Source organism: Gorilla gorilla, chromosome 8 (genome assembly GCF_029281585.2).
Source record: "Gorilla gorilla gorilla isolate KB3781 chromosome 8, NHGRI_mGorGor1-v2.1_pri, whole genome shotgun sequence".
Taxonomy (NCBI): domain Eukaryota; kingdom Metazoa; phylum Chordata; class Mammalia; order Primates; family Hominidae; genus Gorilla; species Gorilla gorilla.
In genome coordinates, this window is record NC_073232.2 from 22,328,197 (window position 1) to 22,399,070 (window position 70,874).

General features: G+C 46.3%; 3 protein-coding genes across 10 annotated transcripts; 1 reads left to right on the forward strand and 2 right to left on the reverse strand.

The window, feature by feature from the left end:
• Positions 1–7,434: 7,434 nt before the first annotated feature.
• LOC109028457 (ribosomal biogenesis factor-like) lies at positions 7,435–7,737 on the reverse strand. Of its 2 annotated transcripts, XM_031015712.1 has the most exons (2): positions 7,600–7,737; positions 7,435–7,509 (listed from the first exon to the last, which is right to left on the reverse strand). In XM_031015712.1, the coding sequence occupies exons 1-2, from the start codon at positions 7,735–7,737 to the stop codon at positions 7,435–7,437; spliced, it is 213 nt and encodes a 70-aa protein (XP_030871572.1). The 2 variants fall into 2 exon arrangements, with proteins under 2 accessions (XP_030871572.1, XP_018889917.2); XM_019034372.3 differs by having other exon boundaries at positions 7,435–7,737.
• Positions 7,738–14,985: 7,248 nt separating this feature from the next.
• On the reverse strand, positions 14,986–45,837 carry SEPHS1 (selenophosphate synthetase 1). Of its 7 annotated transcripts, none has more exons than XM_063709885.1 (9): positions 45,691–45,837; positions 42,438–42,707; positions 36,358–36,461; positions 33,896–34,003; positions 31,606–31,760; positions 27,482–27,572; positions 26,135–26,234; positions 20,386–20,592; positions 14,986–16,914 (listed from the first exon to the last, which is right to left on the reverse strand). In XM_063709885.1, exons 2-9 carry the CDS (start codon positions 42,628–42,630, stop codon positions 16,700–16,702), a joined length of 1,173 nt encoding a protein of 390 aa, XP_063565955.1. In that variant the 5' UTR covers positions 42,631–42,707; positions 45,691–45,837; the 3' UTR covers positions 14,986–16,699. The 7 variants fall into 7 exon arrangements, with proteins under 7 accessions (XP_063565955.1, XP_063565954.1, XP_055208318.1 ...); XM_063709884.1 differs by having other exon boundaries at positions 20,386–20,598; positions 45,691–45,835; XM_055352343.2 differs by lacking the exon at positions 45,691–45,837 and adding an exon at positions 44,971–45,109.
• Positions 45,838–68,024: 22,187 nt separating this feature from the next.
• Positions 68,025–68,482, forward strand: LOC101152433 (large ribosomal subunit protein eL31-like). The gene has a single exon (XM_055352345.2). It carries the CDS (start codon positions 68,069–68,071, stop codon positions 68,444–68,446), a length of 378 nt encoding a protein of 125 aa, XP_055208320.1. The 5' UTR covers positions 68,025–68,068; the 3' UTR covers positions 68,447–68,482.
• Positions 68,483–70,874: the final 2,392 nt, after the last annotated feature.

Here is a 70,874-nt window from a genome sequence, read left to right on the forward strand (position 1 = left end):
CAGCCTGGCCAGCTTGGTGAAAACCCGTCTCTACTAAAGATACAAAAATTAGCTGGGTGTTGTGGCGCACGCCTGTAATCCCAGCTACTGGGGAGGCTGAGGCAAGAGAATCACTTGCAACCGGGAGGCGGAGGATGCAGTCAGTGAGATGGCGCCACTGCATTCCAGCCTGGGCGACAGGGCAAGACTCAGTCTCTAAACAAACAAACAAACAAACAAACAGGTTTTTAGCCGGGTGCGGTGGCTCACGCCCGTAACTCCAACACTTTGGGAGGCCGAGGCAGGAGGATCGCTTGAGCTCAGGATCGCTATAGATCGAAACCAGCCTGGGTAACATAGTGAGAACACCTGATCTACAAAAAATTAGCCGGGCGTGGTGGCGGGCGCCTGTAGTCCCAACTACTCAGGAGGCTGAGGCAGGAGAACGGTGTAAACCCAGGAGGCGGACCTTGCAGTGAGCGAGATGGCGCCACCGCACTCCAGCCTGGGCGACAGAGCAAGACTCCGTCTCAAAAAATAAATAAATAAATAAATAAATAAATAAATAAATAAATAAATAAATAAATAAAAATTCCAGACATTGTATGAGGAAGCATTGCAAAACTTTCTGTTCTGTTAGCTGTTGCATGTAGCCCCCAGTCATGTTCCCCACGCTTGCTCGATCTCTCACTAACCTTTCACGTAGACCCCTTAGAGTTACAAGCCCTTAAAAGGGCCAAGAATTTCTTTTTCAGGGACCTCGGTTGCAAGTCTGCCGAAGTTCCCGGCCTAATAAAGCCCTTCTTTAATCCGGTGTCTGAGTTTTGTCTGCGGCTCGTCCTGCTGCAGGAGGATCACCTGAGCCCGGGAGCTTGAAGTTGCAGTGAGCCCAGATCGTGCCTCTGCACTCCAGCCTGGGCGACAGAGTGAGGCCATGTCCAAAAAAACACAAAAACAAAAAACAAACAAAACTCCAAAACATCAATGAAGTTTTGAAAATAAAAATAAAAAAATAAAAATGCTAAGATTCATCCCTAAAAGTCATATGTGCCATTCAAAAGGGGTATTTCATTTAGTGGGACTCCAGCCCAAAATATTAGAAAGTTCGGTTGGTCATTAAAAAAAAAAAAAAAAGAAAAGTGAATAAAATAAATGACCTCCAGAAAAGTCTGATGCACACAGGCCAGTATGGTGTAAATTTCTTAGGTAACTCCAGCATCTCTTTGTAAGATTTATTTTCCATTCCATAACTACGGATATTGACATAGCATCTCATTGTTTCTTTAGTTTCATTTTTTCATTGATTTTTTGTTTTTTTTAGCTTCAAGAGTTACTTCCAGAACGTCGCAGCACACGTTATCACTTCCTGCATGACGTCTTTATAGAATTTGGTGACAATGTCGCAGTCCAGGAGGGAGGCCCGCAGCCAGCATCACCAGCCCCTTCCTGTTTGCACAGGCAGGGAGGAGAACGGCAGCTCCCGGGCTTCCCCTGGGGAGTCCCTCCGGCTTTCTCCGGGATTCCGCCCGCCCCAGGGTCTCAGACCAACAGAAGGACCCGGGATCCCTCAGCAGCTCCGGACCTCATCTGCCCCACTTCGGCATCCCGCGCGGGAATATGACCATGTAGGAGTAACCCGGGGCTCTCAAGGACTCTACGGTTTGTCACGGTTTGAACGCAAGCGCAGGGCCTGGGGCGGGTGCAGGTGGAGGGTCCGCCTCTTTCTGCCCTTGCGAACGCCCCTTTCTGGATGTGGACAGGTGAGGCGGTCTCTCCTTTCTGCCCTCGCCTGGTGAAATGTGGGCACTGCTGCCAGGAGAAAAAAAAACTGAAGATGTGAATTCAGTTCATCACCTTTCCCTTGTTTATTAAAAAATCGGACCTTGGCCGGGCGCGGTGGCTCACGCCTGTAATCCCAGCACTTTGGGAGGCCGAGGCAGGCAGATCAGGAGGTCAGGAGATCGAGACCATCTTGGTTAACACGGTGAAGCCCCGTCTCTACTAAAAATACAAAAAAGTTAGCAGGGTGGTGGCGGTCGCCTGTAGTCCCAGCTGCTCGGGAGGCTGAGGCAGGAGAATGGCGTGAACCCGGGAGGCGGAGCTTGCAGTGAGCCGAGGTCGTGCCACTGCACTCCAGTCTGGGTGAAAAAAAAAAAAAAAAAAAAGATCAGGACCTTTACCCGCGCTGACAGTGATTGGTTTTCATGACCAATAAAGAAATTCGAATGAGATGAAGCTACTTACACCTGTGTTTTTACTGTTCCTTTAAAATGCCCTAATTTCACAACTATGTGAAAATTCCTGCCATCTCTCCCACAAGGCATTTATACAAGGATGTACTTATTTAGATGTATTTAAATTTATGCTTTTCTTTTCTTTTCTTTTCTTTTTTTTTTTGAGACGGAGTCTGACTCTGTTGCCCAGGCTGGAGTGCAGGGCGTGATCTCGGGTCACTGCGACTTCTGCCTTCCGGGTTCAAGAGATTCTCCTGACTCAGCCTCCTGAGTAGCTGGGATTACAGGCGCGCCATCAAGCTCAGCTAATTTTTTGTATTTTTAGTAGAGCCAGGTTCACCATTTTGGCCAGGCTGGTCTCGAACTCATGACCTCAAGTGATCCGCCCGCCTCAGCCTCCCAAAGTGCTGGGACTACAGGCGTAAACCACCGCACCCGGCCCAAACTGATGCTTTTTACCGAGAGATGAAGGAAATTCTTAAATGCTCACAATTGTTATCTGCCTTTTTAAAATTAGAGGGATGCTGGGTTTAACATTTTTCATTTAAGATCCCACGGAGAATTAACATAATAATTTCTCCGTAGGTAAAGAGGTAATTTGATGAATGTTACTAGTTTTCTTTCAAATAGCTATTTGGATTATTGGAAAATTCCCTAAGTAGGCATCTTTAATAATTATGTTATTAAAATAAAAATATTTTAGAACAATTGAAGCAGAACATTAATGGAATGTAAACATTATCACAAGAATGAAAATTTCTTTCCCCTTTGGTATTAGGCATTTATTCATTTCTTATTAAAGTTGGCCTTTTGAAGATTACTTCAAAATTAGCTTCCCCCCTCTTCAAGTAATGTGCTTGGTTACTTACGTATTGAAAGTAACCTTGCAGACAAGTCTTGAAACACAATTTTCAAAATGATCTAAGGAATACTTTTCCCCATATATATAAATTAAATGATTTGTTAAATAATAGCCATATCTGAACAGCTAAGTAAAGTGTTTGAATTTTAAAATCTTGGATTAAATTGTTCAAACTGGCTAGGGGAAGTGGGTCACGCCTGTAATCCCAGCACTTTGAGAGGCTGAGGCAGGTGGATCACCTGAGGTCAGGAGCTCGAGACCAGTCTGGCTAACATGTTAAAAACCTGTCTCTACTAAAAATACAAAAAAAAAAAAAAAAAAAAAAAATTAGCTGGGCGTGGTGGCACATGCCTGTAATCCCAGCTACTCAGGAGGCTGGGGCAGGAGAATCGCTTGAACCCGGGAGGTGGAGGTTGCAGTGAGCCGAGATAGCGTCATTGCACTCCAGCTTGGGCAACACGAGTGAAACTCCGTCTCATACAAACAAACAAACACAAAAACGAAAACCAGAAAACAAACAAACAAACAAAAACCCCAGAAAATTAGCTGGGCGTGGCGCACCTGTAGTACCAGCCACTTGAGAGGCTGATGTGGGAGGATCGCTTGAGCCCAGGAGGTGGAGGTTGAAGTGAGCCGATATCGTGCCACTGCACTCCAGCCTGGGCGACAGAGCAAGACCGTGTTTCAAAAACAAAATAATAAATTAAATAAATAAATAAATAAATAAATAAATAGTTCAAGCCAGGCATGGTGGCTCCCGCCTGTAATGTCAGCACTTTGACAGGTCGAGGCAGAGGATTGCTTGAAGCAAGAGGCTCGAGACCAGCCTGGGCAACATAGCAAGACTTCGCCTCTACAAAAAATTTTAAAAAGAAATAGCGGGGTGCAGTGGCGCACGTGTAGTCCTAGCTACTCCAGAGTCTGAGGCAGCAGGATTGCTTGAGCTCAGGGTTCTAGGCTGCAGTGAGCCATGATCCCCTACTGTACTCCAGCCTGAGTGATAGAGATCCTATCTCTAAAATTTATTTTAAAAAATTTAAAAAGTTAGCTGGGTGTGGTGGCTTATGCCTGTAATCCAGCATTTTGGGAGGATGAGGCGGGTGGATCACAAGGTCAGGAGTTTGAGACCAGCCTGGCCAAAATGGTGAAACCCTGTCTCTACTAAAAAAATTTAAAAATTAGCCAGGCATGGTGGTGGGCGCCTGTGGTCCCAGCTACTCAGGAGGCTGAGGCAGGAAAATCGCTTGAACCTGGGAGGCAAAGGTTGCAGTGAGGTGAGATTGCACCACTGTATTCTAGCCTGGGCAACAGAGAGAGACTCCAAAAATAATAATAATAACAATAATAAGTTGTTCAAGCATTGTACACACTTAAGGAAATGTCATTATATGAATAAAAAATTATCTGCAATCAACTCCAGATTCAAAAACTCTGAGAATAGATATTACTGTAGGTGAGGTCATTTGGTTACAAGTTTTAAAGTTCGTTTAGAATATACTGGCTCACACCTGTTATCCCAGCATTTTCAGAGGCTAAGGCAGAAGGATCACTTCAGGCCAGGAGTTCAAAACCAGCCTGGGCAACATAGCAAGACCCCATCTCTGCAAAAAGTTTAAAAATTAGCCAGGTATGTAGGCTGGGTGCGGTAGCTCACGCCTGTAATCCCAGCACTTCGGGAGGCCGAGGTGGGCGGATCACCTGAAGACAGGAGTTCAAAACCTGCCTGGCCAACACCCTGTCTCTACTGAAAATACAAAAACTAGCTGGGCATGGTGACGCATGCCTGCAGTCCTGGCTACTCAGGAGGCTGAGGCAGGAGAATGGCTTGAACCTGGGAAGGGGAAGTTGCAGTGAGCTGAGATGGCGCCACTGCACTCCAGCTTGGGCAACAGAGCGAGACTTCGTCTCAAAAAAAAATAGCCAGGTGTGGTGGTATGCACCTGTAGTCCCAGTTATTCAGGAGGCTGAAGTGAGAGGATCTCCTGCTTTTCTCGAAGCCCATTTCTGATGTCAGCTATAATGAAAACAAGTCTGAAGAATGGAGACATCTGTGGTGCAAAGAAATATCTCATCTTCCAACCTAAATTAGAAACTAAAAAATATAGGTGTGTAAATCTGGGAGAAGAGGAAAGAATAAAATTATCACTTATGGAATTATTTGGATTGAGCAATATCTAGAGGCCTGGGTAAATGATCTACCATGAAATAAACACAAATCAACCAGCAAACCTCTGCACAATTATTGGGTACCTAATTTGTACCGAGCTGTCTAAAAGAAACAGGGAAACATAGGAGGGGGTACAGCAATGATCCACGTAAGCAGAGGGAAAGGCAGTGCCATGCCCAGGCTCTAAACGACACAGGCCAGGGGACAAGGCAGCAGGTGCAGGAAGAGTGAGGGCTAAGGTATGTTAGGGTGAAGGAGGGCAGAAAGGAAGGAAATAGGGAAAGAAATCACACACACACACTCATACACACACACATATACACATACATGCACACATACACACACGCACGCATGCGCACACACACCTTCCATTCTGTGTGTCACTTCCCCATGGATATGAATGGAACACGTGTGTGTGTGCAGGGAGGCTGGAATCAGAGATACTGCTTGAGAGCAAAGGGAAGGTGGTGTTTTAATTCTAAATTGTCCAAAATGCAGAAAGAAAGAAACTTCTCATTGGAAACTGTTGTATTTCCATGGCCCTTTATGTATTCTTTATTTTTTTTTTCCGACAGAGTTTCAATCTTGTTGCCCAGGCTGGAGTGCAATGGCACAATCTTGGCTCACCACAACCTCCGCCTCCCGGGTTCAAGTGATTCTCCTGCCTCAGCCTCCCAAGTAGCTGGGATTACAGGCATGCACCACCATGCCCAGCTAATTTTGTATTTTTAGTAGAGACGGGGTTTCTCCATGTTGATCAGGCTGGTCTTGAACTCCCGACCTCAGGTGATCTGCCCGCCTCGGCCTCCCAAAGTGCTGGGATTTATGTATACTTTCATGTTGGCGTTAATCATTTCATGTTGTCACTATAGAAAAGTTGATTCTGCCACAGTCTGCCTGGTGGGCGAGGCTTGCTTTGTGCACAAAGCTTGGCAGCCAGCGGTGAACTGACCTTCCCCACTGCTGGCCCCCACTTTGTATGGCTATGTAATCATATTAATTTGGCCAGCCATGGTGGCTCAGGCCTGTAATCCCAGCACTTTGGGAAGCCAAGAGTTTGAGACCATCCTGGGAAACACAGCAAGACCCCATCTCTATGAAAAAAAGCTAAAAAAACTAGCCGGACATGATCGTGGTGTGCCTGTAGTCCCAGGTACTCAGGAGGCTGAGGCGGGAGGATCACTTGAGCCCAGGAATCAGAGGCTACAGCAAGCCATGATCACACCACTGCACTCCCACCTGGGCAACAGAGTAAGACCTTGTCTCAAAAAAATTTTTAAAAATCATATTAGTTTACATTATATATTACATATATATTTAAATGACCCAATGTTTTGTGATCAATAATAATACACATATATTGTAGAATATTTGAAAAAATATAGGGAAAAAACCCCTAAAATTCACCCATGTGGCTGCTGTTTGCAAGAAAACCATTGTTAAAATTCAATCTATTTTTTCCCATTCACATTTAGTTGAAATATATACATTTTATACAGGTATATACATGTATATGTATATATTTTTTCAAAGTTAATATCACACTGAATACACCACATTACATCTTTTTTTGTATAAAACACTTAATTTAGGCCAGGAGCAGTGGCTTACGCCTGTAATCTCAGCACTTTGGGAGGCCGAGGCGGGCGGATCACCTGAGGTCAGGAGTTCAAGACCAGCCTGACCAACATGGAGAAACCCCATCTCTACTAAAAATACAAAATTAGCCGGGCGTGGTGGTGCATGCCTGTAATCCCAGCTACTTGGGAGACTGAGGCAGGAGAATTGCTTGAACCCAGAAGGTGGAGGTTGCAGTGAGCCGAGATAGCGCCACTGCACTCCAGCCTGGGCAACAAGAGCAAAACTCCGTCTCAAAAAAAAAAAAAAAAAAAAAAAAAAAAAAAAAAAAGAGAAAGAAAGAAAGAAAAAAGAAAAAATACAGGGAAAAAAACCTCTAAAATTAACTCATGTGGCTGCTCTTCACAAGAAAACCATTGTTACAATTCAATGTATTTTTTCCCATTCACATTTAGTTGAAAAACATACATTTTATACAGGTACATACATACATACGTATATATTTTTTCAAAGTTGGTCTCACACTGAATACACTGAATAGACTGCATTGCATCTGTTTTTGGTAGAAAACAATTTATTGGTCTTTGTGGAGAATTAGATGTATCACCAGTGCGTTACAGCTGAGCCATTAGTTTTCTAGCTTCATCAACATTAACTGGTTTGCTCTCATGACGCCGCTGAGGAATCAGCTCTTTCTGCAGAAGATCAAGAGAAAGGCCTTTTGAGAAATGTGGAAGTTCCTCTTGTACACTTACAAAAGCTTTGTTTACTCTGCTGACTTTTTCATCATTCATAATGTGTATCTTCTTAAGATTAGCGGTAATTGGTTTTACTCTGTTTTTAGCCTTAAAGCTTTTTTGGCTAGCTATGCGAAATACGTTCCTGGACTTCTGCCCTCTAAATTTGTTCTTGGCCATTGTCAGGAATTCAATACTTGCGTGCAGCTTCTTAAACTCCAGGTGACGCCGCATCTTTTTTTCACCTTAGATTACAGCATAGACATTTTACCATGAATACATAGTCTCCAAAAACGTGACTTTTGAGGTAGAATTACAGATAATTTTTTTTTTTTTGAAACAGAGTCTCAAAAAGAAACATTTAAAAAACTGATGGGTGTGGGCTGGGCGCCGTGGCTCACGCCTGTAATCCCAGCACTTTGGGAGGCCAAGACGGGTGGATCACTTGAAGTCAGGATATCGAGACCATCCTGGCTAACACGGTGAAACCCCGTCTCTACTAAAAATACAAAAAATCAGCCGGGCATGGTGGCGAGTGCCTGTAGTCCCAGCTACTCGGGAGGCTGAGGCCGGAGAATGGCGTGAACCCAGGAGGTGGAGCTTGCAGTGAGCCGAGATTGCGCCACTGCACTCCCCCCGGGTGACAGAGCGAGACTCCGTCTCAAAAAAAAAAAAAAAAAAAAAAACCAAGAAACAAAAAAATTAGCCGGACATATGGCGTGCACCTGTAGTCCCAGTTACTCTGGAGGCTGAGGCAGGAGAATGGCTTGAGCCTGGGAGGCAGAGGTTGCAGTGAGCCGAGATTGCATTACTGCACTCCAGCCTGGGTGATAGAGTGAGACCCTGTCTCAAAACAAAACAAACAAACAACAACAACAACAAAAAACTGCTGGGTGTGGTGGCTCACACCTGTAATCCCAACACTTTGGGAGGCCAGAGTGGGACGATCACTTGAGCCCAGGATTTCAAGACTAGCCTGGGAAACAAAGTGAGACCCCCATCTCTACAATATATTTTTTTTTAATTAGCCCAGGCGTGGTGGTGTGCCTGTAGTCATAGCCACTCAGGAAGCTGAGGTGGGAAGATCTCTTGAGCCTGGAAGGTCAAAGCTGCAGTAAGCCATGATCATGCCACTGCACTCCAACCTGGGTGACAGAATGAGACTGTCTCAATAAAAACACACTTACTTACATACATAAATACATAAATTGGAATCATACTGCATATAGAGTTGTTTTTCAAAACTCATTATTACATTGTGAATATTTCCGTATTTTAAATGCCATAAGACCTGATTTTTTTTTTTTTTGAGACACAGTTTCATTCTGTCACCCAGGTTGGAGGGCAGTGGCACTGTCTGAGCTCACTGCAACCTCTGCCTCTGGGGTTCAAGCGATTCTTGTGCCTCAGCCTCCTGAGTAGCTGGGATTACAGGTGTGTGCCACTACGCCTGGCTAATTTTTTTATTATTAGTAGAGACGGAGTTTTGCCATGTTGGCCAGGCTGGTCTCGAACTCCTGACCTCAGGTGATCCGCCCGCCTCAGCATCCCAAAGTGCTGGTATTACAGGTGTGAGTCACTGTGCCCGGCCTAAGACCTGATTTTTGATGACTTCATAGCATTCTAGCCTGTGGATTTTCCTATATTCATTGAACAAATGTCCTATTACTATATGTAAGTTTATGTTTTCTTTTCCTTTCTTTCTTTTTTGCTTACAATTGTAAATAATTTGATGAATGTGCTGATTTTCACTGTTGGGTAGTCCCATGGATATTTCCTTAGGATAAATTATTGACATAGAGTTGCTAGTCAAAGGCTATTAAACATTTCAATATTGCCAAACAAGTCTCAAAATGCTGTTATCAATGAGCATTGAGCATTGACAAAACCTGGGCCTTACCCCCTTTTTTTTTTATTTTTTTGAGATGGAGTTTCGCTCTTGTTGCCCAGGCTGGAGTGCAATGGCACGATATCGGCTCACTGAAACCTCCGCCTCCCGGGTTCAAGCGATTCTCCTGCCTCAGCCTCCTGAGTAGCTGGGATTAGAAAGAAGCATGCACCACCAAGCCCGGCTAATTTTGTATTTTTAGTAGAGACGGGGTTTCTCCATGTTGGTCAGACTGCTCTCCAACTCCCGACCTCTGGTGATCCACCCACCTCGGCCTTCCAAAGTGTTAGGATTATAGGTGTGAGCCACCGTGCCCGGCCACCTTACCCTTTTTAAATCCTTGCCAATTAGGTAGGCAAAAAATAAAAAGACTTCATATTGTTTAAATTTGCCTGTCTAGTGAGATTGAACAAGTTTTGAGCTCTACATTGGTCATTTGTGTATTTGTGAATTGCCTGTCGATTTCTGTCTTAGGGTAGGTTAAGCTATGCTGTGGTAATAAGTAAACCCTGAACTGTTAATGCCTCAACCAAATGAAAGTTTACTTGTCAATGATTCTCCAGCAACGATTGAGAGATCCGCAAGTCCATTTTGTGATGCTGTCACCTTAGACCTGCATCCTCTGAGGGTGTCAACGGAAGGCAGTCACAGTATAGGTGGCCCCTACAGATTTCAAGAGACTACAGCAAGGCAGTGCCCAACCTACTGAAAACTGGGACTCAAGTGAAAGGGTAAAATAATGAGACTCTGGAAGCTGGTGACTCAGAGAGAAATACTACAGAGCAGGGGTCCCCAGCTCCCATGCCGGGGACCCTTACCAGTCTGTGCCCTGTTAGGAACCGAGCCACACAGAATGGGGTGAGCAAGCATTCCCACCTGAGCTCTGCCTCCTGTCAGATCAGCAGTGGCACTGGATTCTCACAGGAGCGGGAACTCTGTTGTGAACTGCATGTGAGGGATCTAGGTTGTCTAATGCCTGATAATCCATCACTGTCTCCCATCACCCCCAGATGGGATCGTCTAGTGACAGGAAAACAAGCTCAGGGCTCCCACTGATTCTACATTATAGTGGGTTGCAGTTGTTTCATTACATATTACAACGTAATAATAGTAGAAATAAAGTACAAAATAAATGTAATGTACTTGAACCATGCTGAAACCTTCCCCGGGCACTGTGCCCCAGTCTGTGGAAAAATTGCTTCCACAAAACCAGTCCCTTGTGCCAAAAAGGTTGGGGACCACTCCTACAGAGGAAGACACTTAGAAGATGAATCATGTACAGAATTTCTCTGCTGTTGTATAATGCAAGTATTTGGGATAGGATGTTCTCTAAAACATTGGTCAGAAACTGCAAGGTTATCCTTGCACTATAGAAAAGTCAATTCCGCCGGGCACGGTGGCTCACGCCTGTAATCCCAGCACTTTGGGAGGCTGAGGCAGGCAGATCACGAGGTCAGGAGTTTGAGACCAGCCTGCCCAACATGGTGAAACCCCGTCTCTACTAAAAATACAAAAATTAGCCGGGCATGGTGGGAGGTGCCTGTAATCCCAGCTACTTGGGAGGCTGAGGCGGGGGAATGGCTTGAACCTGGGAGGCGGAGCTTGTAGTGAGCGGAGATCACGCCACTGCACTCCAGCCTGGGTGACAGAGCGAGACTCTGCCTAAAAAAAAAAAAAAAAAAAAAAAAAAGAATTAAGCAACATATAGGACTGGATACTGGGTAATGATCAACGTTAACATTTTATAGGCCGTTTTAATTTTTTTTTTTGAGATGGAGTCTCGCTCTGTTGCCCAGGCGGGAGTGCAGTGGCACGATCTCGACTCACTGCAAGCTCCGCCTCCCAGGTTCAAGCCATTCTCCTGCCTCAGCCTCTCCGAGTAGCTGGGACTACAGGCACCTGCCACCATGCCCGGCTAATTTTTTGTATTTTTAGTAGAGACGGGGTTTCACCGTGGTCTCGATCTCCTGACTTTGTGATCCGCCGCCTCGGCCTCCCAGAGTGCTGGGATTACAAGCGTGAGCCACCGCGCCTGGCCTCGTTTTTTTCTTTTCTGGTTTTTTTTTTTTTTTTTTTTGAGACAAAGTCTCTCTCTGTCACCCAGGCTGGAGTGCAATGGCACGATCTTGGCTCACTACTACCTCCGGCTCCCGGGTTCAAGCGATTCTCCTGCCCCAGCCTCCTGAGTAGCTGGGATTATAGGTGCGCACCACCACACCCGGATAATTTTTGTATTTTTAGTACAGACAGGGTTTCACCATGTTGGTAAGGTTGGTCTCGAACTCCTGACCTCGGGATCTGCCAGCCTCGGCCTCCCAAAGTGCTGGGATGACAGGCGTGAGCCACTGTGCCCGGCCAGGCCCTTATAATTTTCTACGGGCCTATGCTTGTTCTAAAAATATAATAGTAGAAAAGACACTGGCTTTTCTGCAATCAGATCACTAATAGAGTGAGTTTTCTGTTTTTTTTTTTTTTTTTTTTTTTTTTTTTTTTTGCGACGGAGTTTCGCTCTTGTTGCCCAGGCTGGAGTGCAATGGCGCAATCTCAGCTCGGCACAACCTCCGCCTCCCAGGTTCAAGCAATTCTCCTGCCGCAGCCTCCCGAGTAGCTGGGATTACAGGCATGCACCACCATGCCTGGCTAATTTTGTATTTTTTTTTTTTTTTTAGCAGAGATGGGGTTTCTCCATGTTGAGGCTGGTCTCGAACTTCTGACTTTAGGTGATCTGCCCACCTCGGCCCCCCAAAGTGCTGGGATTACAGGCGTGAGCCACCGCACATGGCCTTTTCTGTTTCTTTCTATGAAGCTTTCATAGGCTTCATTACATGCAGTTTCTCCTAAGCATAAAACTCCCTCTGAAAGCAACAGGACTTAGAAAGGACAAAAACCATGGAAAGCATCAACTGTGTGTTCAGTGCTGGATGTCATATTTAAGGACTGTGAAACATAGGGAAACTTACAGCACCTTCCTTACCCTGAATTCACAGACAAATCAAAGCATTTGGCATTGGCAGCAGGCTTGGATTCCAGGCAATTCCAGAACCAGTCTAGATGCCTATGGGAGCACCGTCTTACCTACTGCTTTACCGAATGAAGACCTTGTGTAATCCATCCACTCCCGTCCTCATTCAAGACACAGAGATTTAAGCATAGATAACAGGATATTCCCAGGCTTCACTTTCAACAGGACATTGGTGATTTTCACTGTGCCCCTTGGCACATGTAATGACTATAATTCATATGTGGATTCTTAATGAGAAAAATTTACAAATTACTGTTCGAAGTAAATTATGTTGTCTACGCAACCACTGCCTAAGCTAGAGGAAAAGGGTGGACTGGGTGTGGAAGTGAGCAACTCAAGGATATATACACACAAATATACACAAACACACACACACAGACACGACTGGTATCTGAAGCGTCGATGTCTACGCTTGCTCTATTACCTAAAAATAAAGTGCAGCACAGTATAGCTATTCTGGTCTCTATACAATTAAAACTAAGATTGAGAACTCAGATATAACTCTTTCAAAGGGAATGCTAAATTCAGACTGAAAATGCCTGGCTCATTCATCTATAAACAGAACAATTTGAAACACATTTATTCATTATAAAGCATGCAGAACTTGGAAGACTATAATCTACTATTTTTAAAGACTGAGCCAAAAAGTACATATTGCTTATACAATATTTCAATTTTTCTTGGACTGAAACACAATAAATACCTCAACACAGCCTGTGCAAATAAGCAGCTTCAATATTCCTTCAGATTATTCCTAGTGCCTGAATGACTGACTCCACCATGATCCAGCTGCCTCAGGTTGTATTCACTAATTCTATGCATTCTAACAGACTGCATTTTTGGATGCAACTATACTGTATGATTTACAGAAAACAAATCAGTATACCAAGATAAATACACTTCAGTGTGAAGTTTTAAAGTGCTACCAGAAAGTCAAATCGACTACTTACTGTCCACTCACTTTTTAACTTTTATTTTTTGTAGAGACGAGGTCTATGTTGCTTAGGCTGGTCTCGAACTCCTGTGCTCAAGTGATCCTCCTGTCTCAGCTTCCCAAAGTGCTAGGATTATAGACATGAGCCACCATGTCTGGCCTGTCCACTGACTTTTAAAATGTTCTACATAGATTTTGCCAAGAACTCCAATATTCAGTGACAATCATTTGAGTCTTCATGGAGCTTTCAAAATACAGGTCTTTCTGCTGCCTTGCTGGGCCATAGCTCAGATGTGGGAAGTAAACAGAATGGTCAAGATTTGGTCGGAATGGTCAGTAAGAGAATGGTCGAGGAAAAAATTCCTGCAAAATATGTTGCAAAAGGCTGGGCATGGTGGCTCACACCTGTGATCCCAGCACTTTGAGAGGCCAAGGCAGGCGGATCATTTGAGCTCAGTTTGAGAGCAACATGGCAAAACCCTGTCTCTACTAAAAATACAAAAATTAGTCAGGCTTGGTGGCATGCGCCTGTAATCCCAGCTACTCGGGAGGCTGAGGCGGGAGAATCACTGGAACCTGGGAGACAGAGGTTGCAGTGAGCTGAGATCGCACCACTGCACTCCAGCCTGGCTGACAGAGTGAGACTCCGCCTCAAAAAAAAAAAAAAAAAAAAAAAAGTTGCAAAACCAGGTCCTCTCACTTTCCCTGCCTTCCTCTGCAACATTCCTTTTGAGACCAGTTTTTTTTTTTTTTAGGGTACATGTGCACAACGTGCAGGTTTGTTACATATGTATACACGTGCCATGTTGGTGTGCTGCACCCACGGTTCTGAAACTTTTTTGGCCATAGCCCCCATAGGGTCCTTATTTAAGACATTCCCAAAGTCCCACACCCCAGAAATTCTGATTCTGTGAATCTGGAAAATCAGGGGCAGGAATGTTGCCTTCTAACACCCCGGGTGATTCTAACACAGGTGGATCTGGGCCACTATGCAATACTGGTTTTTGTTTGCTTGTTGAGACTTGAGTCTCAAAAGAGCTTGAGTTTGTTTCTTGAGACTGAGTCTCTGTCGCCCAAGCTGGAGTGCAGTGGTGTGATTGCCGGTTGCTCACTGCAACCTCTATCTCCCGGCTTCAAGCGATTCTCGTGCCTCAGCCTACCCAGTAGCTGGGAATACAGGTGTGCGCCACCAAACCCAGCTAATTTTTGTATTTTTAGTAAAGACAGGATTTCACCATGTTGGCAAGTCTGGTCTTGAACTCTGGACCTCTGGTCATCTGCCCACCTCGGCCTCCCACAGTGCTATTACAGGTGTGAGCCACCATGCCCAGCCAACACTGCTTTAAATACAAATTCTTCCTCTTGGGATCATAAGACTTACACGGACCTCTGAGTACCCAACATTTTCTCTTTATAAATATCAATCTTCACAAATATTATTTCCTGAAGTACATACTCCACTTAGCTCCCTCCTCTCAATAGGCCTGCCACTGAGGAAAACACCAGCTCTCATGGCACAGGCTACACTGAAGTTCAGTCATTGTTATTTAAAAAAAAAAAAAAAAAAAAAAGCTCAACAGTAGGTTTATCTCACTCAGAGGTTTCCAACACACTTTATTTTGCAGACCACTGGTTTGTAGCTTTTGAGGACCAACATCTGTATCAATTCCTATAAAATGTCCAATCAATTTCAGTTCCATAGCAGGCTCTTCCATACTGCACACCATGCTTATGGCTGGAGGTCCAGTTACACATGCATGAAGGCTGCCCTGCCTGCTGGTTCCTGGAGGAGGGCGCGTCCGAGTTAAAGCCTTTCAGGAGCTTGAACTTCCCAGGGGTCATTTCCTTTGGCAAGAAGTCAGTTTACATGTGCGGCTTTGGTGCCTGTGAGCAGAAAGCACCAGAAATGGGCAGGATGTGTTGCTTTTTCTCTCATGAAGATGGGCACTTGAGGATCCAGCGCCCTTGTGCTTAATGACAGGAATCCCTCCTCATTGCTTAGTAGGTTAAAATATAAGGAAGCCTCCACTTTACGAAACACAGAGAACACCTTTTTAGATTGCCTATTTATTCTAGAACTACAAAATTTAATTCAAGAAAATATAGGTCCCATGAAAGACTTAAAAGTTTTATAAAACTAAAATCTAGTTTTTCCCGATAAATTGTACTTTAGGCAAAACCCTCCCAACGCTTCTAAAATAATACTAAAAGGGGCATCTGATTATACAAGAGCAATTTAAAAAATTAAATATTTATTTGAATAACAAGTTTAAGTTCGAGCTGCAATGTTGGCAATGCAGGTTTTTTAACACAGATCACAAAAAGCGTGCACAAAAAAGTACTGGCGCAAAGGACAAAATAATGCTAAGAATTAGGCCAAATAGCTGCTGATTTTAAGAAAACAAAAGGCCTGAAATCACTATACAAAATATAAAATGTATTAAACACTACCATCCACAGAACAGTCTTTATTATTGATTATATTTAAAAATTATTTGTGTAATTATATATTGAATTGTAAATGAGTATTATACATGAACCTCCATTCGGAAGGCAATTCCTTGTAGCACTATAGAACATCTAATTACATTGCAAAAAGTATCCTTTTTTGCTATCGATAAAACAGTTAATGGTATTACTGTAAATATCAGGAAGGCTACAAAAAAAGAAATAAGATTTCTTTTTTGTCTTCAAAGTGTTTTCCATGCAGTGAAGCACTTGCTGTGTTGAACTGAATGCACTACTGGAGAATGTTCTGGGTCCGAGATGCTCTTGAGAGACAAGACTAGGCTTTTCAAATCAAACACTCAAAGGAATCATGCAACCCTCTTATGACTGGGATACCGTCATGTGCCACTTACCAATGCTGTCTCTCCAGAAAACCATTCAAGACGCTTAAAAAAAAATCAGACTTATATGATAAATATACATAAAAAGAAGACACCAACTGCTATCTGACACGACTACGGGTAATGTCTGTGCTATGTGAAAGCACCTTTAAAAAGAGCCTACGCGGCAAGAGATAAGTGTCTAAAGATTCAAAATGAATCAACAGTATTGGATAACAATATAATTCTCAACTCAGAAGCTGCCTCAAGATTAGGTGCATCTTCAGTTAATGTAACAGGAAAAAAAGGCAATGGATTTTATTTTATTAATTGTATCCACTTACAAACCGACCTAAGGTCACCCCGATGTGTAGACACAATGAGATTTTTGTTGTTTATAGTCTTTAATTGAAGTGATAAGGGAAATAGATCTATTTAAAAACAAAACCAAACAGCTATTTCTGTCTAGATTAAGAGGTGGCCCCGGGTGTGGGATTCACATTTTGAGTGGCCACTTGCGGTGCGACCTCGATGATCCGGGGTTTGTCTATGATTCTGGCTGTGCGGTTGCCCTTCTCTACAATCCCAATAATCCATGCTTGGTGGCCTTCACCATATTTGGGGGACTTTATCTCTGCACAGAACCGAGCTGCTTGCTCACGTGGTAAACAGATGAGAAGGCCGCCTGGCAAAAGAAAACAAGAATGACTGTTAGTGTTGACATGACAGCAGCTTCTCTGCCTCTGCTGCTTCTGCAGAGATCCAACTTCCATCAACAACTTGCTGCCACCTATATGCAAGTAGCTCTTCCCATTCAACTAAGCAGCTTTTTTTTTGAGACAGGGTCTTACTCTGTGGCCCAAGCTGGAGTGCAGTGGTACAATCACAGCTCACTGCAGCCTCAATGTCCTGGCTCAGGTGACCCTCCCACTTCAGCTTTCCCAGGAGCTGGGATTACAAGTGTGCACCACCACACCTGGCTAATTTTCTGTAGAGACAAGGTTTCACTGTGTTGTCCAGGCTGGTCTAAAACTCCTGGACTCAAGCAATCCACCTGCCTTCGCCTCCCAAAGTGCTGAGATTACAGGAATGAACCACCACTCCCAGCCTAAGAGGCCTGTTCTATACTGTAATTAAGCAATTGCTAGTAAACTCCTAACACACACACATATACACTCCAACTTTCAACTGTGAAAATGACCTATTTGTGAACCACATAACACTGTGTAGGGGTAAGGTGTTTGGGGCTTCAATAACCCATGTGGTAGCTATTTTTTCCAAGCTACACTGAAACAAATATTGACAAACAAAAGGGAACTTTTGATTCTCGACATCGACTCTCTCATTTTACCGAGAATGCTTTTTTGTATTTTTAGAAAATTTAAGACTCATGAAACAGTATATGCCCCAAAGTATCTAGGTTCCAGTCATGACTCTGTCATTATATCCAAAAGACAAACAGTATAAAACACATTAAAATAAACCTTTGTTGCTCTTTCCAGTAACTAGGCCAGAAATCTTTTTTTTTTTTTGAGACGGAGTCTCGCTGTCTCCCAGGTTGGACTGCAGTGGTGTGATCTCGGCTCACTGCAAGCTCCACCTCCCGGGTTCATGCCATTCTCCTGCCTCAGCCTCCTGAGTAGCTGGGACTACAGGCGCCCGCCACCACGCCCGGCTAATTTTTTGTATTTTTAGCAGAGACGGGGTTTCACCGTGTTAGCCAGGATGGTCTCGATCTCCTGACCTCGTGATCCACCCGCCTTGGCCTCCCAAAGTGCTGGGATTACAGGCGTGAGCCACTGCACCTGGCCAAAATTTTTTATTTCTCTAAGTAGAAATAAGATGATGAGGAAAAACTGTAGTCTACTTCTACAAAATGTAAAAACCTTGTGGCTGGGCACGGTGGGTCACGCGTGTAATCCCAGCACTTTGGGAGGCCGAGGTGGGTGGATCACCTGAGGTCAGGAGTTAGTTCAAGACCAGCATGGCCAACATGGTAAAACCCCATCTCTAAATTAGCTGGGCGTGATGGCACACTCCTGTAATCCCAGCTACTCGGGCTGAGGCAAGAGAATCGCTTGAATCGGGGAGGGGGGAGGTTGCAGTGAGCTGAGATCGCGCCATTGCACTCCAGCCTGGGTGACAAGAGCAAAACTCCATCATCAAATTAAAAACTTCCTATTTCTGAAGAAAGCAAACAAATTTAAATGGCTGGTAACATTCGTCAATTCATTCGATTTCCATTCAGTGCCCAATTATGTGGCAGACACTGTCCTGGCCAGAGCCTGAACCAGCAGGGAAAAAAAACCCTGCCCTGTTGGAGCTTACTTCTAGAAAATGGTTTGTTTTTTTAAACGGGAGGCTGAAGGGTCCTCTATAAAGGCGGTGAGAGGCCTGGCAGAGTCCTGAAGCCCCCTCGCCACAGCACAGGTCGACGTGAGCAGGGCTTATGTGGTCCCAGCACTGTGGTCCCTTGCCCCGGCCTACTATGGAATCTCCCAGGCAGCCTTCACAGATGCTGAGGCCCAGGCCCGCCCGAGATGGATCCCACCGTTTTTGGGAGGCTGGGGCTAGGCATGTGTATTTTTCTTTTTTTTTTTTGAGACAGAGTCTCACTCTGTCGCCCAGGCTGGAGCGCAGTGGGGCGATCTCGGCTCACTGCAACCTGTGCCTCCCGGGTTCAAGCGATTCTCCTGCCTCAGCCTCTGGAGTAGCTGGGATTACAGGGCACACGCCACCACGCCCTGCTAATTTTTGTATTTTTAGTAGAGACAGGGTTTCACCCATGTTGGTCAGGCTGGTCTCGAACTCCTGACCTCGACCTCCCAAAGTGCTGGAATTACAGGCGTGAGCCACCAGGCCTGGCCGGTATGTGTATATTTAAAATCCTAAGGTGATTCCACTCTTTTGCGGGTAGAAAACTAGAGTTCTAGAGGAAAGGAAATAGAAAAAGAGAAACCGAAAAAAAGGGAAAAACAGGGAGACTTAAAAGATGAAAACAGTAAAGGTAAAGGGAACAAAGGGGGCAAAAGAAAAATGGTACTTCAGGAGGATGCGCCATCTGGCTCCAGCTGGGGCTGCGGGAGTGGGAACGAGCGATGGCGAGCCTGTAGGCTGTGGGTGGTGGCCTCGGCGGCCGGCAGGCCATGCTGGAGTATCTGCCATGATGAAGAGGAGGACGTCCCACAAGTTCCGGACAGATGTGGCCACCAAATTAATGAGGAAACAAAAGGAGCTTAAGCTTAGAAAAATGATAAGGGATATAAAAGCTCCCTAGGAGTCAAACTACTGGGGCGTATGGTGTCAGACCTGCACCTCTCTACCTACGCTTGCTCCATCTCCCGTTTATCCTCCATTTATGTTTCCTCTAATAAATTATTGCACATCTAAGAAAAAAGAAAAATGGCACTTTAAAGACATAATATCCTATTGCATTCTTTTTTATTCTATATCATTCTCTTTTCTTTTCTTTTTTTTTTTAAGGCAGAATCTCGCTCCGTCACCCAGGCTGGAGTGCAGTGGCGCAATCTCGGCTCACTGCAACCTCTGTGTCCCAGGTTCAAGCGATTCTCCTGGCTCAGCCTCCCAAGCAGCTGGGATTAAAGGCATGTACCACCACGCCCAGCTACTTTTTTTTGTATTTTTAGTGAAGATGGGGTTTCACCATGTTGGCCAGGCTGGTCTTCAACTCCTGACCTCACGTGATGTGCCTGCCTCAGCCTCCTGAGGTGCCAGTATTACAGGCAAGAGCCACCACACCCGGCCCTTTTTTTTTCTCTATCATTCTTAAAACAACGTTAGACAATTTTCAAGGAAAAAAATATCACCTGTTCAAAGTAACCTGGGGGTATTACAGTTAATTTCAAATGCGAAGCTTTAAGTAAAAACTGAATGCTAACTTATTGCCCCCATCACCATATTCTTGCATCAAAAAGAGCACAGGCCACTCAACTTCAGCAAGGCTGCTGGATCCGCCCAGGATGGCGGGGACCAGACCCACCGGGAGGAGGAAAGGCACCAGCTGCTGCGGAGGCCGAGGTCGGCAGCACGGAACTCGAACAGAGTGGGGGCCCACTCGGGGTGGGGCTGCTGCTTTCTCGCTGAGCCTTCCGTTAGCCTCACTATTTAGTCCTCAGACGCGCCCAGCATCCTGTACCTGAAGTCTCCGGGCAGGTCCCGTGCATGAGGCCGAACATGTTTCCGCAGGCCTTGCTCACCGCAGCCATCTTGGCCAGCACCGGGAGGTTGTGAATTACAAACGACACCTCGTTCCTCTGCTGCTTGGCCAGGTTCTGCGCATGACCCAAAATCCCGAAGCCCGTGATGTCAGTGGCAGCGTGAGCATTGAACGTGTGCATGAGTCCTGCAGCTGGGAGAGAGAGGGGGCGACTCTGAGAAAAAACACCTTTCCTCAACTCAAAAATCTTACGTCCACAATTAATCTGCAACTTCCTTACTTGTCAGGGAGATGACATATTGGAATAATGAAATCGCAATGTAAAATCAACCAAAGACATAGTGAAATTCCAAAAGTTCTTATTTCAGTTTGAGCCACCTGAAAACTATCAGAAGCTTCAATCAATAGTAGTCTTCCAGTAAACTAAAAAAACTATGCAGAGGGATTATGATCTCAGTGGAAGGTAAACCTGCCAAGACCATCCTAAAACCAAAGACCGGCACTTTTTTCCTTTTTTGAGATGGAGTCTCGCTCTGTCATCCAGGCTGGGGTGCAGTCGTACGATCTCGGCTCACTGCAACCTCTGCCTCCAGGGCTCAAGTGATTCTCCTGCCTCAGCCTCCTGAATAGCTGGGACTACAGGTGCGCACCACCACGCGCAGCTAATTTCTGTATTTTTAGCAGAGACAGGGTTTCACCATATTGGCCAGGCTGATCTGGAACTCCTGACCTCATGATCCGCCCGCCCTGGCCTCCCAAAGTGCTGGGATTACAGATGTGAGCCACCACACCTGGCCAAGACCAGCACTTTTTAAGAAGGCCTTGTTCAGTATCAAGGTACTCCCGCTAAAGGTGAATTGCGTGCAAGTTTATTTTTAAATTTCCTTTTTTTTTTTTTTTTTAAGAGACAGAGTCTTGCTCTATTGACCAGGCTGGAGTGCAGTGGCATGATCATAACTCACTGCACTTGGGCTCAGGCAATCGTCCTGCCTCAGCCTCCCAAAGCGCTGGGATTACAAGTGTGAGCCACTGCTCAATAATATTCCATACTACAGATACACTACATTTTGTTTATCCATTCATCCACTCACCTACTATTATTTAATTATCCATTCACCCGACCTATTATTTAATTTAAAAAAAATTTATAGACTTTATTTTTTGGAGCAGTTTTGCATTTAGAAAGAAATTAAGTAGGAAGTAACAAATCCTCAGTGCTCTACCTGATCCCCTTCCTCTCCGATAACCTCTGGCCACCACTGATCTTTTCTGCATCTCTACAGTTTTGCAGAATGTCACGCAGTTGGAATCCTTCTGTATGGAGCTTTTTCAGACTGGCTTCTTTCACTTAGTAATATGCACTTAAGATTCCTCCACATCTTTTCATGGCTTGATAGCTCATTTCTTTTTACTGCTCAGTAATATTCCATAATACAGATACACTACATTTTGTTTATCCATTCATCCACTCACCTACTGAAGAAATGAATGGCTGCTTCCAAGTTTTGGCAATTATGAATAATGCTGCTATGAACATTTGTCTGCAGGCTTTTGTGTGAATGTAAGTTTTCAACTTTTTTGAGTGAATATCAAGGAGCACAATCGCTGAATCATATAATAACATATTTAGTTTCATAAGAAACTGCCAAACTGACTTTTAAAGTGGCTGTGCCAGTTTTCAGTCCTACCAGTAATAAATGAGAGTTCCTTCCTGTTTCTCTACATCCTTGCCAGCAGTTGGTATTATCATCAGTGTTTTTGGGTTTTTTTTGAGACAGGGTCTCGCTTTGTCACCCAGGCTGGAGTGAGGTGGTGCGATCACAGCTTACTGCAGCCGCGACCTCCTGGGCTCAAGGGATCCTCCCACCTCAGCTTCCCAAGTAGCTGGGACTAAGGCACAAGCCACCATGCCCAGCTAATTTTTTGTATTTTTTTGGTAGAGATGGGGTTTCACCATGTTGCCCAGGCTATTCTCAGTGTTTTGGATTTTAGCCATTCTAACAGATATGTGGTGGCATCTCAATCACTGCTTTAATCTACAGTTCCCTACTGAGTACCACACTGAAGGTTTCCTTTTATGCTTATTTGCCATCTGCGTTATCTTCTTTCATGGTGTCTGTCAAGGTCTTTGGGCCATGTTTAAATTGAGTTGCTTTTTATTATTGAGTTTTAAGAGTTCTTTGTATATTTTGGATACCTGACCTTGAACAGGTTATGTGTTTGGCAAAATTTTTCTCCCAGTCTGTGGCTTGTCTTTTCACTTCCTTAACAGTGTTTTTCACCGAGCAGAAGTTTTTTATATTAATAAAGCCAAACTTAGCAATTTTTTAATAGATAGTGCTTTTGGTGTTATAAAGTCATCACCAAACCCAAAGCCACCTAAATTTTCTCTGATGTTACCTTCTTCCAGTTTTATATTGTTGTTTTATTTAGGTCTATGAATCATCAATATGGTCTGGCTCTGTGTCCCCACCTAAATCTCATCTCAAATTGTAATCCCCACATGTCAAGAGAGGGACCTGGTGGGAGGTGACTGAATCATGAGGGCGGTTTCCCTCATGCTGTTCTCGTCAGGGTGAATGAATTCTCATGAGATCTGATGGTTTTGTAAGTGGCAGTTTCCCCTGCTCTTCTCTGTCCTGCTGCCTCATGAAGAACCTAGGTGCCTGTTTCCCCTTCACCATCTGCCACGACTGTAAGTTTCCTGAGGCCTCCCCAGCCATGTGAAACTGTGAGTAAATTAAACCTCTTTCCTTTATAAATTACCCAGTCAGCTGGGCATGGTGGCTCACGCCTGCAATTCCAGCACTTTGGGAGGCCAAGGTCAGGAGTTCAAGACCAGCCTGACCAACATGGTGAAACCCCGTCTCTACTAAAAATACCAAAATTAGTTGGGTGTGGTGGCGTGCGCCCTGTAATCCCAGCTACTCCAGAGGCTGAGGCAGGAGAATCGCTTGAACCCGAGAGGCACAGGTTGCAGTGAGCCGAGATCGCCCCATTGCACTCCAGCCTGGGTGACACAGTGAGACTCTGTCTACAAAAAAATAATAATAGGCCGGGCGCAGTGGCTCATGCCTGTAATCCCAGCACTTTGGGAGGCCGAGGCGGGCAGATCACGAGGTCAGGAGATCGAGACCATCCTGGCTAACACGGTGAAACCCTGTATCTACCAAAAATACAAAAAATTAGCCGGGTGCAGTGGCGGGTGCCTATGGTCCCAGCTACTCGGGAGGCTGAGGCAGGAGAATGGCGGGAACCCAGAAGGCAGAGCTTGCAGTGAGCCAAGACAGCACCACTGCACTCCAGCCTGGGCAAAAGAGCGAGACTCAGTCTCAAAAAAAAAAAAAAAATAATAATAATAATAATAATAAATGAATAAATAAATTATCCAGTCTTGGCTATTTATAGCAGTGTGAAAACACACTAAACATTCATTTTGAGTTAATCTTCATGAAAGGTGTAAGATCTGCATTCAGAATAATTTTCTTCATGTGAATGTCCACTTGTTCCAGCACCATTTGGTGAAAAGACTCTTTTCTCCAATGAATTGCCTTTACTCCTTTGTCAAAAATCAGTTGACTAGGCCAAGTGCAGTGGCTCACGCCTGTAATCCCAGTATTTTGGGAGGCCGAGACAGGCGGATCACAAGGTCAGGGGTTCAAGACTAGCCTGGCCAACATGGTGAAAACCCATTCTACTAAAAATACAAAAATTAGCCAGGTGTGGTGGCGGGCGCCTACAATCCCAGCTACTTGGGAGGCTGCGGCAGAAGAATCACTTGAAATCGGAAGGCGGAGGTTGCGGTGAGCCAAGATCCTGCCACTGCACTTCAGCCTGAGCGGAAGAGCAAAACTCCATCTCAAAAAAAAAAAAAAAAAAAAAATCAGTTGACTATAGTATGGACCTACCTCTGGATTCTGTATTCTGTTCCTCTGATCTATAACTTCTTTTTTTTTTGAGACATGGTCTCACCCTGTCACCCAGGCTGAAGCGTAAGGGTATGATCACCACTCACTGCAGTCTCAACATCCTGGGCTCAAGTAATCCTCCCACCTCAGCCTCTCGAGTAGCTTAGACTACAGGAATGCACCAGGCGCAGCTGAAGAGACGAGATGGGGTCTCACTATGTTGCCTAGGCTGGTCTCCAACTGCTGGACTCAAGTGATCCTCCTGCCTCAACCTCCCAAAGTGCTGGATTATAGGCGTGAGCCACTGTGCCTGGTTATAACTTTCTTACAAGTAACAACAAATTACAGAAAATTTTTATTTCCAAATGAATTGTTAAACAATAGGTAAAAGATAATTGTGGTACATTTCTCTGGTAGAACATTATCTAGTCATTAAAAATTATGTGTACTATGGCTCACGCCTGTAATCCCAGCACCTTGGGAGGCCAAGGAGGGTAGATCACCTGAGGTCAGGAGTTCGAGACCAGCCTGGCCAACATAGTGAAACCCTGTCTCTACCAAAAATACAAAAATCCGCCGGGCATGGTGATGCGTGCCTGTAGTCCCAGCTACTGGGAAGGCTGAGGCAACAGAATTGCTTGAACCTGGTAGGTGGCGGTTGCAGTGAGCCGAGATCACACCAATGCACTCCAGCCTGGGCGACAGAGTTAGATTCTGTCTCAAAAAAAAAAAAAAAAAAAAAAGTTTACCAGGATACATAATATGGGAAACATTAGTCATGTCAAAACAACAAAAGCAGGCACTCCAAATACATATACTAACCATTATATAGTGAAAACTTATACTAACCACTACTTTAAAACAACAATAGTAAATCACCAGCCAAACATGAAAAAAAGTCCTGGAAGAATACATAAAAATGCTAGCCGGAGCTGTTTTGGGTGGAGGGACTATGGACAATTTTTTTCTGTACTATTTTCCGTTTTCTAAAAACTTTTCTATAATAAGCATGTAATTCTTTTATAGTAGAAAAAATGTATAAAATGAATGGGAAGAGAAGACATATTAAAAAATGCTTTTTAAACATAGTGTGCCATTGTAAACTGTGGTGAACACTTTGGAAGACAGTTTGGCACTATCTATAAAAGCTGAGCCAGTACTGATCTCTTACACGTGCCTCAGAGGGCTGGGCCAAGGAAGTCCATAGCAGTCGCCCCAGTGTGAAACAGGAGAGCAGAGAAGCCAGTGGAAAAATCAACACAGCCAAAAGGAATCTACTACAGCTACATATAACAAGGAGACTCTCAGGAACAATGGTGGATAAAACAAGTAAAAAAAATGCAAAACTAATTTACTACTTAAGAACACAAGGGCTGTGCAATAAAAATATTCTCAAATCCAAGAAAATAAACACAAAATTCAGTGGTTACACCTAAGCAGGAATGCAGGGGATGGGTGGGAGTGGGGGCACCTCTAGACTTCCAAGGTTATGTTCTGGAAATCGCTCCAGTATATTAAACTTTCTAAATTTCCATTCTGAATGGTTTGCTTCCAAATCTTACATATGTAACCCACACAAACGCTTTCTAGCAATAGTTCCTCTGGTACGTCAGAAGTTAGGACTTCCTTCTTAATTATAAAGCACTGTAAATTAGGGACCACCTGCAGTGATCTATGGAACGCCAACCTGGTACCAGGAGAAGACGGTCTGTAGTCACTGGCCAAAAATCTGGCCACCTACCCTGAGACAGTATGTGGCCAGAAAAGCCTAAGACATTTACTGTCTTGGACCCCTGAAGCGCCCTTCCCACCTGTCATACCTGTCCTGTTGAGCCTCGCCATGTTCATCATCGCCTCCTGGTAGGCCAGCTCTACATCTTCTTGGGTGACCACTAGTTTAATCTTATTCCATTTCTCAGGCTGATAATAGAAATGTAGGTGAGGGAGAGAAAGAGAGGAAAATGTGATTAATCTTTACTTCTAGCAACTGAGAAAAACAGCAACTTTTTCTTATTTAACTTCTAGGGACTTTAATTTAGAAAACTGAATTTTCCAACTCTGGTTTTTCTGTGGATAGTATTTTAGGTGTCCATTAGACCTGTCAGCATGGCGTCTTTTCTGTTCTCATCCCACATTTCTGTAATCAAGTGCTGTGATTTATTGGGTATGTGTAGTCTAGCGGGACACACGGCGGCACTGCTGTACAAGCAGTGTAGTGTCCTGCTAGTGGAGAAGGGCTCCCCCATCCCTGATACTCCCTGCCTCACCTGCTTCCAGCTCCCTGCTAGCTCAGGCCTGGGAGGTGGGGCTGGAAGGCAGCTCTGCGCAACATCCCCAGAGTGGCCTTCCGCTCTGCTCCCCATCACAGGGGGAGGAGGGAAAAACTGCTAAAGAACGTGGCAGCCTTACAGAATTTCTCTACCCTGCTACATCAAGCTAAGATATACCAGGTTGATGAAAGACGTGCAATTATTGATTATTCTCTTTCAACTGTTTCTCAGGACTGGTAGTTTCAGATGATAGTTGCAGAAATTAAATGCACCATGATATGTGAGAATATACCCCAATCTTATTAATTTGTGAGTTGTTATGGCAATGAAGAAAACCAATCTTAAAGTATGATTATAGCTCACTGGAAAAATAACTCATGAGACATATCCTCATTATACATAGATTCATTCTGCACAAGAGAATTATTTATCAAAATGTTCTGAGTTACTAATCAGTTTAAAAAGACAAAACTACCAAACAAAAACAACCAAAAACTGCATAAAACAATTTAAACTGTCAATAACCCTGGTTTTATTTATACCCCAAACACTACGCCTTCCACAAATTCTCCTTCATATTATTTCTTAGTGATGTTTAAGACATGAAAGACGAAGCTATCTCAGGGCCAAGTAAACAAAGCTAACCCCCTGCTGAGCAAATTCTTTACAGAAAAATCTTAAAGCTCCAAGCCGGGGCTTACCTACAGCAATCAAGCATTCAATATGCAAAACTGTTATTTAAACAATATGAACAATTCCTAGGATTTCTTTAAGGACTTGACTAATATTAACTCCCTGGATATGAAACTAAAAAACCTCATTTCCCAAATCCTCCAACAAAAATTACCTGCAAATGTACCATTCCCCTCCCTCCCATCACAGCAGTGGTTTACTCACAATATCCAGCCACTGGTGCACAGCCACTGCCACCTGTGTCCCCAGGGGTTTTGTCAACACCAGCACGTCCCCTGGCACTGCATTGTCTGGCCTGAAGAAAAGAAAAGGGCATGTTCTAGTCAAACTAACCAAGGAGATGAGCTCATTGTTATTAACACAAGGAATAATCTGTCAAAAATATATCTGCCTTTGCATTTACTTAAATTGAAGCCAACTACCAGCATGTATGGGACAGAGCCTTGCAACCTGCTACTGAGGCTATTGCTGGAACAAAACATTCAGCCGTCAGGCTGGACACAGTGGCTCATTTCTGTAACCCCAGCACTTTGAGAGGTCAAGATGGGAGGATCACTTGAGCCCAGGAGTTCAGGACCAGCCTGGGCAACACAACAAGGACCCCATTTCAAAAATAATACATGTATTTTTAAAAAGAATGAAACATTTAGCCTTCAAACGTTTCATCAGGCCCAGATTTCCCCTCGACCACATATGAGTGTGTGTGTAATTTTTACTACAGACCCACTAGCATTCAAAAGCTTCTGAAACAGAGAGTGCTTCTTTATGATCACTGATATGCTAGAGACTCAAGACGGATTTTTCGGCCCAGGGGTTTGGTGGATTTGCAGGCAATCTGTGGGTCTAATGTCTTGGTGATTTCTGCCTCCAGGTTCTCAAACTCAGACTGACCGATGGTGAGTTTCCTACCTGGCACCCAGACGCCTTGGTGGTCCCTGTCTTAGAGACAGAAGGCAATACTAAAAAGGCACCTCTAAAAGATGGCAACTGGTGCCCCGAATGAAACATCTACCAGACTTGCATTCACACTACCAGGAAGCAGGTCTGAGAGTTGTGCCTTTCGCAGCTTCAGGAGCTGAGCTCCTGAATCGTTCCATTCCCCGATGCTGGCCTCCTCAGGTACTCACGCAAGTCGATGAAAACAAAGCCAGGGCCACAGACTTCAATACCAACACCCAGCTCCCCAGCTCAACCTATACCATTTGTATCCACTCTCAGCTTTGAAAAATAGAATTCTGTGACTATGCAAGAAACTTGTTTTCCAAAAACCAGACCTGAAGACATAAATGTCTTCGAATTCAGACTCAGTTGTACCATAAAGCTGATGTTCTTTTTTTTTAAATTTTTTTAAGTTATACTTTAAGTTCTAGGGTACATGTACACAAAATGCAGGTTTGATACATAGGTATACATGTGCCATGTTGGTTTGCTGCACCCATCAACCCATCATTTACATTAGGTATATCTCCTAAGGCTATTCCTCCCCCAGCCCCCTACCCCCCGACAGGCCCTGGTGTGTGATGTTACCCGCCCTGTGTCCAAGTGTTCTCATTGTTCAGCTCCCACCTATGAGTGAGAACATGCGGCGTTTGGTTTTCTGTCCTTTTGATAGTTTGCTTAGAATGATGGTTTCCAGCTTCATCCATCTCCCTGCAAAGTACATGAACTCATCCTTTTTTACGGCTGCATAGTATTCCACAGTGTGTATGTGCCACATTTTCTTAATCCAGTCTATCATTGATGGACATTTGAGTTGGTTCCAAGTCTTAGCTATTGTGAATAGTGCTGCAATAAACATATGTGTGCATGTGTCTTTATAGCAGCATGATTTATAATCCTTTGGGTATGTACCTAGTAATGGGATTGCTGGGTCAAATGGTATTTCTAGTTCTAGATCTTTTTTTTTTGAGACTGAGTTTCACTCTGTCACCCAGGCTGGAGTACAGCGGCACGATCTTGGCTCACTGCAACCTCCGCCTCCCGGGTTCAAACGACTCTCCTCAGTCTCCTGAGTAGCTGGGATTACAGGCGCCTGCCATCGTGCCCGGCTAATTTTTTGCATTTTTAGTAGAGACAGGGTTTCACCATGTTGGCCAGGGTGGTCTTGAACTCCTGACCTCAGATGATCCACCCGTCTTGGCTTCCCAAAGTGCTGGGATTACAGGCATGAGCCACCACGCCCGGCCAAAAGACTGACTTTTCTTAACAAGACATCAAACTTGGAAAGTGACAACTTGGTTAGGAGAGAAACTTCTCCAAAGAAGATACACAAATGGGTGGTAAGCACATGAAAAGATGCTCGGCCTCATAAGTCATCAGGCAGACACAAATCAAAACCACAAAGACATTCCACTTCACACCCAGTAGGCTAGCTAGAATCCAAAAGACAGACAGGAAAACAAGTACTGGAGGGGTCATAGAGAAATTGGAATCCTCATACATTGCTGCTGGGAACGTAAAATGGCGCAGCCATGTTGGAGACCAGTCTGATGATTCCTCAAGTTAAACATAATTACCACATCACCCAGTCAATTCTTAGGTATACACCCAAGAGACCGGAACTTATGTCCACACAAAAACTTAGAATGTTCATGGCAGCATCATTCCTAATAGGTGGAAACAACCCAAAGGTCTGTCACCTGAGGAATGGCTAAATAAAGCAGGGTCCATCCATGCAATGGATTATACAGCCATGGAAAGGAATGCAATACTGATTCATGCCACAACACGGATGGACCCGGAAAACATTCCGTTATGGGAATGAAGCCAGACACAGCATGTCATGCTGCACGATTCCATTTCTATACAATGTCCAGAACAGGCAAATCCTTAGAGACAAAAGCACATTCTTGGTTGCCAGAGGATGGGAGCAGGAGGGAAATGGGAGTGAGCTACAGGGCTTCTTTTCGGGGTGATGAAAACATTCTGGAATTGGATAGTGGTGATGGGTGCACAACCTTGTCAATACTAAAAACCAACACATTGTGTACTTCAAAATGCTGAATTCTATGTTATGTGAAATTTTGTTATGTGAATTATACTTCAACTAAAAAACCTAAAATGTCAGCCGGGCGTGGTGGCTCACGCCTGTAATCCCAGCACTTTGGGAGGCTGAGGCGGTCAGATCATGAGGTCAGGAGATCGAGACCATCCTGCCTAACATGGTGAAACCCCGTCTCTACTAAAAATACAAAAAATTAGCCGGGCGTGGTGGCAGGCGCCTGTAGTCCCGGCTACTCGGGAAGCTGAAGCAGGAGAATGGCGTGAACCCGGGAGATGGAGCTTGCAGTGAGCCGAGATCGTGCCACTGCACTCCAGCCTGGGCGACAGAGTAAGAGTCCGTCTCAAAAAAAAAAAAAACAAAAACACCTAAAATGTCTTAAAAATAGGATTAAAATACTGACACATGCTACAAAATAGATGACCCTTAAAAGTATGCTAATACTATGCTAAGTGACAAAATCCAGGATGGAGCAGGAGGAGTGAACAGTGAGAGCCGAGGAGGATGGGGTTTCTTCCTGCAGTGATGAAAACATCCTAACATCAACTCCGGTAATGGCTGTACAACTCTGAGTATACTCCAAACCAATGACTCTTTAAATGGGTGAATGGTATAGTACGCAAATTATATCTTAATACATCTATTTTTTTTTTTTTTTTGAGATGGAGTTTCGCTCTTGTTGCCCAGGCTGGAGTGCAGTGGCGCGATCTTGGCTCACTGCAGCCTCCACCTCCTGGGTTCAAGTGATTCTCCTGCCTCAGCCTCCCAAGTAGCTGGGATTACAGGCATGCACCACCATGCCCGGCTAATTTTGTATTTTTAGTAGAGATGGGGTTTCTCCATGTTGGTCAGGCTGGTCTCAAACTCCCAACCTCAGGTGATCCACCTGCATTGGCCTCCAAAAGCGCTGGGATTACAGGCATGAGCCACCGCGCCCAGCCTTGTGTTCTTGTCTTTTTTTTTTTTTTTTGGAGACAGAATCTTGTTCTGTTGCCCAGGCTAGAGTGCAGGGGCATGATCTCAGCTCACTGCAACCTCCACCCCTGGGGTTCAAGCGATTCTCCTGCCTCAGCCTCCAGAGTAGCTGAAACTACAGGCTTGCGCCACCATGCCTGGCTAATTTTTATATTTTTAGTAGAGACAGGGTTTCGCCACATTGGCCAGGCTGGTCTCAAACTCCTGACCTCAGGTTATCTGCCCGCCTCGGCCTACCAAAGTCTGGGATTATATGCGTGAGCCACCGCACCTGACCTTAATACTTCAATTTTTAAAAAGAGAGGACAGAGAGAAAAACAGGTCAGGTAATATGAAACAAAAATCAACTTACATGATAAATTCATTGGGCTGGCAGACAGTGGTAGCCACTCCTCCCAGGACAATCCAGGGGTTTAGTACTGTTTGGCCGCCTGTTACAGATGTTCCTGCTTCCTCAGCTGCGTCTTTAAAACCTTGGATAATCAGAGGCATCACTTTATCCCTTTCCTAAGGTTGAAAAAGGTACAAAAAGTCAAAGAATTCTGTTCAAAACCCAGAAAAGAAGGTTTTTACACTTACAGTTATAAAAAGAACCATAAAATCCTAAAGGAAGTCCTCAAAGTTTACAGACAGGGAAGGTTGTTAGGGGCCAGGCATAATCGCTCACGCCTGTAATCCCAGCACTTTGGGAGACCGAGGTGGGCAGATCACCTGAGGTCAGGAGTTTGAGACCAGCCTGGCCAACACGGTAAAACCCCGTCTCTACTAAAAATACAAAAATTAGCCGGGTGTGGTAGCATGCGCCTGTAATCCCAGCTACTTGGGAGGCTGAGGCAGGAGAATTGCTTGAACCCGGGAGGCAGAGGTTGCAGTTAGCCAAGATCGCACCACTGCACTCCAGCCCTGGGCACAAGAGTGAGACTTCATCTCAAAAAAAAAAAAAAAAAAAAAAAAATTGCTTGGTGTGGTGGCATGTGCCTGTGGTCCCAGCTATGCTGGAGGCTGAAGTGGGAGGATGTCTTGAGCCCGGGAGGCTGAGGCTGCTGCAGTGAGCTCTCATCACACCACTGCATTCCAACCTGGGCAACACAGGGAGATCTTGTCTCAAAAACAAACAAAAACAAAAGCTAGAAAATATTTCACATTGTCATCATTTTATCCAATGCTGGAAGATGTTCTAGACGACAATGTAAATAAAGCCCAGACACCAACATGGTCTGGACTCAGTGCACAGGACCAGCCCTAGGTCTGATGACTGCTGGAAGCCAGCTGTCCAGTGCTCCTTGAGAATCTCAAGACTGGCTTCCTAAGCACAGGTCCCCTGCCCTGCAGTAGGCATCCATCCTACCAAGGCTTGGCTGCAGGCTACGAGTAACCCACACTGACAGGGCCTGCGCCAAGACCACCATGCACCACTGATGACTACAGCCCATGTTCAAGGGCAAGAAAGAGCCTACTGGAAACTCGAGTTTCTCTAAGGTGGGGCAAACTGTTGGAGGCTCTTGGGACAAAAACAAGTACCTGTCTATCTAAATAGGAATTCATCTCTGGTTCAAAGAACAGGTTCAGGCAGCAAGGGCACAGAATGCTAGGCGATGACACAGAGGCGTGAGCCCCTGGTGGCCCTATCCCCTGTCACCATCTACACCCACGACATCCCCAGCCACAGCAGAGGGAGTGCCCTCTAAGTGCCACGTGTCCCACATCTGTAAGGCTGTGCCTGATTCACACTGAGGCACCACTACTATGGCCAAAACTTTATTTTAAAAAATGCACAGGTCGGGCGCGGTGGCTCATGCCTATAATCCCAGCACTCTGGGAGGCTGAGGTGGGCGGATCACGAGCTCAGGAGTTCGAGACCAGCCTGACCAACATGGTGAAACCCCGTCTCTACTGAAAATATAAAAATTAGCTGGGAGTGCTGGTGTGCCCCTGTAATCCCAGCTACTTGGGAGGCTGAGGCAGGAGAATCGCTTGAACCTGGGAGGTGGAGGTTGCAGTGAGCTGAGCTTGCGCCACTACACTCTAGCCTGGGTGACAGAGTGAGACTCTGTCTCAATAAAACAAAAAAAAATATACACAAATGCCTTCGGCCGGGCACGGTGTTTCACGCCTGCAATCCCAGTACTTTGGGATGCCGAGATAGGTGCATTACCTGAGGTCAGGAGTTCGAGAACAGCCTGGCCAACGTGATAAAACTCCATCTCTAATACAAATACACAAATTAGTCAAGTGTGGTGGTACGCGCCTGTAATCCCAGCTACTTGGGAGGCTGAGGCACGAGAACTGCTTGAACCCGGGAGGCGGAGGTTGCAGTGGACTGAGATTGCGCCACTACACTCCGGCCTGGGCGACAGAGTGAGACTCCTGTCTCAAAAAAAAAAAAAAAAAAAAAAAAAGTCTTGGTTTCAGTCTACTGGGAAGAGAGAAAGGGAGCAGGTGGCAGAAGTGCAGAGATGAATAGGCCAGGCTTCCTCATTTTAATTTACTGGTAACTGCCAAAAAGTGGAGAGCCAGAAGGAGTGCAGGGAGCCATATGGCCTGGGCTCCTTGCTTTCCAGATGGGAAACCAAGTCTAACCAAGGCCAGAGATGCCACCGGGACAACACGGACCAGGCAGCAGCCAGGTAGCTCCTACTTACCCTGTCGGTCATTTTATTACTGACTCCAAGGAGCATCAGCATATTGTCACATTCCGTGACCCCCATTGCATAGAGGTCACTGAGGACATTGGCACACGCTATCCTGCCCTGGGAAGAGAGGGAAACGTGAGAAAGGACGACTGGGGACTTTCCATCTGCAGAAACTGAGTGAGCCATGGAGTGGACTCCACAGAGAACATGGGGACTTTCCAGGAGTAGCAGCTACTGGGATGGGGTCCTCAGTTTCTATGATTTGCAGACTGGCAACCTTTCCCGCATCACAGAGTCACTAGGCCATTCGTTTTTTCTCAGACATTCCTGTTACCACCTCTTTCTTGTGCAGAACAAAGAATGTACCAGTTTTTCTCCATTCTAAATTTTAGAAGTCTGCAATTTATTTAGATAGGGGAAGGGGTATATGTGCAGCGAATGAGGAGGAGAAGCAAGGTTAGAACCGACAGTCTTGGGGGAAGAGCTATGGAGCGAAAAAGCCTGCAAACAACTCTCCTAAAGAAAAACTGGAAACAGCCACATATCCCAAACAGATTCTAAAAATGGCTGGCTTTAGTGGTTATAGAGACAGAGATAGTCTTTGTGCACTTGGATTAAGAAATGTTTGCAGCTTAGGCTGGGTGTGATAGCTCATGCCTGTAATCCCAGCAATTTGAGAGGCCGAATCAGGTGGATCACATGAAGCCAGGAGTTAAAGACCAGCCTGGCCAACATGGCAAAATGCTGTTTCTACTAAAAATATAAAAATTAGCTGGGCACGGTGGTGCACACCTGTAGTCTCAGCTACTTGGGAGCCTGAGGCATGAGAATTGCTTGAACCTGGGAGGTGGAGGTTGCAGTAAGCTGAGATCGTGCCACTGCACTCTAGCCTGGGCAACAGACCAAGACTCTGTGAAGAAACAACAACAAAAAAAAAACAAAAAAATTTTTGTAGCTTCTTTTCAAGGATGTATGAGATCAACAGAAAAATCATCTTAAGAAACAAATAAAAAAATACCCAGGGCTGAAGTCATATTGTTTTCAAAAGAAAAAGAAGCATTTCCCAGTAAATGATGTCATTTTATTAGGAACTTTAAAATACAATTCAACAGAAATGTGGTAATGAAGATTTTTTTATTGCCACTGGAGATTTTTAAAAGTTAAGTTGCCCTTATCTAAATTTTTATCTTTTATAGACAATAAAGAGAAAATACAAATTTTCCTTCTGACATAAGGATAATCAAACTCCCAAGTGTTATCATTTCCAATGGCTGTTTAATTGCTTGCTTTACGCTTTCTTATACATTCCTGGAGGTCAGCATTGCAGCTCAACAACCATCTGTGGCCGCACTTTCAGTATCATCAAGCCAGTCCACAAGGCCAACAGGTGGTCTACAACTCGCACAAGCCAATCGCTAGTTAGGCGGGTGGTGATTTAGCGCCCCTTCTGTTCTGGGTGCTCTCATTTTAGGAGATGCTGGAAAACAATGGACTGTGGTTTTAGCCATCCCTGCCACCTGGTCATGTGGGACCTGGGCTGTGGCTTACCTGCCCAGTCTCAAGAGTATTGCTCCAGAGGAGAAAACGGACAGATGTGCGGAAGAAATATAGGTTTCCAATAATCTGGTATTTGTCACTGGTACCTGAGGGTGAACACCCCCCACGTGGCTGCCTCATGATAAAGTCCCTAGAGTGCAGCCTGATCCCACTGTCCTTGCCACACACGAAGAACACCTGGCATTTTATAGCAAACCGGATTTTCCTAGTCTCTCCACTGGCTCCTCCTGGGTGGTAGCGAATTGGGGTTAAAGGTTGGGTGGATCAAAGGGTGGCTGGCTGCAACTACGCAGTGAACAACTGGGGAACACACCTCAGCAGTGTATCATCAGTAGCCAGGAACTTTAACTCAGTGGTCAGAAACCTACTATGTACAGCGGCACATCACACGGTGGTGGGTGTGCAGGTGGCTGGGTTGAGTGAATTAACCAGATATCCGAATTAATGTTTGAGGCATCTAATTGTGATGAGATACTAGCTCCTTAATCTCTTGAAGGAAACATTTAGGATCAGTCCTATTACAGAGGACAGCAACATCTCCAGCCTAAAACACAGGGGTGATGGAGGTTACCAATGTCAAAGAAGGGAAGGTGCAAGAAAGAAGAAAATGACAAAAACAGGCCATTGACACGCTACTAAACAAGAGGTGTTCTTACTCACAGCATGTACTCAGGTGCAACAGCAGCAGAGGGCCTTCCCTGCTTCCTCCCTAATTGCTTTATGCCCAGTGCCAAGTGTGGGCAGGGGACAGGCCCGACTTCAGCAACTGCAGGAGTCTGGGCAGGGTGGGGCAGTATAGTCAGGATATAACAGAAAAAAACCAAAACCCCACAGATACATACAAAACCCCAGCCACAACCCAAACCAAACGAATAAGCCCTTCCAGTCACAAAAACACATTGGCTCACGCTTACCATCATGTAAGGGTCGTCTACGATCGGGTAAATGTAATCTGTGGTTTGAACCAAGGAAAGCCCACCATGCCTCAAAGGAATGACACAAGTATCCATTCCAATGCCTGTGGAGATGGAAGTCATTAGCATCCAAAAATAAAACGGGAAAGCCATTTCATTTTATATCACCAGTGCTCTGAACAGGAAGAGCTCATAAGATACTTATGGAAACTGCAGGCTGCCAATGAAGCCATGTGTTTCCTATCAAGAAGCGTAACTGAAATAAACGTGAAACATATCCAGCTTAGGATGGAAAATACCAATGAAAATGTTACTCATCAAGACTCAACTCCAATATGGCATAGTTTTAATCCTTAATGATGCCTTGAATAAAAATCTTTTTCACTGTATGACTTTTATTATTTTACTGTATTACTGTAGCGTGTGACGGGTACCATATACAATTTCTCTGAAGATGAGAATCCTATAAATGGAACTTGGGTTATCTTAACTATAGTTATTTTGCGTACATCTTTATAGACATTATCGTATTGTCCCATCAGAAACTATGTAAAATATTTTTACATAGAAAAATGCTATTATTACTTATACATTTTAGTCAAAAGTGAAAATGACACACACACAGATGAAATGAAAGGACAAATCCCAATCGACAATTCAATGGAAATTTCCAATCAAGCCTGGATATAAACACTCTGGCATCTATGTCAGAGGAGTCCCAAGACCACCAGTAGTAGTCAAGATAAGCTACTCCTTGTCTTGGAGATAAGGCTGTACTCCTTTAAAAATTACTTGTAATGCAGGCATTTTACAAACTCAGACTAGCATTCCCACCAAGAAAGCTGAACACAGTGAGCAGCCCTACACCCCTCAGGACACTCTTCTGTCCTCTTATGAGGACAGCTGTTCCTTGGTATCTGTGGGGGACTGGTTCCAGGACTCCCACAGACACCAACATCCACAGATGCTCAAATCCCTGATTTGAAATGTCCCAATATTTGCATATAACCTACACACATCTTCTCACATACCTTAAATCATCTCTAGATCACCTATGACACCCAATACGATGTGAATGCGATGTAAATATTTGTTATGCTGTACTGTTTAGGGAATAATGACAAGACCAAAAAAAAGTCTGTGCATGTTGAGATGCAACCATCCACTTCTTTCCCTGCGTATTTTCAGTCTGTGGTTGGTTGAATCCTCCACGAGGATTCCGCAGATACAGAGGGGGATGCTGTACTTCTACTTTGCAGCCCAATAGCCAAAAGCAGGGAAAAAGCCAGAATTAGGACAAAAGGAAGCAAATTATGCGCCTGAATCTACCCTATAAATTCAGAATTTCAAACAAGTTTAAATCATATCTGAATCGCACTAAAACGACCTTTAATATTCTGCATAACTGAAAGGGCCGTGAAGCACTGCCTCACTCGGTCTCATGACAGCAGCAGACCTCACAGAGGCAGGTCATGGAGGCACCAGATCTTTCCTGCCGCAAAAATAAAATCGCACTCAATAAAAAGCCATAGTCTGTGAAGACAGGCTGATTTTTATCACACTAGATAACAAAGCAGAAACTCTTGCTGGAAGACCTCGCTTAGGGAATGGAGAAATGAAGTTCAGAATGGCAAGTTTCAACAATTTCAGGCACTGGATCAGTTTTCATTTGTCAGAGGAGAACATGTGAGATAATTCAGGTAAACAGCCCATGGGCACAACCTCTCAGAAATTTGTCTCACCACACTCTTTAGCACCTAAATAGAAATACCACTCTTTAACTCAATGGATTCTCCCTAAATGGATAATTCCAACAACTGGTTATTCTGAGTATATTATTATTCACTTTGGAAAACAGTAAGAGGCAGTTTTCTTTCAGGCTTCCATTTAAACTGGAGGACTACTTAAAGAGACACTAAAATTGTTGCTGAATGTTAGCTTTAAATGTTCTTAATTTGAATAATCTTAAATTTGAATTACATACATTTGATTTGTAAAGCGCTTTATTTCTAAACTTAGCAAGTCCTTTGATCAGAGTAACGGGGGACTCTTGAGCACGCCCCTAGGGCTGAAAAGCAGCTCCGTTATCCATGGTTTCTCTTTCACACCTGTGCCACCATAGTCTACTAGAATAGGGTCTGGTGCTGTCCAATGTGGTTGACACTAGACACGGGGTGGCTGCGCATCTGACAAACAGGTGCTGTAAGTATAAAACAGACAACTGATTTTAAACACCTAGTACCAAAAACCAACATCTCATTAATAATGTCTTATATATACATACTGAAAAGACATTTTTATATATTGTGTTAAATAAAATAGATTATAATTAATTCCACCTGATTTTTGTTATCGGCTTTTTAAAAATATTACTTTAAATTTGAAAATTACACATGTGGCTTGCATTGTGTTTTTGGACAGCACTGGTCTACAGTGATTGGTTTAGAAATCACCAGTCACATTTCAAGGAAGGAAGAGAGAAGGGGTGAGCCTGAGATGCCCATAGGCCTTGAAAAACTAGCGTTTCAAATGGAAAGACAGAGGGACGGTCCAGAGGGATGGTAACTGGGAACAGAGGAAAATGCCACAGGGTCGGGGAAGCCTTAAATACTAGACAGAACAGTTTAGGTTTAATGACCAGGAGGCAATGGGCAAACTTGCTGGAAGGTTTTCAGCAATACTGACATCCTCCATCAGAAAGACAACCTAAGTTATCCCACCACTACCCACCCCCAACCCCCGCACCGCCCCCCGCAGCAGCAGCAATCATTACTTGATAGCTCCTAGGCACCAGGCAACAAATGTCTCCGGTTCTAAGGCACACTTCTTTTAACATTTCTTTAATTAAGATACATTTAGTAATCGTGTGTACATTTAAAACCTATTTTGGTTAACCCTTCAATTAACACCATTTTTGAAGCCAGAAAACATGACATTCAATTAGAAAAAAGTTAAAAACATAAACAGGCCGGGCACGGGGGCTCATGCCTTTAATCCCAGCACTTTGGGAGGCCGAGGTGGGCGGATCACTTAGAGTCAGGAGTTCCAGACCAGCCTGACCAACATAGTGAAACCCTAACTCTATATTAAAAATACAAAAAAATTAGCTGGGTGTGGTGGTGCACGTCTGTCATTCCAGCTACTTGGAGGGAGGCTGAGGCATGAGAATCAGGCCTGGTGGCCTTGAGGGCCTGGGAGGGCCTTGAACCCGGGAGGCAGAGGTTGCAGTGAGCTGAGATTGCACCACTGTACTCAAGCCTGGGTGATGGAGTGAGACTCTTATCTCAAGGAAAAAAAAAAAAAAAAAAAAAGATGGCCGGGCGCGGTGTCTCACGCCTGTAATCCCAGCACTTTGGAAGGCCGAGGCAGGCGGATCACGAGGTCAGGAGATCGAGACCACTGTGAAACCCCATCTCTACTAAAAATACAAAAAATTAGCCAGGCATGGTGGCGGGCGCCTGTAGTCCCAGCTACTCGGGAGGCTGAGGCAGGAGGATGGCGTGAACCTGGGAGGCGGAGCTTGCAATGAACGGAGATCGCGCCACTGCACTCCAGCCTGGGCGACAGAGCGAGACTCCGTCTCAAAAAAAAAAAAAAAAAAGTTAAAAAAATAAACATACAGCCGGGCGTGGTGGCTCACGCCTGTAATCCCAGCACTTTGGGAGGCTGAGGTGGGTGCATAACCTGAGCTCAGGAGCTTGAGACCAGCCTGGCCAACACCGTGAAACCCCGTCTCTACTAAAAACACAAAAAAATTTAGCTCGGTGTGGTGGCATGCGCCTGTAGTCCCAGCTACTTGGGAGGCAGAGGCAGGAGATCATTGCTTGAACCTGGGAAGCAGAGGTTGCAGTGAGCTGAGATTGTGCCACTGCACTCCAGCCTGGGCGACACAGTGAGACTTCATCTCAAAAAAAAAAAAAAAGGTCAAAAACACCCATACATATATACCATATATACTTGTGTACAGAGTGTATACACATACATGTATTATATATGTAAGTACAGACATACATGGCACACCTACACACATTTTTGGTACAACAATGCAAAACAGTAATCTTTTTTTTTTTTTTTGAGGCAGGGTCTCACTCTGTCACCCAGGCCGCAGTACAGTGGTGTGACCTCAGCTCACTGTACCCTCTGCCTCCCGGGCTCAAGGGATCCTCCCACCTCAGCCTCCCGAGTAGCTGAAACTACAGGTGTACACCAGCAAGCCCAGGTAACTTTTGTATTTTTAGTAGAGACGGGTTTCACCATTTTGCCCAGGCTGGTCTTGAACTCCTGACCTTGAGTGATCCGCCCATCTTGACCTCCCAAAGTGCTGGGATTACAGGTGTGAGCCACCGCACCCAACCCCAAACAGTAATTATTATTTTATAGATTAGGAAGCGGAGGCTCAGGAGGGCTGGGTGACACTCATGACATAATATGAGTGACTAGTAAGTAACTGTGCCAGAGAAAGTTATAAATAGTAATTCTTACTTTATCCCGTAATGTTTTAATTTCATTGGTTTTTGAGCATTAAGTATTAATAGCTTTTTTTCTTGACAGTTATCTAACAGCTTCCTCAGTATATTCTCATTTTTCGACAAATAAGCCAACATCAAACCCAGCTCGCTCACGTGGTATTTCTCCACAGCTTGGCCATCAGCTGGACGGCAGGAACTGTTTTCAAACTGAGCTCCTCAAAGTCCTGCAGGTCACCAGAGACTGGGGTGTAACATTTCTTCCTTTCCAACAAAAGCAAGTCTGCTTTTATCTGCTTTCTCTATCTGGGAGTAAAGGAGACCCCAGGCTCATAACCAATGAACCTTACAAAATAATGGGCAAAAAGAAATGAAATGAAAACCTTGGCTGGGTGTGGTGGCTTACACCTGTAATCCCAGCACTTTGGGAGGCTGAGGCAGGCAGATCACCTGAGGTCAGGAGTTCGAGAACAGCCTGGCCAACATGGTAAAACTCCATCTCTACTAAAAATACAAAAATTAGCCGGGCATGGTGGCAGGGGCCTATAATCCCAGCTACTCAAGAGGCTGAGGCAGAAGAATCGCATGAACCCAGGAGGCAGAGGTTGCAGTGAGCCAAGATCACGCCACTGCACTCCAGCCTGGGTGACAGAGTGAGAATCCATTTCAAAAAAAAAGGAAGAAAACTGATCAAGTCACACAGTAATTATCGAACATCCAAACCTCCAAAACTATGCGTCAAACACAAGAAAAGTGATCACAGTCTTGTACTGTGTACTTAATAAACTGCACAAGAAACATGAATAAACAATATCCCAGGAGCCCAGTATTTGTTTCTAAGCTCTGTGTTTGGGAAAAGTGAAATCACTCATGACATTAGGAATGTAGTAAAGAAAAAGACATTGCCCTGGTTCCAGATGACATCCTGGGGTCAAGAACAGATCCATCCAGTCCTGGGTCTGGAGCAGTCCCACCTCCTCACCGTAACACGCTTTTCGCCCGATGCACCCTGCAGAGAACCCCAATGCCCTCCTGACAGTCACTGCCATCCAAGTACGGCACAAGAACCCTAAGGCTGGAACTGCCTTTCCTAGGGCAATGAAGGGAATGTGAGCATTTTAGGAGTCCTTTTGGGAAAAGGGAATAAAGTATTTCTGCTTAATCTTCAGCTAACAGAAAATTCAATTTAATTAAAATTGAAAATAAAAATTAAAAAGTTTTTACTGTAATAACAATCTCAATTGCATACTCCATGATTTAAAAACTGTCAAGAGTACCCCTCTTGATGCGTTTCAAGTACTTTCTCTACGTAAGTTACAAGAACATAACATAGCAATCATAACATTGATTGCTCTTCTAATCCTTCCCACAAAAATTAAAAAAAAAATAAAAGAGGGGTACGATGTACACTATTTGGGTGATGGCTACACTAAAAGCCTAGTCTTCACCATTATGTAATATATTCATGTAACAAAACTGCATGTGTATTCCCCAAATCTATAAAAGCAAAAAAATTAATAATAAAAAATAAATAGCCAATATGGGAGGCGAGAAATCCAGTTTTTGACTCACTGATTGGATCGCAGACCATCAAAGAAACACTGGGTTACCTACCAAGCCTTGGCATAACGGCTCCCAGAAACTGCTCATCTTCTTGGAAGTGGTTCTCCTGTAAAGATTCTAGCAATTTTTGCAGGACATCTTGGGGCACTTTGCAGCCTGTGCCCTTCAGTTCAGTGAATCTGGTTAGCCGGAAGCTTTTGTCCAATTCGTAACTTTCCGGGTTAAAGGACTCCCGCGTAGACATGGTTCTTGGGCCTCGCTCTCCTCACAGCTCAGCCCCTCCCCTCCCTCTGCGGGTTGGCTGGGTTCTTATGGATCCACCTGGGTGTCACCAGAACACAAAGATGCCATGAAAAGAATTCCCACTGGAACCTGCCAGCGAATCAAGTGAATACATGACAGCGAAAAGTCAATGTGACAAGGACTGAAATCATCAAGACCACTTACATTCACCACAGCAGTGCATATGACAAAATAGATCTTTTCATAAAGGGACTGTGTCAGCACAGACATCTATGCAAAATCTGACATCTGGACTGTGGTTTTAACTGTGGCAAGAGGGCCAGCCTGCAGGTTCACATGACACCATGCCACCTTGAACAGCAAATCCCAAAGGTTCTTCTAGGACTCAGCATTAGAACAGCACCTCTGGGCACTTCATGTGTCAACCTGGAAGCACTGTGGTTCAGAAAGCAGCGGTCCTTGCTAAGGTGACTTTTCCGCAAAATCTTTTGATATCTTTTGCTTTATCACATAGAAGAATGAAACGCCCAATACAAACTTGTCAGAAAAGGGCATTAATGTAAATGCATTGGACAAAATTCTTCACGATGCTAAATCCTAATTTTAGAAAAACACGTTTTCCCTCTGAGCCCAAAGAATATACAACACAAGGTTGGGCGTGGTGGCTCATGCCTATAATCTCGGCACTTTGGGAGGCCAACGCGGGTGATCACCTGAAGTCAGGACTGAAGCCTGGCCTGAAGCCTGGCCAACATGGCGAAACCCCGTCTCTACTAAAAATACAAAAATTAGCTGGGCGTGGTGGTGCGCACCTGTAATCCCAGCTACTTGGGAGGCTGAGGCAAGAGAATTGCTTGAACCTGGGAGGCGGAGGTTGCAGTGAGCCGAGATCGAGCCACTGCACTCCAGCCTGGGCGAGAGTGAGATTCCGTCTCAAATAAAAAATAAAAAAATATACAACGCAATCCAAAACTAATAGGAGTCCTCTCTAAAGGGCACAACTTAAAAACTACAGTGGCAGTTTAACACAGTAAGGTCTGTGTTCTTCAGGCCAAAGCCTGGAAAGTTCTCTGATGTTTTCATGCAGTGCTATTTCCTAGAAAGCAAACATCCAGCCCAACAAACTAGTAACACATCATTGACAAAATATGCTACTCCTCATTAACATTTCATTGCAGAACCGAAACAATAAATTAAGCCATACTAAATCACCAGCATTTCGGCCCTGTGTACCACCGTTAGGTTTCTGGAACAAGCACTCCTACGTTTTTTAGCCTTTGGGACTAAAGGAAAAAACAACATGTGTTCCTCGAGTTTACAAACCTCCAGACTGATACTTTATTGGGACTAGAATTACAAACACCCCAAGTTTTAAGGTCGGTTTCCCCTATGAAATTTATGATTAAGAACATAATTCCCATTTATAGAGTTTTCCATCCCTTGGGACGCACATCGCTCATATAAATCTCACGAAGCCCGAGTTTGGGCAGTAATCCAAATCGTCTTCACAAAAACACGGTTTGAGATGAGCAATGATTTCGGTGGGAAACGTAACAACTGAACAGGAGTCAGCCTTCGAACACGATTCCAAGAAGTCTCCCTGCCCAAAAAGAGCAGGCGCTGGCCGCAAGTGACAAGAGACGAGAATTTTGAAGCCATCTTAGAGTTATGGGAAAGTTTGAACACCACTTTGACTTGGAAGGCGTTTCAAAAAAAACAACAAAGTCCTTTCCTCAAAAAACATCTCGCATTTAACACAGCCTCACCCCTACCAGGAAAAAAAAAAAGAAAAAGAAAAAGAAAAAACCCAACTCACGAGGCATCCAGTTATTTCCCTACCTCCTATCTATTCCTCTCCTGGCTCCCAAAAAGGTGGGGAGGGGAATTGTGGGGCTATCACTTCCTTTTAAATTACCATCTTCTCAAGAGTTTTAAGGGTGGAGAAAAGTTTAAAACACCTTGTATCAGGAAGGCGCTCAGATTTAAAATTCCAAATGGTACTAAGGACACAAATCAGCCTCACATCCTAATGAAAAAAGTACTAGATTCTTACATTTTTGGAGGGCATGGGAAGGGGGAGGGGGTGCTGGGGGAAATGTGCAGTGATTAGGGAACCAGGGAGATCCATTTGCATTAACAAGGGACGGTGCCCGGCGACCCCGCAGCCACATGTTTACGCCTTTAAAACAATGCATGAATATTTAAAGCAACGTTTAGCCCTTTCCTTCCCGGGCACATTTCCATGGTTTGGTTTTTTTTTTTTCCTCCAACGAGCGTGGGGAGCCGGGGAGCCGGTCAGCGGGGTGGGCCCGGCGCGCTGCCCCGCCAACCCCGGACCTACCTCCCCGCCGGCCCCGCACAATGGGGCGCGCTCTCCAGGACGCCTGCGTCGGAGGCGGCCGGGGAGGGGAGCAGGGAACCCGGGGACACCTTCGGGCTCAGGCTCAGGCCCTCGCCGCCGCCTCGGAAGGCCCAGCAGGCCCGGGCTGCGGGCCGGCGGCGGGGCGGAGGCGGCAGCTCGGGGCCCCGGCCGGGCCATCCCCGTTCGGGCCGGCGGGAGGCGGCGGGGGCCGGCGGGCACCGCGCGTGCGGCCCAGGAGCCCGGGAGGACGCCTGGACCCACCCGCCCCGGGTCGACAGGGCCCGCGCGGAGAGAGGGGGAGGCGGGGAGGCCCCGGAGGCACCCCGGGACCCCAGGACGGCCGCTCCCGCCGCGCGCACGGGCCGCCGCCACCGCCGCGCAAAAATGTCGGCGGGCGAAAAAATTAACCCCTGCGTGGCCGCCGCCGCCCTCCCCTCCGCTCCTCCCCGCCCTCCCTCCCTCCTTCCCCGGCCCCGCGCGGCGGCGGCGGCGGCGGCGCGGGCGGCGCTTCTTTTTTAAAGCGGCCCCACCAAGCCCGGCGCTGCCCCTCTCCAGGCAGGGCTGGCGGGGCCGGCGGCGCGCGGCTCCCCGGCGGTCCCGGGCGGCCCGGAGGGGGATTTGCAACGGCCGCCGCGGGCCTGCGGACCCAGATTCCCCTTTAAGCCTGCGCCTCCCCCCCGCGCCGGGCCCGCCGCTTACCGGCTCGCTTTGCGCCCTCCGCCTCCTCCCGAAAACGGGCCGCGGGCCGCTCCCACAATGCACCGGGCGCGGCCGGGCTCCCTTAAGCGTCGCCTGAATAAAAATGCCGCGCCCGGCGGCGGCGGCGGCGGCGGGGGCCCGGGCCCGCGCCTGGGCGCCGCGGGGGCTCGCCTGCCTCGGCGCGGCCCTGCGGGAGCCGGGCCGCCGCGCTCCCGCCGGCTGGGCGCGCGGGGGTCCTTTAAGGCCGGCCACCTCCCTTTAAGAGGCGGCCCGGGCTGCTGGGTGGCGGCGTGCGGCCCGGGAAGGGGGCGGGGGCGCCGTGCAGCCCCGAGCGCGGCAATGATTGGTCTTGGGGGAGGGGTGGGGGGTTGCAAACCCGAGGAGCGGTGGCATCCGTTGCATGATGCAAAAAAGGATTGATTTCAAAAGTTGCGAGTTGCATTGGCAGCCGCCCTTGGCGCCCGGGCCACCTTTTTCCCGGGTCCCGCTGCAAGGGCCGGGAACGTTTCCGCCACCTGGCCGGGCTCGACCGCGCGGCGCTCTGCGGGGCGCTGTCCCTGCTCCCCGAGTGCGCAGCGGAGCGTCCTGGAAGACAATGACCATGGGAACAATTTGCACAGGAGGCTAGGAGCCCAGGAAAAGCCGCCTGGGCGCCAGGCAGAGGTTTTTTGAAAACACAAACGGCGCGTTAGATGCTTGGGGACTCCCAGCATCTGTCCTTCCTATTGTTTAGCTCGGCTCCGGAGTTCACGGGAGCCTCGTGAAATGTGGAGACGTCCTGCAAAGTTTCTTGAACACTTCATGTGCGTGGTAGGAAGTCGAGGAAAAAGGTTTACGGTTCCCCCGCTGGTTGCATTGTTTGTCCTGCACATGTTCGAGCGAACATGGCAGCCGCAATCCTGGATGTGTTCGAATTGACATCGAGGGGGGAGCTTCACGTCGTGAAATAACTTTTTTCCGGGCTTTCGAGATTCTAAAGCATTGCTGATGAAAATAAAGCAAATGCTTTCAGATATCGTTTAGGGCTTCCCTCTAAAACAGCAGTGTGCAGGAATGCCGATCGAACTTTTCTAGGCAGTAGGTCAGCATTTTCCAAATGTATTTGGGAGCAGAAATGTTTTGGGTCACTGGACCGTGCTTTACGTGGCACGGCAGGTTGGCACGCTACGCAGATGCCCTTTTCGTTAACATTTCCGCTTGCCAGTTGCTCCGGGTTTTAATCCTGGGCTGGATGCAGAAGTGATGCCACCTCGAAGACAGGCTTCTCCTGTCTTTGTGTCCTTTCTTCATACCCTGTAGTAAGTTTGCAAAGAACGTGTTAGCCTGCATTCTTTTATTTTTATTTATTTATTTATTTGTTTGTTTGTTTGTTTATTTTGAGACGGAGTCCCACTCTGTCGCCAGGCTGGAGTGCAGTGGCGCGATCTCGGCTCACTGCAACCTCCGCCTCCTGGGTTCAAGTGATTCTCCTGCCTCAGCCTCCCCAGTAGCTGGGATTACAGGCTCCTGCCACTGGAGGATGGCTTCTCCCAGAGGGGAAGACAGGGTCACGGTTCTCATTAAGAGGGTATTGTACTAGTCAAGCCCGGAGATGTACTTGAACTGAAAGCAAGGGGAATGCAGCCCAGGGAAGGGATTTGGTGTGATTTAGTACGTAGGAAGGAGAGGAAGAAGGATAAGATGACCCCCAGGTTTCCAGTTTGCGGGGGTGGGGGGTGGGGGAGGGAATGAGGAGCGATGCTAATAATTTCTCTAAGAACTGCTGAAAGACAAGTTTCGGGGTGAGTTCAGCTTTGGAAATGTTAAATCTGAGGTCTGCCGGATGGTGTGGGGGTGGGGCTCAGAGTTGCAAATCTCAGGTCTGCTGGATATTCCAGACCAAAGTTAACAGGGAAACAGGTCCGGAATTTGGTGTGGGGATGGGGCTCAGAGATGCAAATCTGGGTGCCATCAGCATGTAAATGGTGTTCGAAGCCTCCGTAAGAGGTGAGATTAACCCCGAAGGGAGAGCTCAGGAAAAAAGTGAAAGAGACCTTGGACAGAGCTCTGCAGAACTTGGAAATCAAGTGGCTGGGCGGGACAGAGGCTGATCCCCGCTGCGTCGGTGGGAGGCCACCATGCTCAGAACCGACTCTTCCTCCCCGCCTCCACCCACCACGAGCTCACCGGGAAGCAGTTCTCTGCCGCAGAGGCCGTAAGCCACAGATGCCTTACTTCATCCAGGGCCACACTACAGCCTTGGCCCAGATCATCTGGCAGAGTCATGCATCCTTTTCTTTGCCGGTGATGAGAGCTTCTTCCTTGGGTATTGCTTTGAGCTAGTCCTACGCTCCCCCGCAACTCCCGGGCTCACCAGAACCCCATTCTAGGGAGCCATCCCCGCTGGATTCTCAGGCTCTGCTGGTTCCGTCCGAGAGATGGTTCTCCTGGGTTGCATTGTCTGGTTGGGGCTTATTAAAAATACCAGTTTACCGCTGAGCAGGGTAGCTCAGGGTGCCTGTAACCCCAGGGCTTTGGGAGGCCAAGACAGGAGGATCACTTGAGGCCAGGAGGTTGAGACCAGCCTGGGCAACATAATGAAACCGCGTCTCTACAGAAAATTTAAGAAGTAGTCAGGTGTGATGGCGCATGCCTATAGCCCTAACTACCTCAGAGGCTGAGGTAAATCATTTGAGCCCAGTAGTTCAAGGCTACATTGAGCTGTAATCATGCCACTACACTCTAGCCTGAGTAACATAGCAAGACCCTGTCTCAAACAAAACAGAGCAAAACAAAAAGAACTAATTTACCAGCCTCACTCACTTGAAAGATTACAGCTAGCAGATACAATGGGTTGAATTATGTCCACCACAAAAGGTGTGTTGAAATCCTGACTGCCCCCCATACCTGTGAATGTGGCCTTACTTGGAAATAAAATATTTGCAGATTTAATCAAGGTAAGATGAAGTCATACTCAATTGTGATATGCCCTAAATCCTATGGCTCATGTTCTTAGAAAAAAAGGAATATTTGGGCTGGGCGTGGTGGCTCACGCCTGTAATCTCAGCACTTTGGGAGGCCAAGGTGGGCAGATCACTTGAGGCCAGGAGTTTGAGACCAGCCTGGCCAACATGGCGAAACCCCATCTCTACTAAAAATATAAAAATTAGCCGGGCATGGTGGCATATGCCTGTAATCCCAGCTTCTCGGGAAGCTGAGGCAGAAGAATCGCTTGAACCCCGGAGGCAGAGGTTGCAGTGAGCTGGGATCATGCCACTGCACTCCAGCCTGGGTGACAGAGCAAGATGTCTCAAAAAAAAGAAAAAGAAGGAAAGGAAAGAAAAGAAAAGGAAGATTTGGAGACAGCGGCACAGAGGAGACACAGGGAAGATGGCCATGCATGTGAAGACCGAGACAGAGGTTGGAGCAATGCAGCTACAAGCTACAGCGGAGGTTGCCGTCTGCACCAGAAGCTGGGAGAGGCAAGGAGGAATTCTTCCCTAGAGCTTTCAGAGGGAGCGTAGCCCTGCTGACACCTTGGCTTCCCGCTAGCAGCCTCCAGGATTTAAACTACCCAGCTTGCGGTCCTTTGTTATGGCAGCCATGGGAAAAGACTCCAGCAGGTCAGAGGTGTATGTGGTGGGGAAGGGATGTGAAGAATCCCCATTTTGCCAGGCTCCCTGGGTGATTCTGATGCTTTTGAAGAACACTGACCTAAGAATTCCACTTCCTCTGAAACCCAGGGGGACGAGAGGCTGCCTGTTCTATACCCCACATCCTGCTCACCCCAAAGCAGCAAAGCGGCTCCAGTGACATCACCTTCCTGTCACCTGCCCTTCTCATTCGGGGCTCATGCCATCCAACACTGCCACCATCTGCTGCCGGAAGTGTCACTCCCCTGCATGGTTTGAGTCATGCCCATTCAAAAGTGGCCCCTGCTCTGTCATCCCAGGGGATGGAGAGGGTCCATTCTCAGGAATAGCACCTGCTAGATGATGGATGTGCAAATCTGATGACCTTGACCTTAACTCCACTTTAGACACCCATTCTCTTGGCCATGCTGTGAACCTTCTCGGCCCTGGAAATCTTTCATTTTTTATTCGTTTAGAGATGAGCTCTTGTTATGTTGCCCAAGGTGGTCTCAAACTTCTGGGCTCAAGCAGTCCTCCCACCTCAGCCTCCTGAGTAGCTGGGACTACTACCATGCTTAGCTAACCCTGGAAATCTTAAACACCAACACCCTCTCCCCCGTCCCTGAGTCCTCTCCCTTCTTTACATAGGACACCCACACTCTAACTTCATGGGGGCCACCAGTCTCCTGAAGTGGATCCGTTTCATTCTGTTCAGCTTGGACCCTCTGAGCGTAGTTCTGCAGCCTCATCTCCCCTCCACCCTTCTCATTGACCATGTTCACCCCCACATGTCCAAACTTAAGCCCCTCTACCTGCCTTCTTTGTCCTTCCACTGGGCTGAGGAAACTCAGAACTTAGAGATCCTGCCATGATGGGCATGTCAGCCCCCAGTGCCAGCCGGGCTTTTCTGACAGCTCAGAAATCATTGAGTATGTTATTCCTGATGTTCATTATTCTCCCCAAGGGCTGGTTCACACTTTGCTGCCTTCAAGAGCATATGCACCTTACAGAAAAAAATTCATGTCCTCAGAGGAAACCCTGTAATTCCCCCACCCTTCCCTGGCCCCACTACACTCCTCTGACCTCCAGGGTCAGTGTCTCAGAGACAGGACTGCCCTCTGCCTGTCCCAGGCTGGTCCCTGCCTGTACCCTGACTTCCACCCCTCCAACAATAGCTAACCTTTGTTGAGGATTCACTGCATACCCCACTGCACAGTGTTTTAAAGCACTGCTTTTAGAATTCTCCCCACAGCCCCCTGCGGTAGGTTTTCCTTTCATGGGGGTGGGAACCAGGGTTCCGACTAATTAAGTAATTTATCCAAGGTCACTGTCTTAGTTTGGGCTCCCCCAAAGTAGACCTGGAGACAAGGATTACGGAGAAGGGAGTTAGTTAATTTGGGAGGTGATCCTAGGAAACATAAGTCATGAAGCAGACAGGAGGAAACAGAAAGGAGAAAGCCGGAAGGAATGTTAGAGTGGCCTACCAACCGTGGGCACCTGGGACTCTGCCCTGTTGAGGCTGATCTGAGAAATGGTACGGAACACCCCCCGGGGCAGGCAGATGAATGACGAACTCCAGTAGGTCTATGTCCCAAGCTCCAGAGCCTGTGACTATGTTATGTTACAAGGCAAAGAGGAATTTCAGTTGCAGGAATTGAATGTACTGATCAGAGCCAAGTGTTCTAGCTCATGCCTCTAGTCTCAGCTACTCGGGAGGCTGAGGCTGGCAGATTATTGGAGCCTAGGAGTTCAAGGACGCAGTGAGGTATGATTGTACCACTGCACTCCAACCTGGGTGACAGAGACCCTGTCTCTTAAAATAATTAAAGAAAAATTTGCTCATCATTTGAGCTTAAAATAGGGTGGTTATCTTGGATAATCTAGGTGGATCCAAGGTAATCACAAGCCTCCTGAAAAGTGGAAGAGGGAATAGAGAGCTGGAGGGATGGGAGCGTGAGAAAGAATTAGACTGACATTGCTAGCTTTGAAGATGGAGGAAGCGGCCACAAACTGAGGAAAACAGGTGCCCCCTAGAATATGGAAAAGACAAGCAGGTTCTCCTTTAAAGCCTCTGGAAGAGAATACATCTAGCTGATAGCTTGATCTTAGCTTAATGAGATCTGTGTCAGACTTCTGGTCCACAGAACTGTCAGATCATAATTCAAGCTGTTATAGGAGAGGGGCCCTGATCCAGACCCCAAGAGAGGAATCTTGGATCTCACACAAGAAATAATTCAGGGCAAGCCGGGCGCGGTGGCTCACGCCTGTAATCCCGTCGCTTTGGGAGGCTGAGGCGGGTGGATCACCTGAGGTCGGGAGTTCGAGACCAGCTTGACCAACATGGTGAATTCCTGTCTCTACTAAAAATACAAAAATTAGCCAGGCATAGTGGCAGGCGCGTGTAATCCCAGCTACTCGGGAGGCTGAGGGAGGAGAATCGTTTGAATCCAGGAGATGGAGGTTGCAGTGAGCCGAGATTGTGCTATTGCACTCCAGCCTGGGTGACAGAGTGAGACTCTGTCTCAAAAAAAAAAAAAGAAAAAAAAGAAAGAAAGAATTCAGGGCAAGTCCACAGTGCAAAGCAAAATAGCAAAAGCAAGTTTATTTTATTTATGTATTTTTAAAAAACAAGTTTATTAAGAAAGTAAAGGAATAAAAGAATGGCTACTTCATACACAGAACAGCCTTGGGGGCTGCTGGTTGCCCATTTTTATGGTTCTTTCTTGATGATATGCTAAACAAGTGGTGGATTATTCATGCCTCCCCTTTTTAGACCATATAGGGTAACTTCCTGCATTGCCGTGGCATTCGTAAACTGTCATGGTGCTGGTGGGAGTGTAGCAATGAGGGCAACCAGAGGTCACTCTCATCACCATCTTGGTTTCGGTGGATTTGGGCCGGCTTCTGTACTGCAACCTGTTTTATTAGCAAGGTCTTTATGACCTGTGTTTTGTGCGGATCTCCTATCTCATCCTGTGACTTAGAATGACTTAACCATCTGGGAATGCAGCCCAGTAGGTCTCAGCCTCATTTTACCCAGCTCCCATTCAAGATGGAGTTGATCTGGTTCAAATGCCTCTGACAAAGCCACAAAGTTTGTGATAATTTGTCTCAACAGCAATAGCAACAAATCTGTCGCCTTAAACTCATGCTACTGGCAGGAAAAGAAGCCACGGCTTTATCCACTGACTCCTGTCCTTTGGTGGTTAAGGGTTGCCCCTGGATGTTAATTCCCTGGGACTCCCCGCACGTCCTCTCACTGGACTGGACAAGACTGAGAACTTCAGGGCCAGCAGAGCTGCCCTGGAGTGCTGGGCAGGCAGGTGATTGAGGTGGGATGCTCTCAGCGGGCTGGCCCCTGCAGCTTTGGGTAAGATCAGTGAGTCAGATGTCAATGGCGTGGGCAGTGCTACCACAGTGCCCAGCTGTAAGTAGTGAAACCAGGATTTGAGCTTGGGCTACGTCTGGAGCCCATGCACCCAGCCTCCAGCATTTGCTATTCCCACTCTTTTGTTTGAAATTTTCAGGCAGGGCACAGTGGCTCATGCCTGTAATCCCAGCACTTTGGAGCCTGAGGCGGCTGGATCACCTGAGGTCAGGAGTTCCAGACCAGCCTGGTCAACATGGTGAAACTCCGTCTCTACTAAAAATACAAAAAAATAAGCCAGGTGTGGTGGCAGGTGCCTGTAATCCCAGCTACTTGGGAGGCTGAGACAAGAGAATCACTTGAACCCAGGAGGTGGAGGTAGCAGTGAGCCGAGATCGTGCCACTGTACTCTAGACTGGGCGACAGAGTAAGATTCCATCTAAAAAAAAATTGGCCAGGCATGGTGGTGGGTGCCTATAATCCCAGCTACTGGGGAGCCTGAGGCAAGAGAATCACTTGAACCTGGGAGGCGGAGGCTGCAGTGAGCCAAGTTCACACCAATGCACTCCAGCCCGGGCAACAGAAGAAGACTCCATCTCAAACACACACACACACACACACACAATTAAAATTCATGTCACCTGTTTCTTTTTACTTTTTTTTTTTTTTTTTTTGAGACAGAGTCTCGCTCTGTCGCCCAGGCTGGAGTGCAGTGGGCGATCTCGGCTCACTATAACCTCCACCTACCGGGTTCAAGCAATTCTCTACCTCAGCCTCCCGAGTAGCTGGGATTACAGGTGCCCACCCCCATGCCTGGATAATTTTTTTTTTTTAATTGTTGGTAGAGATGGGGTTTCACCATCTTGGCCAGGCTGGTCTTGAACTCCTGACCTTGTGATCCACCCACCTCAGCCTCCCAAAGTGCTGGGATTACAGGCGTGAGCCACCGTGCCCAGCCACACCTGGCTAATTTTTGTATTTTCAGTAGAGACGAGGTTTCACTGTGTTGGCGAGGCTGGTCTTGAACTCCTGACCTCGTGATCCACCCACCTCAGCCTCCCAAAGTGCTGGGACTATAGGCGTGAGCCACCGTGCCTGGCCACACCTGGCTAATTTTTGTATTTTTAGTAGAGACGAGGTTTCACTGTGTTGGCCAGGCTGGTCTAGAACTCCTGACCTCGTGATCCACCCGCCTCAGCCTCCCAAAGTGCTGGGACTATAGGCATGAGCCACTGTGCCCCACCACACCTGGCTAATTTTTGTATTTTTAGTAGAGATGAGGTTTCACTGTGTTGGCCAGGCTGGTCTAGAACTCCTGACTTCGTGATCCACCTGCCTCGGCCTCCCAGAGTCCTGGGATACAGGTGTGAGCCAACGTGCCTGGCCTCTTTTTACTTTTTAAAATGGGGCCACTTGAACACTTAAGATGACACATGTGGTCACATCCACTTTCTAGTGGACAACACTGCCTTAAAGGATTCCTGGTTCCCAGACACCAGACACAGGCATTTGGGCACCTACATGAATGTTACACAAACACTTCACATTTAACATGTTCCAGACCAAAATAATCATTTTCCTTCCCACTCTCCCTGTCCCATCACTCCCCACTATGTACTCTCTTGGCTGGTGGACAATCTCCTCTGTTGCACGTGGTGGAACCCTGGCCCTTATACTGAACTCCTCCCTCTCTTTCCAGTCCCTATTCTGAGTCAATTCTACCACCTTGATATTCTCCATCTCTCATCCCCACTGTTGTGGACTTAGCCTTATTTATGGTCTTTTGCTGTTTTGCTCATTTCCATCAGCCCAAAATGATCCATGTGGCTGGAGTGACATTTATCAGAGGCAAACCTGATCATGTCCTTTCCTTGCTTAAAACAGCGCAGTAGCTCCCGTTGCCTGTGGCTCCATTTCACAAAAAGTCTGGTCTTCATTCGTGGGTGTGCATGGATGAGTTAAGTAGGACATGGAAGAATATTTTATTTTTGTAGTTAGGGGTATTCATTTCAACACCCACTGGAAGGATTTAACTGAAACATAAAACCTGTGATTTCACGGACGTTATTGTTCAGAACAAAAGTGAGTCAATTTAAATAAAAGTTTAAAGAAACAATAGCACAGTCTGAAGTAATAGCACTGACCAAGTAAATAATAGCTACAGGATAAATTCCAGACTCCTTAACATGGTAAAAAACTAAGCAAACAAAAAAAAATACGCTTTGTGACCAAGCCTCCTTCTCTCCCTTCCTTCCTTCTTTCCTTCCTTCCTTCCTTCCTTCCTTCCTTCCTTCCTTCCTTCCTTCCTTCCTTCCTCTCTCCCTCCTTCCCTCCTTCCCTCCCTTCCTTCCTTCCTTTCTTTCTCTCTTTCCCCCTCCCCTCCCCTCCATTCGTTCCCTTTTTAACAGAGTCTGACTGTGTTACCCAGGCTGGAGTGCAGTGGTGTGATCTCAGCTCACTGCAGCCTCCACCTCCTGGGTCCAAGCAATTCTCCTGCCTCAGCCTCCCGAGTAGCTGGGATTACAGATTCCCACTACCATGCCTGGCTAATTTCTGTATTTTTAGTAGAGACGGGGTTTCACCATGTTGGCCAGGCTGGTCTCATACTCCTGACCTCAGGTGATCCGCCCGCCTTGGCCTCCCAAAGTGCTGGGATTACAGGCATGAGCCACAGCGCCCGGCCTACTTTTCTTTCTTTTTTGAGACATGGTCTGGCTCTGTCACCCAGGTCGGAATGCAGTGGTGTCACCATACAGCTCACTACAGCCTTGAACTTCTGGGCTTGAGAGATCCTCCTGCCTTGGCCTCCCAAAGTGCAGAAATTACAGGCGTGAGCCACCACAGCCAGGCTTCTACTTTTCTTCTCTAATCTAATCTACCCTCTTCAGCCCTACAGCCACACTGAGTGGCTTCCAGATCTCCGGGCTCACTTCTCTTTCTTCACGAAGTGTCTCAGCAAGTACTATTTCTTCACCTGCTCTCCCTCTTCCACCCTCCTCACTTCTGGTGAAAATGGATAATAACTAAACTTGTGAGATTCAGCTCCAAGAGTCTCCTCTCTGAAGGGCTCTCTAGATACTCTAGGGAGAGTGAATACCCTATTCTTGGTAGACAGAGTAATAATCCCTGAAGATACCCTCATCCTCATCTCCAGAACCTGTGAATGAATATAGTATCTTCTGTGGCAAAAAGGGCTTTGCAGATGTGATTAAACTAACGATCTTGAGATAGGAGACTATCCCAGATTATCCAGGTGAGCTCAATGTCATCACAAGGGACACAGGAGGATCCATAAGAAACAGATTCTCCCCTGAAGCCTCCAGAAGACACACGGCTCTGCCCACCCATTTTTATTTTTATGTATGTATGTATGTATTTGTTTGTTTTTTTGAGACTGAATCTCGCTCTGTCACCCAGGCTGGAGTGCAGTGGTGCGATCTTGGCTCACTGCAACCTCTGCCTCCTGGGTTCAAGAGATTCTCCCATCTCAGTCTCCCCAGTAGGGATTACATGCCTGGGATTACAGGCATGTGCCACCATGCCCGGGTACTTTTTGTATTTTTAGTAGAGATGGGGTTTCACCGTGTTGGCCAAACTGGTCTTGAACTCCTGACCTCAGGTGATCTGCCTGCCTCGGCCTCCCAAAGTGCTAGGATTATAGGTGTGAGCCACTGCACCTGGCCTATTTTTATTTTTATATTTTTTACTATTTACTTGCTTATTTATTTATTTTGAGACGGAGTTTTGCTCTTGTTGCCCAGGCTGGAGTGCAATGGCGCAATCTTGACTCACTGCAACCTCTGCCTCCAGGGTTCAAGCGATTCTCCTGCCTCAGCCTCCCCAGTAGCTGGGATTACAGGTGCCTGCCACAACGCCTGGCTAATTTTTTGTATTTTTAGTAGAGACAGGGGTTTCTCCATGTTGGCCAGGCTGGGCTCGAACTCCTGACCTCAGGTGAAGCACTGGCCTCAGCCTCCAAAAGTGCTGGGATTACAGGTGCGAGCCACCATGCGTGGCTTGCCCACCCATTTTAGACTTCTGGGCTCCAGAACTATAAAGTAATAGATTTGCATCTTTTTAATAGATTTAATAAGCCACCACTAAATTTGTGGCTTATTTGTTAGAGAAGTCAAAGGAAACAAATATCCCATTCTCTGCACCACCCTATCCCTTGTACAGTCCTCGTCATGGAACCTATCCAGCTGACTTGCAGTGGTGTTCCCTGTACCTAGCCTGTTCCTCCAAAAACCTCATCAAACCATGAGTGTCTTGCAGAAACTGTCTGGAATATCTTTGCCCCCCAGTGCCTAGCATACTGCTTGAAATATGCTAGGAATGGCAGGAAAGTGACATTCTGGAATTTGGTGATAAAGAACATTTCAAGAAAGGAAGAATATCGGACATTGCCAAAGCTACAGAAAATTAAAGTAAGATAACGAATTGAAAATAGATCATTGGAGCCGGGTGCCGTGGCTCACGCCTGTAATCCCAGTACTTTGGGAGGACCAGGCGGGTGGATCATGAGGTCAAGAGATCGAGACCATCCTGGCTAACACGGTGAAACCCCGTCTCTACTAAAAATACAAAAAATCAGCCAGGCGTGGTGGCAGGCACCTGTAGTCCCAGCTACTTGGGAGGCTGAGGCAGGAGAATGGGGTGGACCCGGGAGGTGGAGCTTGCAGGGAGTGGAGATCGCGCCACTGCACTCTGGCCTGGGCGACAGAGCAAGACTCCGTCTCAAAAAAAAAAAAAAAAAAAAGAAAAGAAAATAGATTACTGGATTGAAGAGAACCCTAGTGGCCCTGGGGCTGGTTCCTTCCACAGGACCACCCAACTCCCTGTAGACCTGGCTTTGCAGCTCTAGAATTGTCTGTCAGCAGGGATTAGGGCCAGGGGACAAGTGTCAGAAGGTAGGTGTCTAAGGGGAGCAGAAATTCAGATCCAGAACGGAGGTTCCGAGGTAATAGATTCAGGGCTAAGGAAAGCCAGAGAACCAGGAAGGCCAGATGGGGGCCCTGGTAGGTCAGGTGGGAAAGTGACACAGCCTGGACTATATCCCAAAGTAGGGCCTGGGACCACCCGCTGTGTATGCCCTGGAAACCAGCATTTTCCTGTGGGCTGATACCGTAAAAGAGCAAGACCATTAAGGCAAATTTTAGGTTGCATTTTGATCTTTTGGAGCCCTCTCTGTTTTCCCCTAGGCCCCTGCCTGGGGTTATTTATTTATTTATTTTATTTTTTTAGAGGCGGAATCTCGCTCTGTTGGCAAGGCTGGAGTGCAGTGGCGTGATCTCGGCTCACTGCAACCTGCGCCTCCCAGGTTCAAGCGATTCTCCTGCCTCAGCCTCCAGAGTAGCTGGGATTACGGTTGTGTGCCACCACACCCAGCTAAATTTTTTTTGTATTTTTGGTAGAGATGGGGTTTCACCGTGTTAGCCAGGATGGTCTCAATCTCATGACCTCGTGATCCTCCCGCCTCAGCCTCCCAAAGTGCTGGGATTACAGGCATGAGCCACGGTGCCCGGACTTGCCTGGGGTTATTCTTGTAACTACATAGCTTTCTAGATCAATTGAACTCTTCCAAGGGCAAGGGTTTTGGATCCCTCTCTGTAGAAGACAAACGGCCGGATGCAGTGGTTCATGACTGTAATTCCAGCACTTTTTGAGAGGCTGGGGTGGGAGGATCGCTTGAGCCCAAGGTGCAGAGAGCTATGATCTTGCCACTGCACTCCAGCCTGGGCAACAGAGTGAGATCCTATCTCTAAAAATAAAAATAAAAAAAGAGAAACTGATCCTGTTTTTCCATGCTATGAAATTCCCAAGTGACCTGAGTTCCAACAAAAATGGATACCGCTGAAAGACCAATAAAGTTTTTTTCTTGAACAAGAGAAATAAGCTTTCTCCCTACTTCCTTTTTTTTTTGAAACAGAGTTTCATTCTTGTCACCCAGGCTGGAGTGCAATGGCACGATCTCGGCTCATCACAACCTCCACCTCCCGGGTTCAAGTGATTCTCCTGCGTCAGCCTCTTGAGTAGCTGAAATTACAGGCATGAGCCACCATGCCTGGCTAATTTTTGTATTTTTAATAGAGACGGGGTTGGTTTCTCCATGTTGGTCAGGCTTGTCTCAAACTCCCGACCTCTGGTGATCTGCCCACCTCAGCCTCCCAAAGTGCTGGGATTACAGGCGTGAGTCACCGCGCCCAGCCTCTATCTACTTCTATATATCATTTGTCTTTGTCCACCACTCTTGCCTACAAAGTCAGGTTAACAATAAGCCTTAGCACTGAGCAACTACTAGTTTCCAGGCACTGGGCTGGGTACTGGGATCCCGTGAACGTTGGAATCCAAATCAGTGGACGGGAATTGTGGAAATATGAAGTGCTAAGTGGAGATTGCAGGAGATGCATTTTTTTTTTTTTTGAGACAGAGTCTCGCTCTTTCGCCCAGGCTGGAGTGCAGTGGCACGATCTCTGCTCACTGCAAGCTCCGCCTCCTGGGTTCACACCATTCTCCTGCCTCAGCCTCCCAAGTAGCTGGGACTACAGGTGCCCGCCACCGTGCCCAGCTAATTTTTTGTATTTTTAGTAGAGACGGGGTTTCACTGTGTTAGCCAGGATGGTCTTGATCTCCTGACCTCGTGATCTGCCCGCCTCGGCCTCCGAAAGTGCTGGAATTACAGGCGTGAGCCACCGCACCCGGGCAGGAGATACATTTTGTTTTATTTTACATTTGAGGGGATAGGAGGGAATCCATGAACCTTCTGAAATGATGAGCAAAATTGTGTTTCCTCGTCATTTCTGGGAAGAGAGTTCCTCACTTCCACCAGCTCCTCGGAGGGGTCTGTGACTCCCAGCCTAAGTGTGGTGGTAAGTACTGTGAGAACAGCAGTTGCATTTGAGGGAGACCTTTGAAATATAGGGAGGACATTACTATTCCATTAACTCATTAATGCTACAGTAATTTCAGTAATCATCATTCCTTTTCATCAGTGGCCTTACGATCTTTGGTAGAACCATAGCTTTTTTGACAAAAATAAAAAAGGTCACAACAGCTGGGCGCAGTGGCTCACGCCTGTAATCCCGGCACTTTGGGAGGCCGCGGCGGGCGGATCACGAGGTCGGGAGATCGAGACCATCCTGCCTAATACGGTGAAACCCCATCTCTACTAAAAATACAAAAAATTAGCGGGGCGTGGTGGCGGGCGCTTGTAGTCCCAGCTATTCAGGAGGCTGAGGCAGGATAAGGGCGTGAACCCGGGAGGCGGAGGTTGCGGTGAGCCGAGATCGCGCCACTGCACTCCAGCCTAGGCAACGAAGCAAGACTCCGTCTCAAAAAATAAAAAACAAAAAGATCTCACACCACTGCGCGGTGGCAGAAGGGAGGCAGGACACGGGACTTGAACTCAGTCTAGACAGCAACGCAAGGGGGGCATCTATGCGATTGACAATGGCCGGAAGCACACCTCCATGCGATGCGGTGAGGGGAGTACACGCCACTGAAATATAATCAATCAGAAGATGCTTTCCAAGATTCTAGCTCTGCAGCTCCCTGAACATAGCCACATTCCACCAAAATCCCACCGTGCCTGCCATGGTGTTTGCCCAGTGAATTCCGCATTTTTAACGCCCCCAAAATGATTCCTTTTGTGTATAAAATGAAGACTTCCTTGCACCCAGAGAATATCAAAGGCTACAAAATTATTGTTTCTCGGCCGGGCGTGGTGGCTCATGCCTGTAATCTCAGCACTTTGGGAGGCCGATGTGGGCGGATTACTTGAGGTCAGGAGTTTGAGACTAGCCTGGCAAACATGGTGAAACCCCTTCTCTCCTAAAAGTACAAAAATGAGCCGGGCACGGCGGTGTGTGCCTGTAGTCCCAGCTGCTCAGGAGGCTGACGCAGGAGAGTCGCCTGAACCTGGGGGGCGGAGGTTGCAGTGAGCTGAGATCGCGCCACTGCACTCCAGTCTGGGTGAGGGAGCGAGACTCCGTCTCAAAAAAGAAAAACAAAATAAAAATTGTTTCCTCCTTTTTTGATAGGTGAAAGATAATATTGAAAAACACCTGGTTTATTTTCTTTGATTGCATTTGCATCGACCCCACCCCCGCCCCGTCCTTCCTCCACTAATTAAAATGAGTGAAATCTTGCACATCATTTCAGAAAGTGCAGATGCCCCTCTTCTAAATGAGATCTTGGTAGGCTCCCACTTCTGGTTATTATCTAAGTCCAAGTCCTTTCTTTTGAGACCGGGTCTCATTCTGTGGCCCAGGATGGAGTGCAGTAGCACCATCATAGCTCACTGCAGCCTTGAACTCCTGGGATCAAGTGATCCTCTCACCTCAGCCTCATGAGTAGCTGGGACTACAGTTGCACGCCACCATGCCCAGCTACTTTAAAAAAAATTTCTGGCTGGGGGCGGTGGTTCACGCCTGTAATCCCAGCACTTTGGGAGGCCGAGGCCGGCGGTCACGAGATCAGGAGATTGAGACCGTCCTGGCTAACACGGTGAAACCCCGTCTCTACTAAAAATACAAAAAATTAGCTGGGTGTGGTGGCAGGCGCCTGTAGTCCCAGCTACTCGGGAGGCTGAGGCAGGAGAATGGTGTGAACCCGGAAGGCGGAGCTTGCAGTGAGCTGAGATCACGCCACTGCACTCCAGCCTGGGTGACAGAGCGAGACTCCGTCTCAAAAAAAAAAAAAAAAATTCTGTAGAGATGGAGTTTTGCTTTGTCGCTCAGGCTGATCTCGAATTCCTGGGCTCAAGCAATTCTCCCACCTTGGCCTCCCTAAATGCTGGGATTATAGGCGTGAGCCACCGTGCCCAGCCTAAATGAAGAGTCATGATCACCTCGGTCTAGATGCATCCTCCACATTTTTCTTTTTCTTTCTTTCTTTTTTTTCTTTTTTTTTTTTTTTTTTGAGACAGAGTCTTGTTCCATCATTCAGGCTGGAATGCAGTGGCATGATTTCGGCTCATTGCAACCTCAGTCTCCTGGTTTCAAGCGATCCTCCTACCTCACCCTCCCGAGTAGCTGGGACTACAGGCACGTGCCACCACACCCGGCTAATTTTTGTATTTTTAGTAGAGACGGGGTTTCACCATGTTGGCCAGGCTGGTCTTGAACTCCTGGTTTCATGTGATCCTCCCGCCTGTGCCTCCCAACGTGCTGGGGTTACAGGCGTGAGCTATGCACCAGCCTCTTCACATTTTTCAGAATGAAATTGTGATAGGCTCTTCTTTGTCCCCCAGTGTTGAAGACTATCTGCATGTGGTCACATTGTATTGAATGATGATTGTTAGCATCCAGCTCCCAGCTCGTGTTTATTGGGTAGGGGAGGGGAAGAAAGAGGGAAAAGTAAGGAGGAGAGAGATGCAGATAAAATAGTTTGAAAAGACAAGCATATGTGGATGTATGTTTCAGGCTGACTTCCTGCTCTAAGAAATTCTTGAATAAAAATGGAATCCAGAACTAAGTCCTCAGTTAACTAGAGTTCATTGTTCTCCAAGCAAGGGAGCAGCTATTTCTCCACATTCTTCGTCTCCAATGTTTAATCCATGGCAGACTTTACCCTTTGCCCCATGATTACCGTCTTCCTTAATTATTTCCTCTGGTTAGAGGCCACTTGGGAAAATAATTACAAAGTGAGTTCATCCCACCCAACTGTGACTCCTTGTTGGATACTTTCTCTGTCAGCAGTGTCGCCAGCCCTTATGCTGAACACGGTTCAGGAGTAGACTCGACTTCAGGGACTCCAGACTCAAAGTTGTATACAGACTGGATGCAAGATGAGGATAAGAGGGGCTGGGTGCGGTGCCTCACACCTGTAATCCCAGCACTTTGGGATGCCGAGGAGGGTGGATCACTTGAGGCCATGAGTTTGAGACTAGCCTGGCCAACATGGTGAACCCCCATCTCTACAAAGAGTACAAAAATTAGCTGGGCCTGGTGGCGGGTGCCTGTAATCCCAGCTACTCTGGAGGCTGAGGCAGAAGAATTTCTTGAACCCGGGAGGCGGAGGTTGCAGTGAGCCGAGATCTGGCCACTGCTCTTTAACCTGGGTGATAGAATGAAACGCTGTCCAAAAGAAAAAAAAAAAAGAAAAAAGATGAGGATAATAAATAAATAATGGTGGAAGGAAAAAAATAGATTTCAACTCTCTCAGAGCTCCCACATCTGGATTGCAGGGACCATTTCTCATTTTGGATGTTGTTCAGGTTTGACCTCCTTGGCTGGAATTTCTCTGAGCACAGCCAGTCCTCCATCCTATGAGGTGCTCTGTTTTCTTTAAAGAGAGCGAGGGGAATGTTTCCATTTCAATGCTTAGCAGGAGGGTCCAAGCAGCAGATGTGTTGTACTTGAGCATGAAGATCCTTTCCACGCTGAAGATTCTGTGATTCATTTGGTGCAGAGTGGGGGGCGCCCCTGACCATTTGTTGGTGGTGATTTCCTCAGCTCAGTCTGGCTTCTTGTTGATTCTGCTTTTCTGAATATTACTCAACTCTATCCGCATTTGTCCTTCTCCACGAATTTAACCTTCATTCACATTCCATTTGTCGGAATGACCAGCAGTGGTCTCCTAACTGAAGTCTCTGCTTCCCTACTCTACCTACCCTCTTACGCCTCTGCCCCAAGATACCATCCCGAAGCACAGCTCAGATAAAGCCACACCCAAGTCTGAAAACCTGGAGGTGCCCCGCCCCAACCCTTTTTTTCTTTTCTTTTTTGAAGTGGAGTCTCACTCTGTTGCCCAGGCTGGAGTGCAGTAGCCCGATCTCAGCTCAATGCAGCCTCCGCCTCCCGGGTTCAAGTGATTCCCCTGCCTCAGCCTCCCAAGTAGCTGGGATTACAGGCGCACACCACCATGCCTGACTAATTTTTGTATTTTTAGTAGAGATGGGGTTTCACCATGTTGGCCAGGCTTGTCTCAAACTCCTGACCTCAAGTGATCCACCTGCCTCAGCCTCCCAAAGTGTTGGGATTACAGGCATGAGCCACTGTGCTTGGCCTTTTTTTTTTTTTCTTTTTTGAAGCAGAATCTTGCTCTGTCACCCAGGCTGGAGTGCAGTGGCACAATCTCGGTTCACTGCAACCTCCACCTCCTGGATTCAAGTAATTCTCCTGCCTCAGCCTCCCAAGCAGCTGGGATTACAGGGGCGTACCACCATGCCCAGCTAATTTTTTGAATTTTTAGTAGGGTCGGAATTTCACCATGTTGGTCACGCTGGTCTCAAACTGCCCCCATTCCTTGAGCCCAAGTAACCAAGCTCGGCCAGTGGTGAAGTACATGTTAACCGCCTTGTCATTAACCCATTGTCAAGACTCCAAGAACCCTCCCCCTGGCTGGCGAAAGAAAGTCCTGCCTTTTGCAATGCCTCCTGCTCTGAAATTCCTGTAAATGCCAAGGTGCTTCCATGTCCCAAAAATCAAACTTAGTTATGGCTCACCAGTACTCTCATTATCACCCTTGAAATGTGAAAGGTGGGCCAGGTGTGGTGGTTTATGCCTGTAATCATAGCACTTTGGGAGGCCGAGGTGGGTGGATCACCTGAGGTCAGGAGTTCGAGACCAGCCTGACCAACATGGTGAAACCGTGTGTCTACTAAAAATACAAAAATTAGCTGGGCGTGGTGGCACGCTCCTGTAATTCCAGCTACTCAGGAGGCTGAGGCAGGAGAATTGCTTGAACCCTGGAGGTGGAGGTTGCAGTGAGCCGAGATCGCAGCACTGCACTCCAGCCTGGGCGACAGAGTGAGACTCCATCTCAAAAAAGAAAAAAAAAAAAAAAAAGAAATGTGAAGGGTGAATGCCAGAGACTCAAAGACGTCAAGAACAACCAGGATCTCTTCCAGTTTTTTTGAGATTTTGTGCTTTAATTAATCAATTAATTATTTTTAGAGAAAGGGTCTTGTTCTGTTGCACTGTACCCACAGTGGTGCAATCATAACCCATTTTTATCTCAAACTCCTTCCTTCGCTCAAGTGGTCCTCCTGTCTCAGCCTCCTGAGGAGCTGGGACTACAGGTGCACACCACCTTACCTAGCTAAATTATTTTTATTTTTCTTAATAGAGACAGGGTCTCTCTGTGTTGCTTAGGCTGGTCTCAAACTCCTGGCCTCAAGTGGTCCTCCTCTCTTTTTAATTAAAAAAAATTAAAACTGCCAACGATTACAAACATAAGCGGTATAGTTAAAGCGTATATGTCTAATAATGCTTTTCACACACACACGCAAATCAGTGCAATATAATTATGCTGTTTACAAGATAATTAGGAGTCTTACAATAAACGTACACCTTTGCATTTCAAAAATATGAGACTTTGACTTCAGAGTGAGAAGAATTTTTTCTTTTCTTTCTTTTTTTTTTTTGAGACAGAGTCTCCAAAAGAGTGCAGTGGCAAGATCTCGGCTCACTTGCAAATTCTGCCGCCCAGGTTCAAGCGATTCTCCTGCCTTAGCCTCCTGAGTAGCTAGGATTACAGACATGCACCACTACACCCAGGTAATTTTTGGAAATTTACTGGAGATGGGGTTTCACCATGTTGGTCAGGCTGGTCTCAAACTCCTGACTTCAGGTGATCTGCCTGCCTCAGCCTCCAAAGTGCTGGGATTACAGGCTTGAGCCGCCGCACTAGGCCTGTGAAAGATTTCTTAAACAAGATACAAAAAGCACAAATCAGAAGGAAAAATTTTGATAAACTTGACTCTATTAAAGCTTACACTTTTTGTATAATAAAGAGGTACTTAAACCACATTAAAAGACAAGCCAGACCAGGCACCGTGGCTGAAGTCTATAATCTGAGCACTTTAGGAGGCCAATGTGGTTGGATCGTTTGAGCTCAGGAGTTCAAGGTTGGCCTGGCAAACATGGTGAAACCCCATCTCTACAAAAAATGACAGAAAAGTTACCCAGACATGGTAGTGCATGCCTGTAGTTCCAGCTATTGGGGAGGTTGAAACGGGAGTATTACTGGAGCCTGAAAGCCAAGGCTGCAGTGAGCCAAGATTGTACCACTGCACTCCAGCTTGGGTAACAGAGCAAGGCCCTGTCTTGAAAAAAAAAAAAAAAGACAAGCCACAGAATGAGAGTAGATAGTCACACCGCATATAATCAACAAAGGAGGAACACTTTCTAGAATACGTAAAGAACTAAAAATCAATAAAAAATATATCCAATCAAAAAATAACAAAGTTATGAATAGGGAATTCACAAAAGAAGCCATCTAAGTTGTGAATAAATACATGAGGCAGAGCGCGGTGGCTCACGCCTGTAATCCCAGCACACTGGGAGGCAGAGCGGGGCAGATCACTTGAGATCAGGAGTTCAAGACTAGCCTGACCAACATGGAAAAACCCTGTCTCTACTAAAAATACAAAATTAGCCAGGTGTGGTGGCACACGCCTATAATCCCACTTACTTGGGAGGCTGAGGCAGGAGAATCGCTTGAACCCCGGAGGCAGAGGTTGCAGTGAGCCGAGATTGTGCCATTGGACTCCAGCCTGGGCAACAAGAGTGAAACTCTGTCTCTAAATAAATAAATAAATACATGAAAAGATGCTCAACCTCGCCAGTAATCAGGAGAATTCAAATTAAAACTAGATATCACTTTACAGCCACTACACTGGCAAAAATTAAGTCCAGTGAGTCTTGACCACATATTGTGAGGAACATGGGGAAATCAGAGGTCTCTTATGCTCGGGGCAGGACTGTAAATTAGTAAAGCTGTTTTGGAGGGCAATTGGATACTTTCAAGTAGAGGTGAAGACACATATATCCTCTGATTCATTAGTGCCGCTTCTAGGTGGATGTTGGTGCACAGAGATGCATACAAGGATGTTTGTAATAGCAAAAAATCGGAAATAAATATTCATTGAAAAAGGAGTAGAAGGCCGGGCATGGTGGCTCACGCCTGTAATCCCAGCCCTTTGGGAGGCCAAGGCCGGCAGATCACTTGAGATCAGGAGTTCAAGACCAGCCTGACCAACATGGAGAAACCCTGTCTCTACTAAAAATACAAAATTAGCCGGGCGTGGTGGTGGGCACCTGTAATCCCAGCTATTTGGGAGGCTGATGCAGGAGAATTGCTTGAACCTGGGAGGCGGAGGTTGTGGTGAGCAAGATCACAGCACTGCACGCCAGCCTGGGCAACAAGAACGAAAGTCTGTCTCAAAAACAAAAAAACAAAAAACAAAAACAAAAAAAAGGAATAGAAAAAATAAATGTTGCACGTTCATATCACAGAATACTATATAGCAGTCAAAATTATGAAGCAACTCTAAATGTATCAGCATAAAGGAATCTTAAAACAATGTTAAGAAAGCTGTTTAATGAGTTTGGAGTTTCAATTTAGGATGATGAAAAAGTCCTGGAGATGGGTGGTGGTGATGGTAGCCCAACAGTGTGAATGTACTTAATGCTACTGAACTGTACGCTTAACATGATTAAAAACGGTATTTTTTTTTTTTTTTGAGGCGGAGTTTCACTCTTGTTGCCCAGGCTGGAGTACAGTGGCATGATCTCAGCTCACCACAACCTCTGCCTCCCAGGTTGAAGTGATTCTCCTGCCTCAGCCTCCCAAGTAGCTGGGATTACAGGCAGGCACCACCATGCCCGGCTAGTTTTGTATTTTCAGTAGAGACAGGGTTTCTCCATGTTGGCCAGGCTGGTCTCCAACTCCCGACCTCAGGTGATCTGCCCTCCTCGGCCTTTCAAAGTGCTGGGATAACAGGCGTGAACCACCGTGCCCGGCCTAAAATGGTAAATTTTATGCTGTGTATATTTTACTATAATTAAAAAGCATAGTGTTTAGTGAACAGAACAAGTGCAAGATAAAATGCATTATATGATGCCGTTCGTGAAATTTGAAAACACTAAATACTACTACTACTACATACTTACTGAATATGTTTATCTATGACCAGAATGAGAAGGAGTCACATAAAATGCATGATATTCTGACTTTTGGGAGGAAGGGAGAAAAGCCAGAAGTGGAGGTTATGCTTGAACTTTATAACATTTTATTTATATTTATTTATTTAAGATAGAGTCTCACTCTGTTGCCCAGGCTGGAGTGCAGTGGTGCGATCTCGGCTCACCGCAACCTCTCTCTCCTGGGTTCAAGCGATCCTCCTGCCTCAGCCTCCCGAGTAGCTGGGACCACAGACGCCCACCACCATGCCTGGCTAATTTTTGTCTTTTTAGTAGAGACGGGGTTTCGCCACGTTGGCCAGGCTGCTTGAACTCGACCTCAGGTGATTTGCCCGTGTCGGTCTCCCAAAATGCTGGGGTTACAGGCGTGAACCACTGCGCCCAGCCCACATTTTATTTGTTTACAAAAACTAAGAAGCTTTCCTTCTCCCACAATCCTTCGCGCCCTTCCTTTCCAACTTGGACGCGGCAGAATGGCTCCCGCAAAGAAGGGTGGCGAGAAGAAAAAGGGCCGTTCTGCCATCAACGAAGTGGTAACCCGAGAATACACCATCAACATTCACAAACGCATCCATGGAGTGGGCTTCAAGAAGCGAGCACCTCGGGCACTCAAAGAGATTCGGAAATTTGCCATGAAGGAGGTGGGAACTCCAGATGTGCGCATTGACACCAGGCTCAACAAAGCTGTCTGGGCCAAAGGAATAAGGAATGTCCCATACCGAATCCGTGTGCGGCTGTCCAGAAAAAGTAATGAGGATGAAGATTCACCAAATAAGCTATATACTTTGGTTACCTATGTACCTGTTATCACTTTCAAAAATCTACAGACAGTCAATGTGGATGAGAACTAATCGCTGATCGTCAGATACATCAAATAAAGTTATAAAATTGCAAAAACAAACAAACAAACAAACAAACAAAAAACTAAGAAAGGCTGGGCGCCCATGCCTCTAATCCCAGTAGTTTGGGAGGCTGAGTTGGGAGGATTGCTTGAGCTCAGGAGTTCATGACCAACCTGGGCAACACAGGAAGACCCCATCATTATTAAAAAAAAAAAAAAAAAAAAAAAAAGAAAATATGTTAAGACCAGGCCTGATGGCTCATGCCTATCATTCCAACACTTTGGGAGGCTGAGGTGGGGAATCACTTGAGTCCAGGAGTTCGAGACCCACCTGGGCAACACAGAAAAACCACATCTCTACAAAAAAATTTAAAAATTAGCTGGATATTGTGGTGTGCACCGATGGTCCCAGCTATCAGAAGGCTGAGATGGGAGAATTACTTGATCCCAGATCAAGGTTGCAGTGAGGTATGACTGTGCTACTGCACTGCAGCCTGGGTGACAGAGCAAGACCCTGTCTCAAAAAAAATACAACAACAAAAAAGAAGTGTAAAGGACAGAGTGTTGACACACAGCAATGATATCCTCCCGTTTTAGATGGGAAAAGACAGAAACTTATATAAGGTAAAGGAGAGAAATAAGTACAGTTTCACAGAACCTGGGGGAAAAGTATGTTTCTGTAAGAATGGAGTTATAAACAGCATCGAAAGCCAAGTAGACAGGTGACTGGCAAAAAGTCACCGTGACTGTGAGGTTTATTGTGGAGAATATACACGTAGTGCGTTAATCCTGAGAACAAAGAAAACACCTATGCCTTGAATGGTCTCTCATGAAAAGCGCTTCTTAGAATTTGAGGCTTGGTTGATATGCGAACTTTGTCACTTGATTGATTTAGAATGGCGTTTCTCAGTCTGGAGACTGCAGACATATTTAGACAAGATTCCCCTCCCCACTTTTTAAGAGTCTGTGTGTATTAATCCAGATGAGACCTGTGGGTTTTGTGCAGATCCCCACTATAGCCGGTAGGAGGCAGCATAACCTAATGCTCTGAGTCAGGATTCTGTTACTGGAGTCTGTGCTCTGGCCCAGGGGAGGAGGAGCAGCTCATCAGCTCTGTGCTTATGTTTCTTTCTCTATATCCTGCAAAAGGCAGGAATTAACAGAGCTAAACACCCTCAAAATATTAAAGGCTGCGGGGGCGCCAGGCATCACTGCAGAAACCACAGCTGAATATAACACTATTCTCCCTGCTGCTCTCTGGCCCTAGGATCAGAAAAGCTCAACACTTTTTATTTTTTTAAATAGATAAATAAATTTATTTTGAGACAGAGTCTCAACTCTGTCTCCAACTTTTATTTTCGATTCAGGATGTATATGTTCAGGTTTCGTATATTTCCATGATCCTGAGGTTTGGGGTACGATTGATCCTATCACCCAGGTACTGAGCATAGCACCCGACAGGTAGTTTTTCAGCCCTTGTCTCCTTGCCTCCTCCCTCCTTTCCCCTTTTTGGAGTCCCTAGTGTCTACTGTTCCCATCTTTATGTCCCTGTGTACCCAAAGTTCAGCTCCCACTTATAAGTGAGAACATGCAGTATTTGATTTTCTGTTTCTGTGTTAATTCGCTTAGGATAATGGCCTCCAGATGCGACTTTGTTGCTGCAAAGAACGGGAGCTTGTTCTTTTTTATGGCTGTATAGTATTCCATGGTGTATATACACCACATTTTCTTTATTCAATCCACTGTTGATGGGTACCTAGATGATCCCACGTCAAAAATTTTACATTCAGCTGTGGCTTACATTATATTTCTATTGGACAGAGATTATATTTCTATTGGACAAAGCTGCTCTGAGCTATTAATAAGCTGGAAGTGTGTTGTGCATCTCTAAGATGAGGATAAGAGGGGCTGGGATTGCAAATACATTTGACCACAGAACCATTTTTTCACATATCTGGTTATCTATTTATTCTCCTTTATGGGGTTCCAAATCAAAATCATGTCCATTAATTTCCTTGATCTGCTTGGAGTCCCATTTAGTGGTTGCCTACCCAGAAGTACACTTCCCAAAGAAATTAATTTTTTTTTTTTTTGCGTCAGAGTCTCACTGTGTCACCCAGGCTGGAATGCAATGGCACGATCTTAGCTCACTGCAACTTCTGCCTCCCGGGTTCAAGCAATTCTCCTGCCTCAGCCTCCCAAGTAGCTGGGATTACAGACACCTGCCACCACACCCAGCTAATTTTTGTATTTTTAGTAGAGACGGGGTTTCATCGTATTGACCAGGCTGCTCTCTTCGCCAAGCTGGTCTCGAACTCCTGACCTCGTGATCTGCCCTCCTCGGCCTCCCAAAGTGCTGAGATTACAGGCGTGAGCCACTGTGCTTGGCCTAGAAGTTAATTTATTGAAACAAGTCAATGGAGGCTCTGCAAAGAAGC

Excerpts from the sequence above, each read along its gene's own strand:
- LOC101152433 (XM_055352345.2), top strand. The coding sequence starts at position 68,069 with ATGGCTCCCGCAAAGAAGGGTGGCGAGAAGAAAAAGGGCCGTTCTGCC.
- LOC109028457 (XM_019034372.3), bottom strand. The coding sequence starts at position 7,737 with ATGGCCAAGAACAAATTTAGAGGGCAGAAGTCCAGGAACGTATTTCGC.
- SEPHS1 (XM_063709884.1), bottom strand. The coding sequence starts at position 42,630 with ATGTCTACGCGGGAGTCCTTTAACCCGGAAAGTTACGAATTGGACAAA. Across the intron at positions 31,761-33,895 it reads GTAATAAAATGACCGACAGG|GAAAGGGATAAAGTGATGCC; the intron begins GTAAGTAGGAGC and ends TTTCAACCTTAG. Across the intron at positions 26,235-27,481 it reads TGCACCAGTGGCTGGATATT|CCTGAGAAATGGAATAAGAT; the intron begins GTGAGTAAACCA and ends TTCTATTATCAG.